The sequence below is a fragment of the Phodopus roborovskii genome, unplaced genomic scaffold (genome assembly GCF_943737965.1).
Source record: "Phodopus roborovskii unplaced genomic scaffold, PHOROB, whole genome shotgun sequence".
NCBI classification, from domain to species: domain Eukaryota; kingdom Metazoa; phylum Chordata; class Mammalia; order Rodentia; family Cricetidae; genus Phodopus; species Phodopus roborovskii.
In genome coordinates, this window is record NW_026126636.1 from 5,098,716 (window position 1) to 5,158,819 (window position 60,104).

General features: G+C 44.8%; 1 protein-coding gene and 1 non-coding gene across 3 annotated transcripts; both read left to right on the top strand.

The window, feature by feature from the left end:
- Nucleotides 1-9,438: 9,438 nt before the first annotated feature.
- On the top strand, nt 9,439-38,289 carry Zfp82 (ZFP82 zinc finger protein). Of its 2 annotated transcripts, XM_051207392.1 has the most exons (6): nt 9,439-9,452; nt 12,207-12,333; nt 27,094-27,169; nt 30,558-30,684; nt 33,951-34,040; nt 36,812-38,289. In XM_051207392.1, exons 3-6 carry the CDS (start codon nt 27,161-27,163, stop codon nt 38,170-38,172), a joined length of 1,587 nt encoding a protein of 528 aa, XP_051063349.1. In that variant the 5' UTR covers nt 9,439-9,452; nt 12,207-12,333; nt 27,094-27,160; the 3' UTR covers nt 38,173-38,289. The 2 variants fall into 2 exon arrangements, with proteins under 2 accessions (XP_051063349.1, XP_051063350.1); XM_051207393.1 differs by lacking the exons at nt 9,439-9,452; nt 12,207-12,333 and adding an exon at nt 23,673-23,754.
- LOC127239056 (small nucleolar RNA SNORA5) lies at nt 13,959-14,087 on the top strand. Its single transcript, XR_007835956.1, has one exon. It is a non-coding gene; the product is annotated as a small nucleolar RNA SNORA5 (small nucleolar RNA).
- Nucleotides 38,290-60,104: the final 21,815 nt, after the last annotated feature.

The window sequence follows — 60,104 nt, forward strand, 5'->3', positions numbered from 1 at the left end:
CTGTGTAAATTTGAATAAAACCCACTTGTCTAACTAAGCATTGGTTATGGGAAACACTTTTCTCTACAACTAGAATTGGGCGGATATGTGTTCAGTTCCCCAAAAAGGTGGTTGTTGCTGGTACAGTAAGAATGAGTTCTGGAGAAATGAAATGTGACAAAGCAGGGTGATTAAATGCTTCTCCACTTTTATATCTAAATATCTACTTTTCATTCAAAATAAAGATTCCAAATACATGTAACCAATTGGTTGTTCTATGTCGTGGCAACGTATATTCTGTGCTATTTTTCTTAAAGAGATAGATGTGGATGAGATGCATACTGTTACAGCAGTCCCCATTATATGTGTGGGATACATCCCAAGGCCCCTAGTGGATCTCTGAAGTCCTGTATAGTACTTAACTCTGTGTTAGGTTTTCCAATGTACATACGTACCTGTGCTGAAGTGGATAAGCTCGGTAAGAGTCTAACAGCAGCTTTTTACACAGCGTAGTAACCTCAGTATGACTTTCCCCCATTCTTATTGAGAACATTCATGTCTTCAAGTAAAGGAACTGCAGCTCTGGAGCTACTGAATAAAAACAAGTGTTGCTGTGTAGTTTCTGTCCATTATTAGCCCCAGACTAATAAAATGTGGAAAAGTCCTACGCTGACCACTTGTTTTGTTTTGTTTGTGCTACAGGTTTGATTCATTTGCATGGGGGTCTGGATTCCTCGGTGCTCTGGACCATGCCAAGATTCAGTCCTTAGGTGTGGGTGGGTTGGGAGTGGCATCATCTTACCATGACTAACTGGAGCAGGAAAACCCAAAAGCCTGTGAATATCATCAGCTTTCACGTTCTGACTATAATAAAGCTAGAATTTGACCTTAATATGCCCGCCTCCCCCCATCTCTCTTCCCTCAAGGCCTTGCTTTGTAGCCTGACCCAGCTGTCCTGGAACGAACTAGACAAGGATAGCTTTAAACTCACAGCAATAACCCCGCCTCACACTTGGTCCTTTGTTTCAGGTGTATGATCACGCAAGGAAAGGGCCAACCCATCTCCAGCTTTGTCTGCTCTAGCATTCCATGTGGCATGATATCCTAAACTGATCTCAGGCTTTATTCCATTCCCTGAATAGTAACTTACATGAGTGTCTTAGGATTGGGGGGAAAAAGTCCAAAGGAACCACACCTGATCTGGAAGAGTGAGAATCCCTTACTTGGTTTCTAAAGCAGTAAGGTGGAATACCTAACTTCTGAGTTCAGATCTTAGGAGAAAGGTTGCTCATGGCCGCTTTAGGGGAAAGTAGAAATTGGGACTACTGTGTAAAATGAGTAAATACGTGAGCTTTTCTTGCACAGTTCAAACTACCAATCTAGTTGTCACACTCATTGGGGGCGGAGCATGATGGTTGCTTTGGAGACAGTCTCACCACGTGGCCTTGGCTCCCCTGGAACTTGTTATGTAGGCCGGGGTGACCTTGAGCTCACAGAGATCCATCTTTTCTCTCCTGAATGCTCAAAGACATTTGGCCCACATTTTCTTTTAGGGAAAGGTATGGGGGACAGGGTCTTTTGTACTTTAGGCTGTTCTTCAACCTGCTAAATAGCCAGGAATACCTTGGACTTTGGATCCCCTGTCTCCTCCCAAGTTCTGAGATTCCAGGCATGCACTAGTATGCCCAGTTGATGTGCTGGGAATTGAACCCAGGACTTTGTGCATGCTACTGACCAAGCTGCATCCCATCTGTCAAACCGGTGGACTCGCATGGAGAAATCCGTGTGGGTATTAACTACTCACCTGCCTGGAGTGGCCACTTCTTGGGAGGATATCCTGCTTAGCCATGTAGCTGAAGATAAACACGGTGCTCACACATATGGGGGTGGGGAGGGGTGGGGGGTGGGGGTGGAGCTTGCAGCCTCGAGTCCTTTTTCAGCCAGTGTTAGTCATTCAGGAGGCAGAGCTTTCCTGATCCCTACCCACCAGGCTCAGTATGTAACCCTGGCTGAACTGAAACTTCCTATGTAGACCAGGCTGGCCTCAGACTCACAGAGATCTGCCTGTCTCTGCCTCATGGGTGCTGGGATAAAAGGCGAGCACCATGCCTGGCTATGATCAATTCTTGTTGTTTGTTTTTTTTGAGACAGGGTATCTCTGTGTAGCTTTGTAGACCAGGCTGGCCTTAAACTTGGAGAGATCCACATGGTTCTGTCTCCCAAGTGCTGGGATTAAATGCGTGCAGTACCAACTGGCATGATCCAGTTCTTAACACTTGCTTTTGGAGACTAAAATTCCAATGCATTTGTAGGGGGATACATTTAAATCATAGCAAAGTGCAACTGATTTTGGTATATTGCTTTTGTAACCTTCAAATTTGGCGTGGACTTTAAGAGATATTTTTAAGGGTTATTTGTTTTACATGTATGAGTGTTTTATCTGCATATATATTAATCACCATGTTCAGATGAGAACTTCAGATTCCTAGATTCCGGAACTGGAGTTACAGACAGTTTCAAGCTGCCATATGGGGGCTGGGAATAAAACCCAGGTCCTTGGCAAGAGTAACTAAGACTGGTCAAGTGAAGTGTGTGTGGGGGTGAAGGGTGGAACCCCGCCCCCTAAAAGAAGGGGGATAGGATATGACACTTAAAATCTTTTCAGAATCTGGGCTGATGAGATAGCTCACTGAGCAAGGCTTGGAGACCTGAGTCAGATCCCCACAGAATCATGAGAGAGGCCCAACTCCACAAAGTTTACTCAAACACATGCAGACATACATGCACACAACACACAGATGTTTTCTATTATTGCAAAAACGTTACAAATAAAAAAGCGAGAAATTAATCAGACCCAAAGACTACACGGTGAACTTCCATTCAGTTAGAGTCTATTCAGAAGCTGTGGAGCTTCACATTGGATTTTATACTTTTCACTATTGAATGTATTTTTATGCACTTACCCATAACCAAGACAGAAAGGCTCATGGCAGAGTTAGAGGTAGAAAGACTTGTAGCTTCATATCCTTCATAACTGCCGCCCATCACATGTGCTCAGGTGTATGTGGGGCTGTGCAGGCAATAAAATAAGATTTAAAAATACCTTTGAAATGTTCCAAATCTAAGGATTTTGTAGAATATCTAATTGGAGATATAAAGAGATTAAGATGCACCTAATCCAAACTGGAAGGGAATAAGTTAAGTTTTTACTGTTCACACACATGTTGAAAACCTAAAAAAATCCATTAACAATATAGTACAACAGGAGATTGTCCAGACATGGCTCCATGATTAAGAGCACGTAGTACTCTTGAGGGGACCTGGGTTTGGGTCCCAGCACCTACATGGTTGGTCACGAGTGACTACAACCGATTCTCCTGTTCTAGAGGATCAAATCAATCCCTCTTTTGGTCACTTCAAAAAGTCACACAAGTGATGCCCATACATAAGACTCTCTCTCTCTCTCTCTGTCTCTCACACACACACGTAAAGAAATAGGTTTTGAAACAGAACCAACCCAAGTATGATGATGCTCACTGTAATCCCAGCAGTAGGGAGACTGAGGCAGAAACGTAACTTTGAGGCTAGTCTGAGCTAAGGTGCCGCATCAAAACCATCGGAACCCTGACATTATGCTGAATGGCTTAGGTCAGCCACAAAAAGACAGATCTGTATTCCATTTCTGTGACATATCCATTGTAGCCATGTTCCTTGAAGCAGAAGGTTGAATGGTGATTGCCAGGACTAAACCAGTGGTTCTCAACCTGTGGGTCATGACCCATTTGTAAATATTAGATATTTACATTATGATTTGTAACAGTAGCAAAATGACTGTTGTGAAATAGCAACAAAATAATTTTGTGGTTGGGGGTCACCACAACATGAGGAACTGCATTAAAGGGTCACAGCATCAGGAAGGTTGAGAACCACTGGCACCAAAGGAAAGGGAACAGGGAGTTGTTTTTGGAAAAATTCTGGAAACAAGGTAGATGGCATACGCCTTTAATGCCAGCACTCAGGAGGCAGAGCCAAGATCCATGCCAGCTGGGGCTACATAGAGAGAAGAGACCTTGTCTCAAAAACAAAATAGCAACAAGTTTTGGAGATTGGTTACATAGTAATGCAAATCATTAATACTGCTAAGTTGTACATTTGGAAATGGTTAAGATGGTTCATTTCATGTTATATATTTAATCATACATATTCAAAGACGGGTAAAGAATGGGAACTCACTGGTCATAGGAATATGAACGGAAATCACAACATGTAGAAATATGTTTGCTGAAATACATATATACAGGTTAAGCAAAGATGGTCAATGACAGGATCCTAATTTAATTCTTTAACTTATAAAACTCTAGGGCGATGTCATTAGATTTTTAAAAGAACACACTAACCAGAACTCCCGGTTGACAGACTGTTAAATCTCAATCTTGGCAGTTGCTCAGAGGAGGAAGAATGAAGCAGAGGGAGAAGATAAATGACAGCACAGAGAACTAGAACATTCCATGAGCAGAAGGAGAGATTTATTGAGGCTCAAACTGGCAGCACCGTCTGGAGGCAGGGCACAAACTAGATGAATATTTCAGAAAAGCAAGCAGATTTTATACGGCAGTCAGTGGGCTGGAGGTCATACGGGCTGTCTGGTTGATCCGGAACCAGATGCCCTTGCCAGAGGTTGTTGACCTTTGAGGGAATAGTTTCTGGTGGACAGCAATGCCTACTAGGCCTGCTTTTCTAGTAAACAGAAGTCTGCCTTTAGGAGTGCTGACCCCACCAAAGTTCTGCTTAGTACAATGTCACCAACTCTGCCATTTAGCGGGTGCTGTTAAAAACTTGATGCGTCCATGAGATGTTCCCTTTCTTTTCAATTTTATTTTATTGCGGGAGGGCAGAGGGCACATATGAAGAGACAGGAAAATGAATGAGATTGAGATGCATGATGTGAAAGACACAAAGAATAAATGAAAAGGCAGGAGACAGGTTTTGTTTGTTTGTTTGTTTTTGTTTTTTTGGTATAGGCTGAAGGAGAAAAGGTGAACATTTACACAGACAGCTGATATGCCGTTGTCACAGCTCATGCACAGCTATATAAACAGAGGGGCTTACTCATCTCAGAGGAAAAGACTAAAGGCACTAACAGGAAGTGGTCCAGGTGCCAGAGGCCATCCGGCTGCCAACAGAACCAGCCACAGGTCACTGGCCAGAACACCAAAGAGACAACAGCTCCCAAACTCAAGCTAACAACCATGCGGATCGCGTTGCCACAAAGGGCCCTTGGGGAACCCAAACCCCATACTGACCTGGGACTATCTACTATCCCTGGGCCCCCACTCTGCCTCGATGAAGATGTTCTTGAGTCTGATCCAGAAGAGATCAAGTCATATTTTGTCATGGTGGCTTGGGAGAGCTGAAATGGAAGGTGGATCTTGCCTGATGGATGAATCTTTATGCCAAAGGTACTGGGCCAAAACTGGCTGACTGCTTTGCATCCTGCCATGCACTTGTCACCTAAGAAAATCTGAGCACTTCATGCCTGGGTACCAGGACACAGAGAAAAACTTTCGAGAATTTCAGACCATTGCCGGACCTGTCTGTGCCAGGTAAATGCAAAAAAGGGCATGCTTCCCTCAGGCCAATGGAGTCAGGTACAGTACCCAGTGAACTGTGGGAAATGAACTTCACTGAAGTCAAGCCAGGACCGTATGGTTACAAATTTCTGCTGGTCTTTGTTGATACTGTCACAGGCTGGGTAGAGGCTTTTCCGTCCCTAACGGAAATGACCCAAGTGGTAGCTAAGAAATTAATAATAGAAACTATCCCCAAATTTGACCTCCTCATATCTCTGGGGTCCAACATTTTACAGTCAAGTTTCTTAATTGCTTTCTAAGGATGTTGACATAAATTGGGAGCTTAGGAAAGATAGAGAGGATGAATAGAGCTTTCAAGGAGATTTTAACTAAATAAACCATTGAGACCAGTGGTAACCTTATGCCCTTCTTAGCAAAGCTCACCCCCAATGAAATAGTCTATGAGCACCCCCTCCCATGATCCTTCAGGTAAATGCTGGACTGTGATTGCACCACTCCAATCTGGGTCCATAAAACGGACCTGGAATTAACCTTAGATGAGATTTCCCCTCAGTTGGCCCTGTAACCAGAACCCAAGAAATGCACCCTGACCCGGAAACCATTGCCAAAGAAACACACTTTGTCCTGGAATCAGAGCCAGTGAAGGAAACATACCCTAGCCCTAAATTTAGAGCCAAAAGGCTAAAGAGGACCAGTTAAAGGAACACTTGGACCCTGAAACCAGAGCCAAATCCGATCCTGCACCTGAGCAGAAACTAACCAACCCCTGAGCACGAGATCTAGCCAATCTGAGCTCGGACTGAAATCTGACCAATGTCCACCCTGGAAATCTCCCTGAGAAAACTCCACCCCTAAACTCTCTGTCTGTTCAGCCTGTGGCTGTCAGGCTGTCCAGCTGTCCTCTGCCACCCTGGCAGAGGCAGCCACTTTCCTGGTTTCTCCCCTCCCAGTAAATCTCTTCAGTGGGGTTTGGGTGAGAACTTTTTCTTTCACGGGAATGGAGTGGAGGAGAGAAAGAACTTTTCACCGGAGCCAGAGTAGAGCAGAGCGAGTGGAGCAGGGCTGTAACACTTCCGCCAGGGAAACCTTCCCCTAGAGAAGAGTAGTTGTTATACTCCCGGGGACCTGAGCCAAACTGTAACAACTTCCCTGGGGGAGCCTTCCCCTGCTGGAGCAGAGCTGATACACAGGGGAAGCCTTTTATGTAGCAGGGCTGTAAGCAGCTGCGCTTGCTGTGACCTGTGGTATTCCTATGCTCCCCAGGGCCAGAATACCTTTCCATCCGAGCTATAACAGGCAGAATACCTTTCCTTGCCGACCCGACCTGTCGAAATGCTTACACCCATCACCCCAGAGGTGGCCATGCAAAAGCTTAGCTTTCTGAGGAATTGAGATCACTTTTGAATAGTCCATCAGTTTCCCTTCCATTGCGCTGAAGTTCATTCCCCCCCCCCCCCCCCCCCCAGAAATCTCAGCGGGGCGCCTACCTTGCTATGCAAATCACACTCCTCCCCTTTTTCCTGATGCTGTCCATTGCCTAGAGATAATACCGAAGGACCGAGTAGTAAAAACATCCTAGCTTTTTGGAGTGCGTTTAAAAGGTGACGATGGAAGCTTATTCGGGGTTCTATGAACCCTGGGGATGCCTTTCGATGAAGGGTGTAGTCCTTTGGGCCACGCCTCAGCCAAACACGCATAAAAGTCCCGCCCATCGGGAGCCGTCTTCTCCTCGGCGTTGTCTGACTACGTTTCCCAGAAGCCTCCTCGGCTTCTCGCGGGAAAGTCACGTGCTGGAGGGACCTCATAGCTTTGCTGGCAATTGCTGAGGTGCATTGAAGGATTGAGGGGTTCGGGAAGCCTGGAAGGCCGGAGGTGCGGAATCTGAGAGGAGGGCGGGGCGAGCCCCGAGCCCGGGCTTTGTGCGTCACAGGAGTTGAGGTCGGAATTGCAGAGTTAGTTTTGATCGCGCGGTGCAAAGGGTTTGCTTCTGTGATGAGCGTCTGTTTCTGCTAACACCGGAGTGGGCGCCACCCCTTGGTGAGTGAAAGCGGGCGAGCCGGGGACCACGTGCGGTATTGTGTGGATGTGGAGTGCTTGTGACTGGTTGAGTGTTCTGTCCCTGGAGTGGCTGCGATATGTGATGTTGGGACCATGTGCAGCGGAAAGCACGGTTGTGTTTATGTTACCTTGCGAGTTCCCGAGTGTGTGGTTCCCTTGGCTTCGCGTAGGTAGGTTGCCTAGACTTGGATGTCGCTGTTGAGGGTTTGTGGGTTGTGCGTGCGTGCGTGTGTGTGTGTGTGTGTGTGTGTGTGTGTGTGAAGTTTTGGATGTATATCTCTGCGTGCGTTATGTTTTTAGCTTTTCCTCATTTTAGAACTTCATGTGAGTGCAAGCATGCTCTCCTTTGCCTTTTATTATGTTTTATTTGCACACCACTGTGGAACTCATCCATGTTAAGTAGGATAGTGGCTTACCGAGTTGTTTTTTGAGGTTTGGTATTCCAGGATCTGAAGTATACTGCATGTATTATTCATCTTGTCATATGTCATATGTAGACATTTGAATATTTCTAATTTTCAATCCGATAAACATACTGCCATGACCGTTTTAATTTTTTAAATGTATTTTTTGAAGACAAGGTCTCACTGTGTAGCCCTGGCTGGCCTGGAACTTGCTATGTTCAAACTCACCTGCCTCTGCCTCCCCGAGTGCCACCACTACCTCAGACTTATTTTATTTACTTGTACAGTGGGATACAGGAGCTTCCCTTTCCACCAGTGCCGGCATTCCACTCTACTAACAGATGCAAAATATACCAGAGCGGATGCTCCTTATCCTTACCCCCCCCTCCCCAAAAGGGTTTAAAATGTGATTTAAGAAAAGATTTACTTTTAAGCCTCAGTGTTGTGCAAATTTATTTTAAGGTGTGTTACATTTGTTTATGCTGTAGAACATGTGTTTTAATGATGCAGAGATGTGTTGCATCCCTTTGTGTTGCATTTGCTTAACTTGGAAGCTGTGTGTGTGTGTGTGTGTGTGTGTGTGTGTGTTTTGCCTGTCTAATAGAGCTGAGTGGCCAATAATAAGGCAGGAGAAAGGATAGGCGGGGCTGGCAGAGAGAATAAATAGGAGGAGATGAGGAATGAGAAAAGGCCCAGGAGAGGAGGGTGCCAGGGGTGGGCCGGCCAGCCAGAGTAAAAGCGAAAGTAAGACATACAGAAAAAGAGAAAAGGAAAAAAACGCCCGGAGGCAAAAGGTAGTTGGGGATAATTAAGTTAAGGAAAGCTGGCTAGAAACAAGCCAAGCTAAGGCCAGACATTTTTAGGTGAGAATAGACTCCGAGTCATGATTTGGGAGATGGGTGTCGCCCCCTCCCCCCAAAAAAAGAGTAAGAATAAAGTGCTGCTCTGTTGCTCTGGAGGAAGAGCAGCCTGGTCTACAGAGCCAGTTCCAGGACAGCTAGAGCCTTGCCTTGCAAAACCAGAGAGAGAGGGGAGGAGAGTGAGTCTCTCTGTGGCCCTGGCTGGCCTCAAACCCGCGCGCGGCTGCTGCCTCAGCTTCTCGCTCTGCGATTTCCGGCATGTGCCATCATGATCTAGTTTATAAAAGAACTGTCTGTCTTCGTGTATTTGCGTATGTGGACATGAGCCATCTTGCCCAAATCCCTCCTGTTCTATTCTGGAGTGCCGCTTTCTGAAGTTGGGATGTTGAGACATGGTTCACTCTCTCCACTTAGACTGCTCAGTGTGCGGGTGTGAGTGCGTAGGAATGACTGTTGTGGGGACCGAGTCCGGTGGGCGCTCACTATTGTTTTTGCGCCTCCCAGTTCTACTCTGTTCCTGAAGAGCATCCCAGAGGAGTGACGATCAAGCCATGGCTCAGGTGAGTGTGACTCTCTCTCTCTCTCTCTCTCTTTGAGACAGGCGCCTGTCCTGGAACTCACTCTGTAGACCAGGCTGGCCTCAAACTCACAGAGATCCGCCTGCCTCTGCTGGATTAAAGGCGTGCGCCACCATTGCCTGGCCAAATTGAGTCATTTGTCTACTTTCTTCATCTTGATGCTCTTTTTGGTTGGTGTTAAACAAGAAACCCTTCAGTTGAGTTATAAGCAGAGCCTGCATAGTCTCACCCTTGCTGTACAGCAGTGGTTCTCAGCCTTCCTAAAGCTGTAACCCTTAATACAGTTCCTCATGTTGCGGTCACCCCCAACCATAACATTATTTGCATTGCTACTTCATAACTGTAATTTTGCTACTGTTGTGAATCATAATGTAAATATCTTTGTTTTCCAGTGCTTTTAGGTGACCTCTGTGATAAAGGGTCATTCAATACCACCCCTCCCCCAAAAAGGGAGGGTTTACAACCCACAGGTTGAGAACTGCTGCTCTAAAGGGCAGGGTCTCTAATAGACTAAATTAAAAAAAGCTTTGAGGGGCTGGAGAGATGGCTCAGTGGTTAAGAACACTGGCTGCTCTCCCAGATGTCCTGAGTTCAATTCCCAGCAACCACATGATGGCTCACAACCAACAACCATCTGTAATGAGATCTGGTGCCCTCTTCTGGCCTGCAGGCAAACATGCAGGCAGAACACTGTAAACATAATAAATAAACCTTAAAAAAAATGAAAGAAAAGAAAAAAAGCTTTGGGGATCCAGCTATTGCTAGACTTCACAACCAAAACATGGCGGTGCACGCCTTTAATTCCAGCACTCAGGAGACAGAGGCAGGAAGAGTTCAAGGCTAGCCTGGTCTACATAGTGAGCAGCCATCCAGGGCTACAGAGTAAGACGCTGTCCCAAACTAACAACAACAAAGAAGAAGAAAGAAAGAAAATAAGTTTGATAGCTATGCCCAGCCTCAGCGTTAGACCCTGGCCTGTCTCCTGGCTTGTGAACCTTTTCGGTTTGGAAGTATGGCTGTTGGATGGTCAAAGCTCTGATACTCTGATGAGCATCTGTGAAAACAGCCATCTGTAACATCACTGAGGGCTTTTTGTTTTGTTTTCTCGAGAGCTTTTGATTATTGTTATTTTAATCTTGTGTGTTTGGGTGTTTTGCCTGCAAGTGTGCCTGTGTACTACATATATGCAGAACCTTCAGAGCCCAGAAGAGCGTGTCAGATCCCCTGGGACTGTATTTACAGAGGGTGTGAGCCCCAGGGTTGGTGGGAGGGAATGGAACCTGCCTGGGTCTGTTAGAAGAGCAACCAACGCTCTCAACTGCCGAGCTGTCGCTCCAGCCCAGTACTATTGTATTGAGCAGCGTCTTGCTCCTTTATTTTCCTGAAGCTCAGTAAGAAGGGCAATTAGCAGTTTAGCAGTGGTGGGTATAAATAACAGTGTTTCCGATATTAAGTTAGGTTATCGTTTGTGGGTGTTTGGTGACAGTCTTTCCACGCTGGCTTTCAACTCATTACTTAGCTGAGGATAACCTTGGGCTTCCTCATACTCCTGTTGCCTCCTCCTCCCAAGAGTTCGGATTACAGGCGCGGGCCCCCATGCCCGGTTTATGTAGCTCTAGGGATGGTACCCAGGCTTTCGTGCACTAGACAAGTGAGCTGCATTCCCTGCTCAAGGAACTCTTTAAAAGGTTACTATTAGCCTAAATGTCTAAAGGTAAACGAAAAGTTGTCATTTATGCCCAGTGTGGTGACTCATGCCTGAATCCCAGCTCTTAGGATGATGGTAGATTTGAGGCCAGTTTGCACTAATGGTGAGTTCAAGGGTACCTGGGGGGTACATATGAGCCCCTATCTTGAAAAGCCAAGAACTAGCAGGGTTGTGGTGGTGCAAGCCTTCAATCCCGGCACTGGGGAAGGAAAGGCAGGCGCATCTCTGAGTTTGAGACCAGCCTGGGCTACAGAGTGGTTTCTATCTGGTCAACACATCAGCTTCTTTTGGACATCGAGACCCTCCCCATCCCTTTGTGTCCTCACTCCCACCTGAGCTGGTTCCTCTCTAGGCTGCTGCCACTTTCCCGAAACTTCTATTCTTTCTCCTGGATTTTTCTCTACTCTTCTCCTGCCGACTTTTAACGGTTCCTCACATCCCGTGGCTCTCTTTCGTTTGCTCCTTCATCTTGGTGGACCACTTCCTCCAGTAGTTCCCTAGGAACTTGCACTTGAGTCCTTGTATACCTAGGGATGTACACTCAGAGCAGAAAATAGTTTAGTTACAGAATCCTCGGTCAGCATTTATTTTTCTCCACTGGGTTAGTGAAGAATCGTTGTGTTCCTTGTGTTTGGAAGTGTTAAGAATCCCGTTAGCCTTATGTAACCCGCTGTATCTGGATGCTTCTAATGTCCTATCTTTCTCATCTGTTCTGAAATTATACCCTTGCTGTTTGCGAATAGAGGACTACGTGGTGAGAATACACGAGGCTCTGAGAGCTCATTTGCTTTAAAGCAGAAGTCCTCCCAGCTAGATTCTGTGTCCCCCAGCTTCGTGTGGGTAGTGGAGGGGTCCGTTAAGCCCAGATGGCTTTGGAGAAGGCAGTGACATGGAAGCACAATGGTTTGGGCCTCCCCAGGGTCCCACACATTCATTCTCACTGCTTTAAGCTTGTTATTTCTCCTGCCCAGAAACACTTTGATTATTCGTATTGTTATTGATTGAGCCGTGCGCGGTTATTGTTTCAGGTGTCAGTGCTGTTCCGTGACGTGTACATAGACTTCTCTCAGGAGGAGTGGGAGTGCCTGACTGAGGAGCAGAGAGATTTGTACAGAGACGTCATGCTGGAGAATTACAGCAACCTGCTCTCAATGGGTAAGGGCTTCCATACTAACTCTGATTTGCCTGTTGCTGGGTCTCTTTCCTCCCTTCAAGTGAGAGATGCTCACCTGCCTTTGTAAAAGCCATTTTGAACTGGGCACGGGAGGCAGAGGCAGGCGGATCTGTTATGAGTAGGTTTTCCCCCTCCGGTCCTGCCCCACCGCCACGCCAGCCCCAAATGATGCACAGAGACCCTGTATTTGATATTAAATGCTGTGGGCCAGTTACTAGTTTCTTATCGGCTAGCTCTGTCTTAATTATTAACCCATTTCTATTAATCTAAGTACTGCCACGTGGTCTCATCTTACCGGCATTCTTTCTCCATCGTCCATCTTGGATCTCCTCCTTACTACTTCCTCTCTCCTCCTAGTCCCGCCTATCTTGCTTTCCTATTGGCCAACAGTGCTTTATTCATTAACCAATACGAGAAACATATTTACAGAATGACGTCTCCCATCACGGATCTCTGAGTTCCAGGCCACCCAGTGCTGTAGTGACACATCTGGGTTCCCTTAGGCCTCTGAGGAAGGGGGGAGGGTCCAGCGAGAGCCTGAAGACAGGGCCTCTGGTTTCCCATCAGGCAGTGCGGGGAGGGAAGTGTGGCGACCAGTGGGTGAAGCCGGCACACTCTCTTCTCTGGATGAGAAATCCAAGGGCCTGGAAGGCTGTCTGCGTGTGTTCACAGACCTCGCTCGCCATAGAGTGCCTGCCGTGTCTGTGAGGCCGGGAGACGGGGCTGCAGGCCCTGTGGCCTGAGTGGCAGTTTGCTCTGCTTCCCAGCGCTTCCCAATAGCCTCTTTGCATATCTACTGCCCCAATACCGGACTGTGCATTTCCCTACATTGTCAGGAGCACTCACCCCTCCCCTCCCCTTCCCCCCCTCTGCCCATTGTACTTCCCTTCTTCACTGCCTCCAGGGGATTAGCCCCGGGCCTGTGCCACCGTCTCAGTTAGGTTTCTAGTGTTGTGAAGAGATGCCGTGACCATGGCAACTCTTAGAAAGGAAGACATTTAAGTGAGGCGTCGCTTCCAGTTCAGAGGTTTAGTCCCGTATCGTCACGGTGCGGAGCATGGTGGCCAGCAGGCAGTGCTGGAGCTCAGAGTCCTACATCTTGATTGTCAGGCGTCAGAAAGTGAACTGAAACACTGGGCGTGGCTTGAGACCTCAAAGCCCACCTCCACACTTCCTCCAAGAAGGCCACACCCACTCCAGCAAAGCCACGCCTCCTAATAGCACCACTCCCTATGAGATTATGGGGCTGATTACACTCAGACTACTGCAACGGCTGGCCTGCCATTCTGCCAGACTTGCTTTCCTCACTAGGTGTTTTGTTTTGTTTTTATTCAGGAGTTCCATGCCTGCCTTGATTCATCCGTTTGTTTGTTTGTTTGTTTTGTCCGGACAGGGTTTCTCTGTGTAGCCCCTACTGTCTTAGAACTCACTCTGTGGACCAGGCTGCCCTTGAACTCAAAAAGATCTGCCTGCCTCTGCCTCCCAAGTCCTGAGATTAAAGGCGAGCATCACTCCTCCTGGCTCATCCATACTTTTAACCACGATTTACTGTTTCTCTAATGTGTACAGTCCTCAGGTAGGAACTCCAGAAGCTAAAAAAGTAAATTGCAGCCGAGTCAAATTCATTGCTGTCCTACCATGGCAAGCACTGGCTCAGAGGCTGCCGTACAGACTATCGTTCTTGGACCCCGTTCCCCGAGTTTGGGGTCAGGGATGAATTTGGTCACAGACAGTAAGCGTCTAGACCTGAGACCGGGTGAGGCAAGGGGTGGCATTGGCTTCCACAACTGACCTTTGAGGCTTACTCTGCCTCACCCAAAATAATAATAGTTAGGCTTAGGTGGGATGTGTATGTGTGCACATGCATAGATACTTAAAAATATATGCACTTTTAGGTAAATAGAAAATAACATGATTTCAGGTGGGTGGTGGCGGCTCATGTCTTTAATCCCAGCACTCGGGAGGCAGAAGCAGGCAGATCTCTGAGTTCGAGGCCAGCCTGGTCTATAGAGTTCCAGGACAGAGAAACCCTGTCTGGAAAAATATAAATAAATAAATAAATAAATTTTCCTGTAGCGTTCCCAAATGTCCTTAGTGTTATTTATCCTTCCTCCCTTTCTCTCCTGATTGTCCGGCTGTTCTGTTTTCTAGAGCTTCCCCCTGGAGCTCTCTTTTCACCCTCCTGGTTCCTGAAGCTGCTTCTGGTCATATACTCACATCTGAGGATTTGGGGCTGGGAACCCCATAAGGGGAATATGTGGCTTTTGTCTTCCTGGGTCTGGGTTACTTTCCTCAGTGGAACATCTAGTCCCATCCAGTTGCCTGCACATTTCGTGACTTGGTTTTTCTTTAGAGCCAAACAGTATTTCATTGTTTATAGATTCCGTATTTTCTTTTTCATTTCTTTCTTTTTGGTGGAGTGAGGGGGGCATGGTTTCGAGACAGGATTCCTCTGTGTGGCTTTGGAGCCTGTCCTGGAACTAGCTCTTGTAAACTAAGCTGGTTCGAACTCACAGAGATCCATCTGCCTCTGCTTCCCGAGTGCTGGGATTAAAGGTGTGCGCCACCAACACCTGGCTTGTTCTTTATTTTATGTTATTTTGAGCCAGGGTCTCTCTGCATAGCCCTGGCTGTCTTGGAAGACCGGGCTGACATTGAACTCCTGGCTCTGACTCCCAAGTGCTGGGATTAAAGGCGTGCGCCACCACCTTGCTTTTTTTCCTTTCTGGGGCTGAGCAACCTTGAATTCACTCTTAAAGCAGGCAGGTCTTAACACTCACTCCTTCTAAGTAGATGGGCTAATGGACCTGTGCCGCCGGGTTTGCCAGTGGGTGCCATTTCTGTATCCACCCTGGCGCTTTCTTCTCGAGCTTGGATTATCTGTCTAGCACTGAGAGGCTATTTCCACAGATGAAAACTTGTTCAACTTGATGTTTCTGCAAAGAGATGAGTGCTGTCATCCTGTTCATGTTTATAGGGGGTTTTATTTGGTATCACACCTTCAATTGTGTTCTCACACCTATTCCTGACATGACTGAGAAGAATTACTATGTATGTTTATATGTATATGTATATAGTTTTTGAGGTAGGGTCTCTCTATGTAGCTCTGCCTGTCCTGTAACTATGTAGATGAGTAAGTAGCCTAGAGCTCACAAGTGTGTGTGTGGGGTGAGGTGGGGTCAGGGGACGATGATTGATAAGGACAGGGATTTCTGTGTGCCATGAGCATGCAGTGCCCATGGAGGCCAGAAGGGGGCGGCAGATCCCTGGAAGTGGAGTTATTCCTGACTTGGTTAAGCGTTTTCTTTCATAATAGTATTGAGTCCCTACTGCATATCACATACTTCACATAGGTTTTCCTGTGTAATCACTGCTTCAACTCATATTGTCTCATCTTGTTTTATTGACACAGGGTTTCGTTTTATGACCCAGGTGTGTGAAGCTGTGTGCCTAGGCTAGCTTGAACTCACAGCAATTCTTTTCTCAGCCACAGAGCTCCTTCGTTACAAGTGTGAGCCACCACACCTGGCTTTCTCATCCATTTTATTTACTGTTTTACATTTTGTTAAAAGACTTATTTGTATGACAGTTTTGCCTTCCAGAAGAGGGCATTGGATCCCCTGGAAGAGCAACAAATGCTCTTAACTGATGAGCCATCTCTCTGACTTCTTTTTGATTATTATTATTATTATTTTTTTTTTAATTTCCAAGACAGGGTTTCTCTGTGTAGCCCTGGCTGTCCTAGAACTAGCTCTGTAGACCAGGCTGTCCTTGAATTCAGACATATTGCTGGGGAATATTCGATCACACTGTCAACCCGGAGTTTGCATTTGCATTAATTAAAGTTAACCTTGGGTCAGGCAGATGAGTTAGCAACTTAGTTAGTAATCATAGAGCATCAGAGGGCATCTGGAAGAGATAGAGATACCGGATTAGGGACGGAGCTGGAATGACTGCTTTTTGTTGTTGTTTGCAAAGCAGAAGGATACTTCTTTTCCGAGACAGCAGCAAGGAGAGAAGGTTAGCTAGTTACTACTTATTCTCTCTGAGCTAGCGAGTTTTCACCCCAGTCTTGTTCCTAAATAGAATGATAGATTTAGTTAAAGCTGCCTTTAACAGCAGCGACAGAGCCTGTGCCTGCGGGCTGCTGCCAGAGGAACAGGACAGTAATTGTGGAGTCTCAATTGCTGGCTGAAATAGCTGTACATTAAGGTGCATCCACTGTGCCGAGGGTAAAACAGAAGATTTGTTTGCCTCTGCCTCCCCAGTGCTGCAATTAAAGGTGTCCACCACCACACTCAGCTTTGCACACACACACATGTATAATGTAAATATCTATATCTATATATGGTTTAACTTACATGTACGCATGTGTACCACATGCATGTCTGGTGGCCATGGAGGCCAGAAAAGGACTGTTATTATCCTAGAACTGGGGTTGCAGGCAGTTGTGACCACCATGTGGGTGCTGGGAACAGAACCTGGGTCCTTTGCAAGAACTGCAAGTTTCCTAACCACCGAACCTTGGTAATTCCAGCCTTGGATTTTTTTTTTTTTTTTTTTTTTTTTTTTAAATACAGATTCTCATAAAACCCAGACTGGCTTCAAACTCAGGATGACTTTGAGCTCCTGACCCTCCTGTCCTCATTTCCTCGGTGCTGAGGTTATCAGTGTTTGCCATCTCAACCAGCTGACCACCATCTAGTTTAAAAAAGTCAATTTAGTTCTCCCATACTTGTGTCATATGTGGTTGAACTTTCATGTCTCACAAACAATAAAAAGGCGAGTGATCACTTGTATATTTTCTTTTAGTCCTGGAATCAAGATGTGAGGCCCAGAAATTGTTTTTGAAGAAGGAACTCTATGAGATAGAGTCAGCCCACTGGGAGATAATGAGAAAACTCACAAGGCAGGACCTTCAGTGCTCCAGTCTCAGCGGTGCTTGGGAATGGAGTGGCCAGTATCCGAGACAGCCTGGATCTCAGGAGCGGCGACTCAGTGAGCTGCTCATCAATCCCGAAGACACGCCCACTCTCAGTCGGTACCCATCCTTCAGGCTGCAGCAAATCATTAAGAGTAAAGAGAAATATTGCGCAAGTAAAGAAAATAGGAGCCACTGTGAACACGACTCACAGTTTACGACCCATCAAATCATTCGTAGCTCTGAGAAACCGTACGAATGTAAGGACTGCGGCAAGGTGTTTAGACACCCCTCAGGGCTGACCCATCACCACAAAATTCACACTGGGAAGAAGCCCTTTGAATGTAAGGAATGCGGAAAGACATTTTTTTGTGGCTCGGACCTGACCCGACATCAGAGAATTCACACAGGTGAGAAGCCCTATGAATGTAAGGACTGCGGAAAAGCCTTTAGCAGCGGTTCAAATTTTACTCGCCACCAGAGAATTCACACTGGTGAGAAGCCTTATGAATGTAAAGAGTGTGGGAAGGCTTTTAGTAGCGGTTCAAATTTTACTCAGCATCAGAGAATTCACACTGGAGAGAAACCCTATGAATGTAAGGAGTGTGGCAATGCCTTTAGTCAGAGTTCACAGCTTATTAAACATCAAAGGATACACACTGGGGAGAAACCCTATGAATGTAAGGAGTGTGAAAAGGCCTTCCGGTCTGGTTCTGACCTCACTAGACACCAGAGGATTCATACCGGAGAGAAACCCTATGAATGTAAGATTTGTGGGAAAGCCTATTCTCAGAGCTCGCAGCTCATCAGTCATCATAGAATCCACACTGGGAAGAAAGCCTACAAATACGAGGACTGTGGAAAGACCTTTAACTATGACTCACAGATGATTCAGCATCAAAACTTATATTGGTGATAGACAAAAACATAAAAAACATGGATGTGAAGACTCGAAACTATCAGAGACTCTACCTTCAAAATCCCTCTAGACTGAAGAATGTAGAAATAGTTTACTTGTTGACCTCAGCTCTTTTATCTGAAGAAAATTCATATTGGAGAGATACCAATGAATATAGTATATTCTGGAAGCCTTTTAGTAACTTCCTATTTCTTTATTCAGCCTGCACATCACTGAAAACAATCCTTTGACCATAAACATCAGAATTCATGTAGCAATGTAATCATGGTTTTCATTGTTTCCTAAGATAATTGTCACATTAACATTTTAATCCATCTTTACATGGCTATTAACCTTTTCTGTTAATATCATAGTTTACAAATCCATCTTTACATGGCTATAAACCTTTTCTGTTAATATCATAGTTTACAAAATGCCTTGATTTTCAAAGTTAACAGAAGTGCCATTTTTAATTTGAGAGGTGGTTGGTTCTTTGACTTTTCTAAATCGTGCTCTTGTAAACAAGTTCACAAACGACTTTCACCTTACAAAAGCAACTCGAAGAGTTTGTCGCCCACGGTAGAATGATAGCCCCACAGGGGCAGCTTCCCGGGTTCTCTTCAGAGACCTCCAACCAAGCCAGACTGAGAGACATGGCATCAAGGAGACCTTCAGAGGGAGCCGGCTATGGAGTGGAGTTGGCTTTATTAAAAATAGGAAGCAGGTGCTCCGAGAGAGGAAGGGGAAAGCTCACTTGATAGGAGGAGTGTGGGCGTTTCCAGGGGAGAGTCATAGCTAGGTGCTTACAGTGAGTACTTAAGGGGTATTGGTGGCTCTGAAATTATCTCTGAAAAGATTGCTAAGAAAACAACTCCTTCCTAACATCACACCCAGAGTGTCATTTGTAAGACTTAAAGAATCATGGCTGGGCATGATTTTGCACACCTTTAATCCCAGCAAATCGGGGGTGGGGTGGGGGGGGTGCAGAGGCAGGTGGATCTCTCTGACTTTGAGGCTAACCTGGGCTACAGAATGAGTTCCAGGACAGCCAGGGCCACACACCCTGTCTCCAAAAAAAAAAAAAAAAAAAAAAAAAAAAAAAAGTTAAAAGACTTCTTAATAAATGAAGTCGTGTGATTGCTTATGAGGAGAATCACTTAGATATAGAGGAAAGAATGCCAGGATCATTTAAAGCCCAAAGTGAGCACAGCCTAACTGCTGTGGATAGCCTTGGTGGAGATGGCTTCTGGAAAAGTACCAGCTGTCACTAAGGCACAGCCGTTTTCCTTTGTTTTAAAGTTTATTAGTTTATTTTGTGTGCCTGGGTGTTTCGTCTGTACATATGAACATACGTGTACCAACCGTGTGCCCGGCGCCTGAGGCCTGAAGGAAGCATCGATGTCCCTGAAACAGTTTGCAAAGGTTGTGAGCCGTCATGTGAATGCTGGCAACAACCCAGGCCCTGTGTCAAAGTAGCCAGTGCTCTTCACCACTGAGCCTTCTCTCGCCCTGAGTGAGAGCAGACTGTTTTTGCTGACTTCTGACAAGACCTACTTTGGAAAGCACACGTTTTTATGGCCTGTTACAGCCCTCTCAGTGGAGTCTGAAGTCTGTCTTTGGGGGCATTGGAATCAGAGCAGTCTCGGGAATAGGCTGTCTTTCCTCTCCAAGCCTTTGCTCCTGTGTGTTGAGGTTCCCTGTCTATGCTGCTGTGGAGGTCAGGGTGGCTCACAGTTTGAGGGTACAGTTTGGCAGGACAGGAATGGCAAAAGTTTTGTGAGGCAACTGCACATTGAGTCTGCAGTCAGGAAGCAGAAAAATGAGTGCAAGTGTCTAGCTTGCTTAAAGACTTAAAAAAAAAAAAAGATTTATATGTATGTTTTGCCTGCATGTATGCATACACCAAATGTGATTAGGGATGATTGTGAGCCACCAAGGGAGTGCTGGGAATACCCTGGGGCCTCTGTAAGAATATCAAGTGCTTTTAACTGTTGAACCATCTCCGACCCACAGACACCCTCACCCCCACCCAAATGCCCTGTTTTAGTTCAGGATGTGTCTTCCTACTTGAGTTAAAGCTGTCTGGAGATATCTCAGAGATGTCTTGTGATTCTAAGCCTCAAGTTGACAAACCAAGGTTAGTGTCCCTTCATGGTGGCATGTGGGAGCCAGAGGCCAGCCTGGTCTACAGAATAAGTTCTAGGACAGCCAGGGCTACACAGCGAAACCCTGTCTTGACAAACAACAACAACAACAGACCAAAGACTTTAGCAATCAGGCAGGGCTCCGATCTTGACAGGGTTTTGTTGTGTGTCACTTTAAGTGCCTCCTAGAGACTTGGTTTCAGATTCTTTGTCATGACACACACTTGAATACATGCCCCTAGTGGGCATTCTTCCTAGTCATGTCTTCGTTATTGTTTTATGTGTATGAGCGTCTTCACGCATGTGTATGTACCACTGATTGGTGACCTGGGAGGTCAGAAAAGAGCATCGAATCCCCTAGAACTATAGTTATGGATGATTATGAGCTACCATATTGCGCTGAGAACTGAACTCAGATTTTCTGTGAGAACAACCAGTGTTCTTAACGAATGGGCCAGCTCCTCAACTCCATTGTCTGTCTGTCTGTCTATCTATCTGTCTACCTACTTACCTACCTACCTATCTATCTAAGAGACAGGGCTATTCTACATAACCCCAGCTATCCTGGAACCAACTGTGTAGACCAGACTGGCCGCAAACACACACAGTCAGGAGCCTCTGCCTCCTGACTGAGTGCAGGATTACAGGCGTGTACCATCATGCCTGGCCCCACATTTTATTTGTCCAGTTTTAGTTTTTTGTGCAGCAGTCATGAGGGAGCTGCTTCTCTTCTTCCACTATGTGCTTCCCATTGAGTCCTCTCCCTGGCTTAAATGCTCTGATTTTAACTGTAGAAGTAAGACGGTGCATTTTCCTTATGGAAGGTTGAAACATTAAAAAGACAAACATCTTTTGACTGCACACTGCACCCATTTCTTTTCCCATCAGTTTTTTTTCTTTAGGTGGCAAGTTTTCGAGTACGGATCAGAAGTCATTTTTAAAATTATATTTATTTCACAGATGTGTGTATGAGCTACAGCATATTACATGTGTGGAGGCCAAAGAATAACTTGTAGGATTTGGTTCTCTCCCAGTATATGAGTCCTGGGGATTGAACTCAGGTCCTCAGGCTTGATAGCAAGCACTTAATCTCATATGCCCCACGATGTCACCTGGCTGGTTTCAGACTCTTGGGTTCAGTTATGTTCCCATCTCTGCCTCCAGTGTAGTTGGGACTATAGGTGTGAGTCATGCTCATCTTGAGCTGTTTGGCAAGTGGGTTGGTTTATTTGCTGAGACAGGGTACCCCACTTTGTACCCCAGTTGGGCCTCAAACTCAGTACCCCTGCCCAGACTCAAGTGCTGAGGTTACAGGCAGATAGATGCTCGGCTAGGGCCCCTTTGGGTTTTGAGTTGTTTTCTGTTTATTTGTTTTTGTTTTTTAATACAGTGTTTCTCTGTGTAGTCCTGGCTCTGTAGCCCAGGCTAGCCTTGAATTCAGAGACCCACCTACCACTGCTTCCCAAGTGCTGGGATTATGACCCTTCATTGTTTTAAAGAGTTTTTTTTTTTTTTTTAGTGGCTACTATCAAATGGGAATGATTGTATCACATAGCCCACTATTTCATTAGAATAAAGTTAAGATTCATGGTGCTTAGGGTTGTGCCTGCTAGATAGTGAGTTACAGGCTGTGTGTTAGTCACTACTTTCTATTCATTGCTATCACTGTTTATTGAAAGGCTTAATTTTATGCACATCGTAGTCTTAGGGAATATAATTAAAGATGATGAATTAATCAAAAATTTAATCATTGCTTTTACGTTATGTATTTGAGACCATGTTTTATTGTATAGACCCAACTGGCTTGGAATTCACTATGTAACTCAGGCTGGTCTTGAATCGTGAGCGATCCTTCTGTGTTGCAAGTTTTGAATTTTACAGGCATATGACAACACAACTTCATTCTTTTTTTGACAATTTCAAAAATACAGAAACTTACTTGGCTATTAGCTATTCTTATGTACTACCTATTACAAATCAGAGGTTGACAACTTAAAAGTCTGCTGGCCAAATCTGGACTGTTTCATGCAGGTGAATGCTTAACAGTTAATAACCAAGTTTTATTTATTTATTTATTTTTAATTTTAAGCTTATTTTTAGTGTAGCACTGGCTGGTCTGGAACTCACAACATATAGACCAGACTGGCCTCAAACTCCATAGAGATCCTCCTGCCTTGAGGTCCTGGAACTAAGGGTGTGTGCTATCATACCTAGCCAGTTTGAAAACTAGTAATTGTAAGATAAAGCGAAGAAATATGCTTTATGACTAGTAAAAAACAAGAAATAAAAGGTAAGAAAAGGCCTGGGTGGTGGTGGCATATGCCTTTAAGTTTGAGTTTGAGGCTAGCTTGGTCTACAGAACAAGTTCCGGGGCAGTGAGGGCCATTACACAGAGAAACCCCCTCAAAAATGAAAAGCTACTGGGAAAACCGGTAGTGGGAAATTTGAATCAGCGGCATCAGAGTGCGCTAATGCTGCTTTAGTTTCTTGTTCTGCTTTAACAAAGAAAAAAAATCCCTGGTTGAGATATAAAGGTATTGGGCTGGAGAGATAGCGCGGTGATTAAGAGCACTGACTATTTGCTCATAGGATCCAGGTTCAGTTCCCAGCACCCACGTGGCAGCTCATAGCTGTCTGTAATTCCAGTTTCAGGAGACCTTACACTCTCACCCAGACATACATGCAGGTTAAACCCCGAAGCACATAAAGTAAAAAGCTGGGTGATGGTGATTTGTACCGTTAACCCCAGCACTCAGGAGACAGGGGCAGGTGGATCTCTGAGTTGGAGGCTGGTGTACAGAGAGCCAGGACATCCAGGGCTGTTACACAGAGAAACCCTGACTCAGGGAAAAAAAAAAAAATTCTTCTGGGCCACAGGATTCTTTTCCCAGCACCCTCAGGGTGGCTCGCAAGCATCCATGGTGACCTCCGTGGGCACCCGGTACTCAGGCAGTGCACGTACATAAGACCATACACATAGAATGAATCTTTTAAAAAAAATCGTTATCCAGGGCAGAAGCGAGCTACTGCATGGTAGGGAATTACCTTTAAAATCCTATTCAAAAACACGTCCATTTGCAGGCGTCTCCACAGCAAGCCTATCAATAATACAATTTTCCAGAAGAAAACCAGCCTTTTCCTCAAATACTTAGTAAACCCGAGGTCCCTGCTCCTCCCTTAGTCCTGCATCCCACAACAAAGCTTAGTGAGTGTCCAGCCCCTTTTCTGCTGGCCGAGCGGCGCCTGCGCACTGGCGCGTGCGGCTGTCCCTCCCAGCAGCCCCCGCGCGACCTTTTAGTCCCTCCGGGGTCTGAGGACAAAGTCTGGTGTTGGCGCCGTCTCAGCTGGTGTCACCTCCCTCAGCGGCGGGTGGCGGGGCAGCTGAGTGGCGCTAGGCGTCTGTGTCCTGGTCCCCTGGACGTAGGCAAGGCTCTGCGGGGTGCGGGGGTACAGGGAGGGACTGGGGTCCGCGTCTCGGTCGCTGCTACCCGGGGGGGCGGGGGACAACCGAGGCGAACTGTGCCTGCTGGGCGTGGCGGGGTGGCACCGCGGCTGATCGCGGCCAGGAGACCGCACGGCGTTTGTGTGAGCGAATGGGATGCAGGGCGGGTTGCCGAGGCCGTGGAGGGCGGGGTTCTGGCCCCAGGGTCAGCCGCGGTGCAGCCTCCTCCGTCCCAAAGGCGAATGGTCCCCATCCTTTCACCCGAGCGCCACACACAAGACTCCCAGCAAACAAAGCAAAGAGCTCCGGATCTTGGGGAAAGAATGGGAGATCTGGGGCTGGCTCCCTGGGGCTACCCGCCACAATCCAGAGATGCCCGGACACAGTCACACGCTGGGCAGGCTGTGTGCGGTCCCAGTAGGGAGCTCTTGTAAACTCGCCTTTCCAGCCCTGGCCGTTGGCCACCCTGGCTTTTCTTAGATACAGGATAGGACAATGGTACTCTGTCCCGTGTGTGAGAGTGACAGACGGTAGTGATAGGACTGGTTGTGTCCTGTGTTTTGATTTAACCAGGCTGGACAAGGCTCCCAGAAAAGTTTGGATGTTAAGATTCTCTCCTGTCCTGGCCCTGCTGAAGTCTTAAAGCGCTCCCAGGAAAGGGAGGGACAAACTGCTTTTGCACGTTAAGGGGATTGAGTGCTCTGATCTGTCAATTTTTATTTTTTAAAAATTTTTAGGTTTTAGTGGATAAGAACATTTGTTATTTTCAAATGTGTGTTTCTTGGAAACAGTGACTGACTCCTTACACCATATGCCTATATGGACATATCCATGTTCCTTTCTTTTTTATTTTACTTATTTTTTTTTGCACATATCCATTTTTCAATGCTTTAGTACTTAAAACCTCCCTCAAAGGAGATTAAGCTTTTTTTTAAATAACTATTTATTTATTTATGTTTTTTGAGACAGGGTTTCTGTGTATCCCTGGCTGTCCTGGAGTTTACTCTGTAGACCAGGCCTCCAACTAAGAGATCCTCCTGCCTCTGCCGACTAAGTGCTGGGATTAAAAGCATACGCCACCACCATCTGGTATTTTGTTTTTAATTCTACGTGGTAGGGCTATTAGGACAGTTCCTGATACTTCATAAATACCAAATGCTTGGTAAACATTAGCTGTTTGTTAGTGTGGAGATTAGGGGTGATTGCTCCATCAAGGGGAGTGGTGTGTATGCATATCTACTTAATTGTGATGCACATTTCTTTTTAAGATTTACTATCTTTTAGTTGTGTGTATGTACATGTGAGTACTGGTGCCCACAGAAACCAGAGGCATGATCAGATCCTCTGGGAACTGGAGATAAGAGTGGATATGAGCCACCAGTGGCTGGTGCTAGGAATTGAATTCAGGTTCTCTGCAAGAGCAAAACACCCTTTTTTGTTGTTACTTATTTATTTTTTTGAGACAGGGCTTCTCTGTGTAGCCCTGGCTGTCCTGGAGCTCAATTTGTAGATCAGACTGGCCTCGAACTCACAGAGATCTGCCTGCCCTCTGCCTTCAACTGCTGGGATTAAAGGCGTGTGCCACCACGACCTGGCACAAAATGCACTCTTAACCACTGAGCCATTTCTCCAGCCCTCATTCCCTTGTTTCTTCTTTTGTGTTGTTGTTTTAAAGAATGGTGGTCAGCCGGGTGGTGGTGGTGGTGCATGCCTCCCAGCACTTGGTAGGCAGAGCTCTGTGAGTTCGAGACCAGCCTGGTCTACAAGAGCTAGTTCCAGGTCAACCTCTGTGTACCCCTAGCTGTCCTCTGTAGACCAGACTGGCCCCAAACTCACAAAGATCCACTTGCCTCTGCCTCCCGAGTGTTGGGATTAAAGATATATACCATCACTGCCTGGCTGATATGTATGATTTTAAAATGGCAGGTTTCTTTTTATCCTACAGATGCTGTATATACTTATCTAGTCTCTTTCCTATTAAAGGATATTTGGTTTTTTTACAGCCCCCCCCCCCATGGATAGTGTCTCTCAGTGTATCTCCCTCATTTATTTATTTATATGTGTGGATGCATGCTTGTGTGTGTGCATATCATAGAATGTGTGTAGAGGACAGAGGACAACTTGTGGGAGTCACTCTCCTACCATGTGAGCTCTAGGGATCAAACCTTGGTCCTCATGAATCTTGGTAGCAAATATCTTTACCGACTGAGCCATCCTGTCAGCATACTTTGATGTACATATTTTATGACCACATATTTAATTGTTTTCTTTAGTCCTCAGAGTAGAAGTTCTGAGTCAGAGGGTTTGCATGGATTAAATGCTACCTGTACATACTTTCAAATTCTATCTTTTGTGTCCGGGCTAGAATGTCCATTTCCTCATATTCTTGCTAATGTGAGCATTGGTATTCTTAATGTGAGATTTTGTATCCTGGTAGCTTGATACCGCTTCCGTTTTCTAGTGAATCACGAGTTCCAAATCTCTGTCATTGGAGCGGGGGATTCTAGGTTTCATAAGCTAGGGCTAGGACTAAATGGGAGCCGGCTTTGTGGTGAAAATAAGGCTTCCTTCCATGTGTAGCTATGCTCCTTCCCAACTCTCAGTCTTCACAAGGCTTATTTATTTTATTGTGGAGTTTCTGAACTGTTGCATGAATAAATATACTAAATAGCAATCCTGAAGATACAGTAATATAAAAAACATCCATCAGAAATTAGGGGTGTGTTACGAGTAGTTTTCCCACCAGCCTGGTTCCACGGCCTTGTCAGCCCCAAATAACACACAGAGATGCTGTATTAGATATAAAGCTATTGGCCTGTTACTAGCATTTCTTATTGGCTAGCTCTGTCTTAAATATTAACCCATTTCTATCTAAGTGTTTCCACATGGTCTTATCTTACCGGAGAGAGGATTTGGAGTTCTGCTCTCTCAAGTCCCTACACGTTGAAACTCCTCCTACCTCTCCCTGAATCCTCCTTGTCTCCTAGTCCCGCCTATCTTGCTTTCCTATTGGCCAACAGGGCTTTATTCACTAACCAATACGAGAAACATATTTACAGACTGACATCTCCCGTCAGGGGTGGTAGTGCATGCCTGTAATCTCTGCGGGTGGGGGTAGGAGGAAGTGGCTTGGCTGTGGGTAGACTGAGCAACAATTTCCCGTGTCATGGCTGCAGGGCTTGGTACTTAAGAATTTCTTTACTTCTGTCTGATGAGTCCAGCTGTGTTTTCAGAACTTTGAAGGAGACTGGATAAGATGTTGTGGTCCTATATGGAGAGATCATTTGGGGACTTCTGAAGCCGGTCTCATCTCATGAACTTGTTTTCCTTCCTCAGCCCTGGCTTGAGTGGACTCTGCTGCTTCGGAGAAATAAATCAAGGAAGACTGATGAACTTCTAAACCATGGCCCCTGTAAGTTAGCTGTTCTTATCCTTTTACTGGAAACACTGTCATGTTAAGTTACTGTGAACACTTCTCTTTTTGAAAATTCTTTTTATGTGTATGATGTTTATATGTGCAACACACACACACATATACATACATACATACATACATACACCACATGAGTGCCAGAGTCCAAGGAGGCCAAAAGAAGCTGTCAGATCCTCAGGAATTGCAGTTAAAGCTATAAGCCACCATGTACGTTTTGGGAACCTAACCCAGGTTCTCTGTGAGAATAGTGAGTACTCCAATGGCCGAGCCTTCTCTCCAGACACATAGGAACATTTCTTTATTGTGACACTCACTGTCAGAGCCCCATCCAGGACCTTCCTCCAAGTTGTTTCAAATCCACTGAGGGAAGGACACAGGCATTGTCTTTCCTGTGCTCAGGGAACAAATCATTTAACATCTACAAGCTGATGAGCAAGGACAGGGCCATTTAGCTATGCACAGGAGACTCTTGATCTTTTCTAGACTTTCCTTTTCTAAGTATATAAAATTTGCTGTTGTTCCCAGGTGTAGGTAGTGCACGCCGTTAATCCCAGCGCTTGGGAGGCAGGGGCAGGTGGATCTCTGTGAGTTTGGGGCCAGCCTGGTCTACAGAGGACAGCTAGGGATACGCAGAGAAGCCCTGTCTTGAAAACCAACCAACCAACAAATAAATATGCTGTTGTTTGGCTTCAGCTAAGATGTGGTGAGATCGTGTGGATTTAGGGATGGGCAGCCATGCATCTGAAACTCGCATTCAGAGAGATTTAGGATCTTTACTAGGAAACCCTGATCGTTCAGGAGCAGTGGACATTTGCTAGGGTAATGCTAGGGTTACCACTTAAGACCTCTATTGCTCAGCTCAGCGTGGTTGCTCGACGCTGAACTCAGGTCCCCGTGCTTGTGTAGTGAGCACATTACCCACTGAGCTATTTCTCTAGTCCCCGATTGCTCTTGAAGGTAGTATCGGAGCTAGGGACAGTGACACCTTTAACACCTTTAACCCCAGCACTCAGGACGTTGAGGCGGTGGAGTGACTGCAAGTCCCAGGTGACCCAGGGTACGGAGTGAGATTCTGTCTCTAAAACAACAAAACAGCAGAACCAGTGAGGTGACCCAGTAGGTCAGAGGCCCTTGCTGCAGGGTGACACCAACCTGGGGACCTGAGATTTGACTCCAGTAACCCACAAAAGTGGAAGGCAAAAGTTGACTCCGCAAAGTTGCCTCTCATCACGTGTACACGTGCATAAACACATATTCAGGTTATTGTGTGTAGCATTCACACACGCACACACGCATGCACACAGGTTATTGTGTGTAGCATTCACACATGCACACACACATGCACACAGGTTATTGTGTGTAGCATTCATGCACACACACGCATGCACACAGGTTATTGTGTGTAGCATTCACACACGCATGCACACAGGTTATTGTGTGTAGCATTCACACACGCATGCACACAGGTTATTGTGTGTAGCATGCGGGGTCTTCCTCCTCACTTGTTATGAGCACTCCTGTTCCTCCCCTAGTCTCCTGCTCCTGACTCCCTGCCTGCAGGGTGTTCATCACATCTGTCCTAGGAGCTCTCCATTGCTGTTAAACACCATGGCCGTAAAGCAGTATGGGGAGGGAAAGGCTTATTCATTCATTCATTTATTTAATGTTACAACTTATTACCCATCATGGAGGAAGTCGGGGCAGGAACGTGGCAGGACCGTGGAGGCAGGAACGGAAGCATGTGCCATGGGGGATGCTGCTTCTGGCTTGTTCTTCCTGCCTTGCTCAGCTTCCTTCCTTCCTTCCTTCCTTCCTTCCTTCCTTCCTTCCTTCCTCCCTCCCTCCCTCCCTCCCTCCCTTCCTCCCTCCCTCCCTTCCTTCCTTTCTTTCTTTCCCTCTCTCTCTCTGTCTTTCTCTCTCCCTCGCCCCTCCCTCCCTTTCTGTCTCTCATTCCCTCTTTCTTTGTCTTTTTTTTTTTTACGTTTTGTTCTAAACATACATCTTATCATACACATTTCCAAATACAGTGTAGTGTAGTAGGCCTGTTCTGCCTGAAAGATAAAGCTTTCAATAAGCATGGTCACATTGATAAGTACAATCGAAGTTGAAATGGCCTCTAGTTTGTTTATTTATTTGTTTTTTATTTTACATGTCGATCCCAGTTCCCTCTCCCTCCCTCTTTGTTTCTATCGTTCTTTCCCTCTCTCTCTCTCCCTCACCCCACCCTTCCTCTCATTCCCTTTGTCTTTCTTCCTTTTTTTCTCTCTCTCTCTCTCTCTCTCTCTCTCTCTCCTTTCTTCTCTCCTTCCCTTTCTCCCTCTCTCTCTTTCTTTCTTGGGTTTTTCTGTGTAACAGCCCTGGCTGTCCTGCAACTCTCTCCATAGACCAGGCTGGTTTTTGAACTCACAGAGATCTGCCTTGCCCACCTCTGCCTCCTGAGCGATGGGATTAAGGGTGTGCGCCACCACCACCACCACCACCACCACCACCACCGCCACCACCGCCACCACCGCCACCACCGCCACCTGACCAGCTATCTTTCTTGTACATCAACCCAGAACCACCTGGCCAGGGGTGCACCACCCTCAGTAGGCACTCCCACACCAATCAGGAAAGTGTCCTGCAGACATTCCCACAGGTCAGAGTGATGGAGGCGATGTCTTCACTGAATTTCACTTCCCAGATGCTCAGACTTGTATTAAACTGACAAAAACCAACCCCAGCAGGCACACACTCGCTGTCCAGCTCAATCAGTTTTTTTGCTTTTCCAACATGTTTGGATTATTGAAGTATGTCAGAGTATGTAGCAGCCAAAAGTGATGGTTCATAACGAGAGAGGATGGAAGTTTGGGGAGAGGAGGGGGAGAAAAACAGCATCAGGGTCCTCCTAGAGCACGTAAGCACCTGGCTTCAGGATCCTGTTTTCCTATCTCATACCCTCCCAGCTCCAGCCTTTTTGCTATAATGGTCTACTTCTGAGCAGAGGTGGACCATGCTTTTAGCTTTTAATACCAACACTTGGGAGGCAGAGGCAGGTGGAGCTCTATGAGGCCAGTCTGGGCTACACAGTGAGTGCCCTCCATAGGGAGAATTTGTCTCAAAACAAGCAAATGCCCACTATTCTAAGTATGTCTTCCATATCTTCCCTTTGGGGTTTAAATGCTCTTTTGTTAGCTGGGCAGTGGTGGCACATGCCTCTAGTCCCAGCACAGTTGGATCTCTGTAAGTTTGAGGCCAGCCTGGTCTACAGAGTGAGTTCCAGGACAGCCAGGGAAACAGTGAAACTCTGTCTTGGAAAAAAAAAGAAGAAAACAACTACAAATAGATGTTTCATGTCTGCTGTGGTTGTGTCTGGTTTGTCCTCCAGGTGTCAGTGATGTTCAGTGATGTTTCCATAGCCTTCTCCCAGGAAGAGTGGGAGTGTCTGGACCTAGCACAGAGGGATTTGTACAAAGACGTGATGATGGAGAACTACCGAAATGTGGCCTCACTGGGTAAGCTTACCCCATTAGCGGTTTTGATTGTATTCTCTGACACCCATTCTCTCTGGAAATTTTCATGGTAACTTCCCAAGAAACCATTTGACTTTCTTTTACACTTGTTTGTTTGTTTATTGTGTATGTTGTGGGGGAGGGGCATGCACGCGCTGCAGCAGGCGTGTGGAGGTCAGAGGACAGCATGTGAAAATTGGTCCCCTCCCACTGTGTGTGCCCTGGGGATGAATAGGTTGGCAGCAAGCGCGCTTACCCCTGTACCGCCTCACCTGCCTTGCTTTCCATTAGGAGATGGTTTAAATGTTTAGTCAGGAGTGAGTACTTTCATTAAATATATTCACTGTCCCCTTGCTTAAGTGACCGTTGGGCCCTTTATAACGGCAGGACTTTTTAAAGTTTTTATTTATTTACTTGAGATCCGGTCATATTTTGTAGGCCAGGTTGGTTTGTAACTCACCACCTTCCTCCTGCCTCAGCCTCCTGAGGTGGGATTGCAGATATGAGCTACTTTAGGGGCTAGACATAAATGTAGCTTTATCAGTACCAAAGAAGACATTTCACTTTTTAAGTGTTCATTTATTTACTTTTGTGTATGCACATGGGGAGGGGGCGGCGTACGTGTGCAGTGACGCGTGGAGGTCAGAGGACAACTTGCAGGAGTGGGTTCTGTGTATGTGGGTTTTCCTGTCTTGACGACCTGTTCCTCAACCTGGTAGCTTCCAAATGACCACACAGAGACTTAATATTATTTATAAATGCTCGGCTGGTAGCTCAGGCTTGTTACTAGCTAACTCTTACACTTCAGTTAACCCCTATTTCCTATCTGTGCTTCGCCACGCAGCTCATGGCTTGTTTCCTCATTTTCTACAAGTCCTGCTTGCTCCGCGGCTGCCTGGTGTCTCTCTTCTCCCGCCTTCTTCCCATCATTCTAAGTGTGGCTTTCCCACCTAACTTCCTGCCCAGACGAGAGTAATACATATCCCCAGTACAGAAGGGTTGTCCACTGCCTTTCTTCCCTCCCACTCAGTGGGTCCTGGGCACTGCACTAAGGTCATCAGGCTGGATGGCAAATGCCTTTCCCCGCTGAGCCATCCCACCGGCCATCGCTTTATTTGTTTTATTGTTGGTATACCTATGAGGAAAACAGCTGTGCCTTGTTTCTTCGTTTTTCTCCAGCAAAAGAACTCATGTAGTTTATATAGTGGTGTGTGAAGGCACCAGAACTTATTCATCGCTCATGGTAACCCAGTTTATTACCTTTGTTAATGAACCATAAGTCTTATCAACTTTTATGGCTGAAATCTAAAACCCTAAGAATATCATAAGAAATGGTAGTGAGGCTGGACAAGTGTACATCAGGGGTGAGCACCCAGGTTCAGATGCTCAGAACCTGTGTGACACAGTGCTGCTCTTATCGTCTGTAGCCCTGGGTCTTGGGTCAGTGCAAAGAGAGGTCTCTGAAGCTCATTGGCCAGTCAGCCTAGCCAAATCAGTGACATTGAGGTTTAATGAAGGACCTTATTTCAAAAACTAAGTTGGAAGGCCAAAACAATAGAGCCGGTGGAAACATAAACCCAACAACCTGAGTTCAGTCCTGATCTTATCTGTGATCCCTCCTTTGGTGAGATGGGGGGTGGGGACAGAAGGGTCACCCAGAAGCTTGTCGCCAGCCTAGAGTATACAGCATAGCAGAGACAAGAGACCTGCCTCCTCCAGGTGGAAGGAGAGGGTTGACTCCTGGGAGTGGTGAACTGACCACACACACGCACATGCACATACACACGCACGCACATGCATATACACACGCGCGCGCACACACACGCACATGCACATACACACGCACGCGCGCGCACACACACGTGCATGCACATACACACGCGCGCGCGCACACACACGCACATGCACATACACACGCACGCGCGCGCACACACACACACACAAACACACACGCACATGCACATACACACGCGCGTGCGCGCACACACACAAACACACATGCATGCACATGTGCATACACACGCAAAAACACACATGCACACACACACATAGAATAATAATAAATAAGTTGGAGAGCACTTGAACGAAGACAGCTGATGTCAAGCTTTGGTCTCCACATATATATGCACAAACATGCACACACACCTGCACATGTGCACACCCACATCAACCGGTGCATACACCACACCACACACACATAACACAATAAATATATACAAACACCCACACAAGGGGAATGAAGAAATAGTGGTAAATGGCTCTTGGGAAACTAATTGTTTTCCTCTCAGTAAAGTAGCTACTGAAATATGCATAGTTCAGCTAGGTAGTGCTTAGATAATTCCATAAGCTAGACACTTATTATTGTTGTTGTTTGGTTTTGGTTTGGTTTTTGAGGCAGGGTTTCTCTGTGTAGCCCTGGTTATCCTGGAACTCACCCTATAGACCAGACTGGTCTTTAACTCAGAGATCCACTTGCCATTGCCTCATGAGTGCTGGGATTAAAGGTGTGTACCACCATGCCTAGCTATTATTATTATCATCATCATTATTAATTATATTAATACTTACTGTATTAACATATAACTATAATACATTAAGTACATACCCATTTATCCATTTATTAATATAACAACTACATTATAGTTATAATTATATAGTTATATATTAATTTATAATTATATAATTAATAATTCCTCTGGAGCTGAAGGTACAGGCAGATGTGAGCTGTGGGTGCTGCGACCTGAACTCAGATTCTCTGCAAGAGCAGTGTGGGCTCTTAACCGCTCAGCCATCTCTCTAGCCCCTGTAGTAGACATTTTTACTACTGCTATTTTACAGATAAAGAGAATGAAGCTTGGGAGTAGCTTGCCTGCTGCCACACAAGAGTTCTTGACCCTTCCTCTCTAGCCTGCATGTACTGGAAAACCTTAATGTGAATGTTCCTAAACCATCTTACTTTTTTTTTTTTTTTTTTTTTTGTTTTTCGAGACAGGGTTTATCTGTAGCTTTGGAACCTGTCCTGGAACTAGGCTCTTGTAGACCAGGCTGGACTCTAACTCACAGAGATCCGTCTGCCTCTGCCTCCCCAGTGCTGGAAATATAGGCTGCACCACCATCGCCCAGCTTATCTTACCTTTTTAAAGGACTTTATTAGTTGTCATGGTAACCTATATTTTGTAACAAATTTCGCTACAGTGAACCAAAGAAATTTTGAATTTACTTTTAATTTTGTCTTTACCTCATGTTTTTTTTTTTTTTTTCCTAAGTAGGATGCTTCATTTCTAAACCAGATGTGATTTCCTTACTGGAGCAAGGGAAAGAACCCTGGAAGGTTGTGAGAAAAAGAAGACGAAATCCAGGTAAGTGAGGGTCTCTCAGGCTTGAACTCACACAACCAGTTGGAAAGGAGGTGTACGTACCAGATCGGTGGACTTTGAGCCGGGCACCGTGGTAGGTGCTCTCCGTACAGTGGGGAACAGACATGGCCCATAGAATTCTCCTTGTAATTAGAGAACCCCAGTTGCTGTCAATGACTAGAAAATAGGATGGCAGGTCGTAATAGAGTGCTTTGAGCGTGAGCAGAGTGAAGAGTGATGTATGCTGGGACCTGGGAAAGCTTTGCTGTGTTTGCTCATTTCCTTTGTGGAGGAAGCTGCTCGAGGCAAGTATTCTACTTTAGAGCTCATCATCAGCCCAGGAAAGTGCTCAACCTTTCTCACAAGTTTAGTTTGTTAAAGGAGTTGTTTGCTTTTTAAAATGTGTGTGAGTGCTTCATCTGCACGTATGTGCGTGCACCATGCGCATGCCTGATGCCCAGAGAGTCCGGAGAGCACATCAGATTCTGTTTTAGCTACTGTTCCATGGCTGTGCAGACAACAGTGACCAAGGCATCCACGATCATCATGGCTGGGAGCAGACCAGCATTAGATTTGTTGGGGTAATGGAGGAAAAAAATGCCATGTTTTTTATGTTATTTTTCTCAGAGAAATAAGACCATAAGGATAATATTCTATGCAAACATAGCACTCCTTTTTTTTTTAAAATCTTTTTTGGTTCTTCAAGATAGAGTTTCCGTGGCTGTCCTGGAACTAGCTCTGTACACCAGGCTGGCCTCAAACTCACAGATATCTGCCTGCCTCTGCCTCCTGAGTGCTGGGATTAAAGGCGTGTGCCAATACTGCCTGGCTTTTTGTGTGCTTTTTAAAAGCTTTTTTACTTGGACTATAGCAGGTCTGATTGAACTTTCCATGTGTCCTATGAAAATTGATCTGTTTTACCCAGGCTTGGTGGTGCAGGCTTGTAATCCTTTTTTCCAGGTCTAGGGAGGAGGATCAGGAGTTCAAGGCCAGCCAGCAGCTACATGAGACCCTGTCTCAAAAAGCAATACCAAACAGCTGAACAAAAATTGTTCTGTTAATCATCGTATTTCCTTGGTGGTCAGTTGTATTTTCCTGGAAAAACACCCATTTTAGCTAGAAATCTTCTTTCTAATAATGCTCTATACTAATCATTTTCATTACCCCTCCCATCCAAGACAGGGTCCCTCTGTGTAACCTTTGCTGTCCTGGAACTCACTCTGTAGACCAGGCTGGTCTTAAACCCAGAGATCCACCTGCCTCTGCCTCCAGAGTTAAAGGTGTGCGCCACCACTGCTGGGCTTCTCAGTTCCTTTTTATTTATGTATTTTTGTTCCTTTGGAGACAATCTCTGTGTAGCCCTATTGCCTCAGTTTCCCAAGTCCTAGTATTATAAATTATATATGTGTTTGTTTGTGTGTGTCCCCAATATGTTGCCATTTGTTATGTCTGTGCTTGTCCTCCATTTTTGTTTGTTTTGCTTTATTTGTTTGCTTTTATTGCTGTGTATGAAACCCAGGCCTCACACCTTAGGCAAGCACCTTACCACAAAGCCGCAAAGGTACATCTCGGTCCTGTTATAGGTTGTATTTTGAGACAAGGCCTTGCTGAAGCGCCCAGCCTGGACTTCCATTTGCTGTCCTCTTGTCTCAACCTCAGGAATGCCGGGTTCTCAGGCCTGTGGACCCTCACCCACCACTGTAATTTTCTTTTTTCCCTTTTTGTCCTCTAAAAATCTTTCTTCCTATTGACCTAAAAGTTATCTAATTTCTATTTTTAAAATTTTAAATAGATTTTCTTTTTTTTTTTTTCTATTTTCATTATTTCTACCTTAGTAGAAAATACCTGTGTGATTTCAGCTTTTTACACAGAGCACAACTGTAGTAATTGTAAGGTTCATCCCCTTTCACAAGGGTCATGCACCACAGGATTTCCTCTGACTTCTCTTGGCTTGCTGTCTGCTCTGTCTGCAGGTATTTTGCTACTGCTGTGAGTTGTAATGTAAATATCTGATATTCAGGATGTCTGATGTGACACCCTTACCTAACCAAAGGGGTCGAAACCCTCATGTCGAGAACCACTGATCTATAGCAAGCTAGTTAGCAAGACGGGCCATATTGGTGAGCTCTGGCTTTGACTGAAAGACCCAGTCTCCACGAATAAGATAGATGGTAGATTGAGGATGATTCCTGACATCAACCTCAGGTCTCCACGTGCCCACCCATGTGTGTCCACACACATGCAAAACATGTATGTACATACAAGTGCATATCACACATATAAACACACATGCATGATAAATGGAAGCAAAAATTATAGTTTTACCCAGGTGGTTTTGGTTGTATTTAAACAGTATTGGGGTTTTTTGTTTTGTTTTGTTTTGTTTTGTTTTTTTGAGACAGGTTCTTACTGTGTAGCCCTGGCTGTCCTAGAACTCACTATGTGGACTAGGCTGGCCTCTGACTCACAGAGTTCCACCTCCCTCTTCTTCCCAAGTGCTGGGATTAAAGATGTTCACCACTGCACCCCGCTGTAAACAGGATTTGTAATAAGCTGCCCAGGGATCCTGACCCACACCTCAGTTCATGAACCAGTGCTGAATGTTCGCTTAACTACCACTGCCTTTTCTTATACGAGCTCTTTTATACGAGCTCTCATATTCATAGGACACTGGTTTGAGTTTGACCGAACATGACCTTCTTTGTCTTTTATTCCTACTGTAGAAAGTTTACTTCTTGAGGAAAAGAAAAGAGCATGTGTGTGCTTTCTTGCAGATTTGGGAACTAAATATCAGTCACCCTCAGAAAGCAGCATCTATGAGGTGAATTTACACCAATGGAAGATAATGGAAAGAATCGGGGACAGTGGCCTGAAGGGCCTTGTTTTAAAAAGTGAATGGGGGTCCAAAAGAAAACATGAGAGCACAGAGGGACCCCAGGAGGGACATCTCAGACAAGTGAAAACCACACCCGAGAAAGTGTCCTCCTACCAGAAGCACACATCTGCTACTCCACGTCAGAGAATCCACTTTGTGGAGAAGCCCTATGAGTGTGGCGAGTGTGGGAAGGCGTTTAGAGTCCGCCAGCAGCTTACTTTCCATCACAGAATTCATACTGGTGAGAAACCCTATGAATGTAAGGAGTGTGGGGTGGCTTTCAGGCAGACTGCACACCTTACCAGGCATCAGAGACTTCATTCTGGTAAAAAACTGTACGAATGTAAGGAGTGTGGGGAAGCGTTCATATATGGCCCAGACCTTAGAGCACATCAAAAGATCCACTCCGGTGAGAAGCCCTACGCGTGTAAAGAGTGCGGGAAGGCCTTCAGGGTGCGGGGACAGCTCAGTCTCCACCAGAGGATCCACACGGGGGAGAAGCCCTATGTGTGTGAGGAGTGCGGGAAGGCCTTCAGGCAGTACGCGCACCTTACCCGGCATCAGAAGCTTAATATCGCTGACAGACTCTATGAGTGTAAGAAGTGCGGGAAAGGCTTTTTGTGTGGCTCTGGCCTTAGAGCTCATTACAAACTCCATACAGTCGAGAAGCCCTATGCGTGCGAGGACTGTGGGAAGGCCTTTAGGGTTCGACAGCAACTGACACTACATCAGAGGATTCACACTGGCGAGAAGCCCTATGCATGCAACGAATGTGGGAAGACCTTTAGTCGGGGTTACCATCTTATCCTCCATTACAGAGTCCATACGGGTGAAAAGCCCTATGTGTGTAAGGAATGCTGGAAGGCCTTCAGCCGATACTCACAACTCATCTCCCATCAGAGTGTTCATATCGGTGTGAAACCCTACGACTGTAAAGAATGTGGGAAGGCCTTCAGACTCCTCTCCCAGCTCACCCAGCATCAGAGCATTCACGCTGGCGAGAAGCCCTACACGTGCAACGAATGTGGGAAGTCTTTTAGGCTGCGGCAGAAACTTACCCTGCACCAGAGCATTCATACTGGCGAGAAGCCCTTTGAGTGTAAGGAATGTCGGAAGACCTTTCGACTTAACTCTTCTCTTATCCAACATCTGAGAATCCACTCTGGTGAGAAACCCTATGAGTGTAAAGAGTGTAAGAAGGCCTTCAGGCAACACTCCCACCTCACCTACCACCTGAAGATTCATAGCGCCAAAGTATAGCCAAGTCGGAGCGGTCTTATGGAACGCTCTGTGAATGGTACGGCTTGTTTCTTTCGCTCAGACACGTAACTGACCTGGCTTCAGAGGTTTTATCCCATTAAAGGAATGTGTTAATTTAATGTGTTCCGTTGTATTCCAGTCTGTTCCCAGCCGTAATGCTTCAACATACTTATTCTACAGTTAGTCCTACACATAAAACAAACACGGAGGGGGGGGGGGGATAACGCCTCAATTCCATTACTTAGTTAAAATACTCAGTTGCTCTGGGCTATAGGATTTTCATTTGTGAAGTAGTGATCTCACACTGGCAAAAATGGCCTCAAAGTCTTCAAAACTCCAAGTTCTGCAATCCTCATCCCTTCCTTGGAATACGGGCAGATGCCAGTTTGTCCAGGAGAACAGAGTAGAAGTGTGTCTATCGCTGTTGGGGTTCAGGCTTTGCTGCAACCCAGAATATTCTCTCAAGCCCTGAGCTGTCATATTTGAAAGTCTGGCTGAAGAGACCTATGTGAAGAGCCCTGAGACAATACAGACAGGCAGAGACCTTTGCTGAACCATATGGTACCAGACATTGGATAGGAATAGTTGTGGATCTTCCAGACCAGCCACCAACTGAATGCCACCAAGTGGCCTCAGTTGACACCGTGCAGAAGAATCAACCGGCCACATAATCATAAACTAGTACATTGGTCATTATGTAAAGCGACTACATTTGTTGTAGTGACTATTACTCTTTTGATAATTCATACAGAAGTACAGGTGTGATGAACATATAAATGCCTTCCAACATTTATTCCTCCTTGAACGTAGATATCTGATTCTCATTATGGTTTGGTTTTATGCAGTCTTACTGTGTAACTTAGAGTAGCTCAGACCTTGAACTCCAAGTCCTCCTACCTCACAGTCTCCTGAACTCAGGAATTACAGGTGTGTATAATCTCCCTCCCTCCCTCCCTCTCTCTCTCTCTCTCTCTCTCTCTCTCTCTCTCTCTCTCTCTCTCTGTGTGTGTGTTTTGTGATGGTGTGGTACTGAGAATTGAACCCAGGGCCTCTCACTGAATATTTCCCTTGAATATGAATATCTACTCAGTAGAATATTCAGAGTGTGAAATTCAATTTGCTAGTAGTAAAAAGGTATATTCTGTAGTCCTAGTCTATATTTAATAAAGACAAAATAAAAAGAAACTTAATGCTCTATAATATAATTCCTTATTTTTTAATTATTTTTTAAATTTATTTTCTTATTTTACATATTGATCCCAGTTCCCTGTTCCTCCCTCTCTCCCATGTTCCCCTACCCACTCCACAGGGAGGGTGAGGCCTTCCAGGAGGGGGTCATCAAAATCTGTCAAGTCATTTGGGGTAGGGTCTAGGCCCTCCCTCCTGTCTCTAGGTTAAGGGAGTATCCCTCCATGGGGAATGTGTTCTCAACGTCCTTTCATGCACCAGGGGTACATCCTGGTTCCACTGTCAGAGGTCTCTTAGACTGCCCAGGCCTTCTAACTGAGACCTATGTTGAGGGGTTTTGGGTTGGTCCTATGCTGCTTTCCCAACTATCAGACTGGGGGTCCATGAAGTTCCCCTTGCTCAGGTCAGCTGTCTCTGTGGGATTCTGTAGCCTGGTCTTGACCCCTTTTCTTATCACTCCTCCCTGTGTAACTGGATTCCAGGAGTTCGGCTCAGTGTTTAGCTATGGGTGCTCTGTTTCCAACAACTACTACATGAAGGTTCTAGGATGGCATACAAGTTAGTCATCAATCTTATTATCAGGGAAGGGCATTTAAGGTAGCCTCTCAACTGTTGCTCAGATTGTTAGTTGGGATCATCCTTGTAGGTCTCTGGACATTTCTCTAGAGTCAGTTTTCTCTTCAAACCTATAATGGCTCCCTCTATTATGGTATCTCTTTTTTGTTTTGCTCTTATTTGTCCTGGTCCCACATATTCTCCTCTCCTCCCCTTCTCTTTTTCCTAACTCCCTCTCCACTTACTATCCCCACAACCACTCCCAGTATGCTCAGGATATCTTGTTCCTTTCCCCTTCTGTGAGGGACCTTGTATAAATCTCTTAGATTCCTCCTTGTAAACTAGTTTCTCTGGTGGTGTGAATTGTAGGCTGGTGATCCTTTGCTCTATGTCTAAAATCCATATATGAGTGAGTACATACATACCATGTTCCTCTTTTTGTGACTGAGTTACCTCACTCAGGATGGTTTCTTCAAGTTCCATCCATTTGCCTGCGAATTTCAAGATTCCATTGTTTTTTTTTTTCTGTAGAGAGTATTCCATTGTGTAAATGTACCACATCTTCTTTATCCATTCTTCAGGTGAGGGACATCTGGGTTGCTTCCAGGTTCTTGCTATTACAAATAATGTTGCTATGAACATAGTTGAATAGATGTCTTTGTTGTGTGGATGTGTCCCGACCTGTGGGGCAGTCAATGTCAAACCGGGGATCTCCTAGAAGAAAATGGGGGACAAGGGACACAAAGAATGGATAGCAAGACAATATTCTTTTGTTTTTAAAAGACAGGGTCTCTCTGTATTGTTTAGGATCCTGTCCTGGCACTCACTCACTCTGTAGACCAGGCTGGCCTCGAACTGACAGAGATCCACCTGCCTCTGCCTCCCGAGTGCTGGGATTAAAGGTATGCATCACCAACGCCTAGCAGCAAAACAATATTCTGATTAAGCTGACAAATTTTATTTTCTCAGAGGAGGCTTATATAGGACTGTGGGCAGGATGTGAGCAGGGTTTCCACGTAGCCAGAGAGTGAGCACTGGCTCGTAGGCAGAGTGAGAAGGTCGGTAGAAGGAACACCCTAAGTTGTTTAGCTAACCTGTGATTGGCTGTAAATTGCTGCAGGAGAGATAGCCCTGAGCTATTCTTTAGCAGGTTGTGAAACCACAAGCCTGTATCTTGGAATGTTCTGCTGAACATTCTGTTTATTTCCTAAGAGGCAGTCATTTTCTATCTCAGAGACCTGAGGTTGTGAGGATGGTGATGGTCTCCAACATGAATGTAGACCATTTGGGTATATACCTAAGAGTGGAATTGCCGGGTCCTGTGGTAGACTGATTCCCATTTTCCTGAGGAACCGCCATACTGATCTCCAAAATGGCTGGACAAGTTTGCACACTCACCAGCAATGGAGGAGTGTTCCCCTTTCTCCATATCCATCCTCTCCAGCATAAGCTGCCATTGGTGTTTCTAATTTTAGCCATTCTGGCAGGAGTAAGATGGTATCTCAGAGTTGTTTTGATTTGCATTTCCCTGATGGCTAAGGATGTTTAACACTTAAGTGTCTTTCAGCTATTGTGGATTCCTCTATTGAGAATTCTCTATTCAGTTCTGTACCCCACTTTTTAATAGGATTATTTGGTATTTTGATGACTAGTTTCTTGAGTTCTTTGTATATTTTGGAGATCAGCCCTCTGTCAGATGTGGGGTTGGTGAAGATCTTTTCCCGGTATGTGGGCTGCCGTTTGGTCTTGTTGACTATGCCCTTTGCCTGACAGAAACTTCTCAGTTTCAGGAGGTCCCATTTATTAATTGTCAATCTCAGTGTCTGTGCTACTGGTGTTATGTTCAGGAAGCTGTCTCCTATACCAGTTTGTTCAAGGGTACCTCCCACTTTCTCTTCTAAGAGGTTCAGTGTGACTGGATTTATGTTGAGGTCTTTGATCCATTTGGACTTGAGTTTTGTGCATGGTGATAGACATGGGTCTATCTATCTGCAGTCTTCTACACATCATCATCCAGTTGTGCCAGCACCATTTGATGAAGATGATTTCTTTTTTCCATTGTATATTTTTAGCTGCTTTGTCAAAAATCAGGTGTTCATAGGTGTGTGGGTTAATATCAGGATTTTCAATTATATTCCATTGGTCTACCTGTCTATTTTTGTGCCAATACCAAGCTGTTTTCAGGACTATAGCTGTATAGTAGAGCTTGAAGTCAGGGATGGTGATACCTCCTGAAGTTCCTTTATTGTACAGGGTTGTTTTGGCTATCCTGTTTTTCCATATAAAGTTGAGTATTATTCTTTCAAGGTCTGTGAAGAATTGTTCTGGGATTTTGGTGGGGATTGCATTGAATCTGTAGATTGCTTTTGGCAAGATTGCCATTTTTTACTATGTTGGTCCTGTCTATCCATGAGCACTGAAGATCTTTCCATTTTCTGGTATCTTTTTTAATTTCTTTCTCGAGAGACTCAAAGATCTTGCTATACAGGTCTTTCACTTGTTTGGTTAGTGTTACGTTTCTTTTACGGATGTATTTGGGGCATAAATGTTCAGATGACTATGAAATGATCTTCTTCATCTCTTTTGATTGAGTTTTGGTTTAAAGTCTAACTTGTTAGATATTAGGATAACTACACTTGTTTGCTTCTTGGGTCCATTTGATTGGAAGATCTTTTCCCAACCCTTTATCCTGAGGTAATGTCTGTCTTTGAAGCTTAGATGTATTTCTTGTATGCAGCAGAAGGATGGATTCTGTCTTTGTATCCATTCTGTTAGCATGTGTCTTTTTATAGGCGAGTTAAGACCATTAATATTGAGGGAAAGTAAGGACCATTGACTGTTAATTCTTGTTTGTTTTAGATTTGTTGTTGTTGGTGGTATCGTGAGTATATTTGCCCTGCTTTTTCTTTTGTGTTCTGGTAAAGTGGGATTATTATTGCCTGTGTCTTTGTGAGTGTAGTTAACTTTTTTGGGTTGGAGTTTTCCTTCCAGAACCTTCTGTAGTGCTGGATTTGTGGATATGTATTGTGAAAATCTGGCTTTGTCATTGAACATCTTCTTTTCTCTATAGTGATGAGAGTTTTGCTGCATATAGTAGCCTGGGCTGGCATCCGTGGACTCATGGTATTTGTAGAACATCTATTCAGGACCTTTTGGCCTTGAGAGTTTCCATGGAGAAGTCAGGTGTAATTTTGATAGGTCTGCCTTTATATATTACTTGGCATTTTTCCCTTCGCTGTTCTTATTTCTTTATTCTCCGTGTTAGGTGTTTTGATTATTATGTGGTGAGGGGACTTTTCTTTTGGTCCAGTCTATTTGGTGTTGGGTATGCTTTTTGTACTTTCAAAGGCACGTCCTTCTTCAGATTGGGAAAGTTTTCTTCAATGATTTTGTTGAATATGTTTTCTGCACCTTTGAGCTTCTTCACCTTCTTCTATGCCTATTATTCTTAGGTTTGGCCTTTTCATGGTATCCCACATTTCCTGGATGATTTATATTAAGGATTTGTTGGATTTAAGATTTTCTTTGGTGGATGGATCTATTTCCTCTAGTTTATCTTCAGTGCCTGAGATTCTCTCTTCAATCTCCTGTATTCTGTTGGTTATGCTTGCATCTGTAGTTCCTGGTCATTTACCCAGTTTTTCTATTTCCATATTTCCCTCAGTTTATGTTTTCTTTATTGTCTCTATCTCCATTTTCAGATCTTGAACCGTTTGAGTTGTTTCCTTCATCTGTTTGACTGTTCCCCCCACCCCCCTTGGCTTTCCTTACTTTCTTTAAGAGATTTGATCGTTTCTTGCATTTTTCTTTGGTCTTTTCCCTCTATCTCTTCCATTTGTTTGTTTCTTTTTTCTTCCATTTCTTTAAGGGATTTTCTTATATCATCTTTGAAGGCCTCTATCATTTTTATGAAGTTATTTTTTTTTTTAAGTCGTTCTTTTCTGCTTCATCTGCTTTGGAGTGTTCAGGTCTAGTTGGTGTAGAGTCCCTAGATTCTGGTGGTGTCATACTGGTCTTTCAATTGTTTGGTGTTTTCTTGTATTGCCGTCTCCCCATTGCTTCTTCCAGTGGGTGCAGGTGGAGTCTCTCTCTCCTTCTCTCTCTCCCCTCTGCTCTCCTGGTGGGTGTAGGGGGTCGGGAGTTCCATGTCAGTAACTGTGGATGATTCAGGTTCTCTTGGAAGTCTTTCAATCAGAGGCCACAGCAGGGCCAGTGATGTGGGGAAGGCAGGCTCAGGATGGTCTCAAGCACTCAGGCAGAGGGCAGGTGATAGGGCTCAAAGATCAGGTAAGTTCAGGTTCAAGGTGGTAGTCCCTAGTGGATAGGCAGGGTCCAGTATGCTCAGAGCTGACCCAGGAAGTTCCAAGGAGATGGAGGGGGTGTTAGACCCACACTCTGGCCAAATGCTCACCCTGAGCAGTGGGCCCATCAGGGCCAAGGATGAGAGGAATATAACAACCAAATGCCAATGAAAAGTTCTGTATTTGAAAATTCTAATTGTCAGTCGTCAAAGATATGATGGAATTTGAAGTTATATATTTTTTTTATTGGCAATGGGGAGTTAATACAGAAGCTATTGCTTTCTGCCCTAGTTTCTTTTTCCTCATCCTCATGTCCTCCTCCCTTTGGGGGGTGGGAACACACAGGGTACCACATATTCCAGACATGCCTCAAACTTAACCATTGTAGCTGAGTATGTCTTTGAACTCCTCCTGGTCTGACCCAATCACCTCTACCTGCCAAGTGTTGGGGTTACAGGTGTGCCACCGTCACAGGGGCTTATTTACCCAAAATGTCAAAAAGTGTGTCATAATGTGCTGTTATCAAAGGGATGCTGTTACCAAGGGATGCTGTTATCCAAGGGATGCTGTTACCAAGGGATGCTGTTATCCAAGGGATGCTGTGTTTCCTTGGATCACACTGATTATCAAAAGAACAAGAGAATAGGTTCCATTTTATCTTCATCAGCAGAATTCCCTTTTTGTCACCTGTTACAGATGTGGCTCTGCTCTTCAGGTCAGGCTGTGACCAAAACTCAAGGACAGAACCTCAGCATGGTGGCAGGTGTTTGTTACTGTATTAAAAAAAAAAAAAAAAAAAAAAAAAAAAAAAGCAATTGTTTGAGACCAGACCAGCCTGGTTTACAGTGAGTGCCAGAGAAATCCTGTCTCCAAAAACAAAAAACAAAATTCTTGCTTCTTTGGGACTAAAAATTACTGTTTCTAGGGGTTGAGGTACAGCTCAGCAATAAAGGGTTGGCAAGTGTCTATAAGGCCATGGATCCCAACTAAATTCTTCAAAAGAACCCCAAACAACCCAAAAGGTGATTTTTCAATCAGAAAAGTCAATTGCCCTTTCTATGTGCTCATCTATTTAATCTTGTATCTTTTTCCATTGTGTGTGTATGGTGTGCATGTGTGTGTGTGCATGTTTTGTATGTGTGAGAGGATCTCTATACATGTGGAGGCCTGGGGTTGATGCCAGAAATCATCCTCAATGGCTCTTGCGGTCAAACTATTGTGACAATTCTACCTTGCCCTAGGAATCCTTTGTCTGCCTCACAAAGCTAGGGTTACAGGTGGTCTACCATGCCTGCCCAGCCTTTCTGCAGGTTCTAGGGACCTTTACTGCAGGTCTCAAGCCTGTGGGTCAAGTACTTAACCATTGAGCCATCTCCATAACCCTAAACCATTTACTAATCAATGTTATATATATTCACTGTCTGAAAAAAAATGCCTTATTAAATATCAGTATGTTTCTTGCTCTGTGTAAGTTTTCTAGAATGTTTAACAGAAAGCAAGATTTCTTTTGTTTTTTTTTAAGGCAGGGTTTCTCGGTGTAACAGACTAGGCTGGCCTTAAACTCAGAGCTCTGCCTGCCCCTGCCTCCCGTGTGTTGGGATTAAAGGCATGGGCCACCCCTGCCCTACCAAGCAAATGATTTTTATCAGTTTGTAATCTTTTTCAGTCTCACTGGATGCTGCTATTGAGATGGAAAACATCATTCTACTGCCAGTTTACAATATTTTCAACCAATATATTTGCTTCTTCTATCCCCATTCCTGGGTGGTGGTGTGTTGAGACAGGGTCTTATGTAACTCACACTGGCCTCGAACTCCTGATTCTCCTGCCCCACTTCTTGGACCTAATATGTGTTCTAAATTTTCTTGATTAATAATGTCTTTACATGTCTACTCCATGACTAAATAATGTCTTGCCTATATTTCTGGTTTGTTGTTTGGTCTCATTCTGGTTTTGAGGTGGGTTTTGCGGTAACCTAGGTTGGCTTCAAATTATTGGTAATACTCTTGCCTCAGCTCTCAGGTGCTGGGATACAGATATGAACCACCACTGCCAGCTCCATGTTTCCTTATAAAAGAAATTCATAAGGCCAGGCATGGTGGCACACGCCTTTAATCCCAGCACTCAGGAGGCAGAGGCAGGCGGATCTCTGGGAGTTCAAGGTCAGCCTGATCTACAAAGCAAGTTTCAGGACAGCCAGGTCTACACAGAGAAACCCTGTCTTGGAAATTTGATTTAAAAAAAGAAAAGAAATTCATGCCAGAGTTTTAATCTTTTAAAAGGATTTGTTTTTATTGTATGTGTATAAAGGTTTTCCTACATATATGTGAAACACTACATCCCTTGGTGCCTGTAGAGATCATACTTCCTATTTCCTCCTTGTCTCCTAGTCCCTCCTATCTTCCTTTCCTATTGGCCAACAGTGCTTCATTCATTAACCAGTATGAGAAACATACACAGAATGACATCTCCCATCAGCGGTCCATATCAATTGCCATGCACAAAACTCAAATCCAAGTGTATCAAGGACCTCAACATAAATCCAGCTACATTGAACCTGCTAAAAGAGAAAGTGGGAAGTAGCTTGGAATGCACTGGCACAGGACACCACTTCCTAAATGTAACACCAGTAGCACAGACACTGAAAGCAACAATCAATAAATGGGATCTCCTGAAACTGAAAAGCTTCTGTAAGGCAAAGGCCACTGTCAATAAGACAAAATGTCAGTCTACAGAATGGGAAAAGAGCTTCACCAGCCTCACATCCTACAGAGGGCTGATCTCCAATTTTATAAAGAACTCAAGAAACTAGACATCAAAATACAAAATAACCCAATTGAAAAAATGGGGTACAGAGCTAAACAGAGACTTCTCACCAGAAGAATCTCAAATGGCCAAAAGACATTTAAATAAGTGCTCACCATTCTTAATCATTAGGAAAATGCAAATCAAAACAATTGTGAGCTACCATCTTACACCTGTCAGATTGGCTAAGCTCAAAATACTGAGGACAGCTTATGTTGGAGAAGATGTGGAGTCGGGAACATGGGAGTGCTAACTTGCACAGCCATTTTGGAAATAAGTATGGTGATTTCTAAGAAAATCGAGAATCAGTTTACCTTGATACCCAAAGGATGCTCAATCATACCACAAGGACATTTGCTAAACAATATTCATAATAGCATTATTCGTAATAGCCAGAGCCTGGAAACAACCTAGATGCCCCTCAACTGAAGAATGGAAAATGAAAATGTGGTATATTTATACAATTGAGTGCCACTCAGCAGTAAAAAATGATGTCTTGAAAATTTCAGGCAAATGGATGGAACTAGAAAAAACAATTCTGAGTGAGGCAACCCAGACTCAAAAAGCCAAACATGGTGTGTATTCACTCATAAGTGGATACTAGATATAAAGCAAAGGATAACCAGACTAAAATCCACAGCTCCAGAGAAGCTAGGTAACAAGAAGGATCCTAAGAGGGACACATGAGTCACCTTGGGAAGAGAAATTAGATGATATCTACAGGGCAAATTGGGGGTAGGGGATGATAATGGGAAGGGGAGCAGGGATGAGAATAACAGGGAAAAAGATGGCCTAGGCAAGGATGGATGCAGTGGAAGAGAATGAAGAAGATATCTTAATAGGGAGAACCACTGTGGGGTTAGGAAGAAACCTGGTGCTAGGGTAACTCCCATGAATCCACAAGGAGGATCCTAACTAAGACTCCTAGCAATAGTAGAGAGGGTGCCTAAATTGGCCTACCCCTGTGACTATCATCACAGAGCCCTCATCCAGCAATTGATGGAACCAGATGCAGAGATTCACAACCAAGAACCAGGCTGAGCTCTGAAAATCCAGGCGAAAACAGGGAGGAGGGAAAAAATGAGCAAGGGAGGTCAAGATCATGATGGAGAAATCTACAGAGATAGTGAAACCCAAGCTCATGGAAACTCATGAGCTCTAGACCTACAACTGTGGAGACTCCAGGGGACCCAAGTAGTCCCTCCATATGACATCAATTGTAGAAAGACTCTGTAAAACCAAATATAGTTTCCTATGGTGGACTACATGGGAAATTAGGCATGTGTAAACAGGAGGATTAGGAGTTCAAGGTCATCTTCAGCTTCAGGGTGAATTTGTGGCAAGTCTAGGCTGCATGAGAACATTTCTGGGGGAAAGAAAATGAAAAATAAAACATTCTAAAGGAAAAACCAAACAGTCTAATATCACAATACATCTCATAAAAATAGTAATGTTTATTGTTTTCTGTTAGCTTCTTGTTTTCTTTGTGTCTTCTCCAAAAATGCTCTTAGTCCTCTCTTGAGACACAAGAATAGTTTCTAAGTGGGTATTTTAAAAAATTATAGATAGGAATGGATGTTTGAGAGAGTTCCTTACAGGCCCATATCAAACCGATGGTATACGGAGGGTGAGCCTTGAATTTCTGATCCTCTGGTTTCCACTGCCTAACCCCAGGGACTGCGGTCATGCTAAACTACACGCTTGGACACAGATTTAGAGGAATGGGTCTGACATGAATGCCTTCTCCCTGAGAACTGGTTTGCAAAGTATTGCCAAGTGCCCTGCAAGCTGCCAAGGGAGAAAAGCCGTCAATAGTCCTCCCCAGGAGTGAAACCACTGATCATAGCAATGTCCGCTTTTCTGTACCAGTCTCCTCTAACAGGGGTTCTCATCCCATGGCTTCTGGCCTTTTGGGGGTTCAAATGGCAATTTCACAGGTAGGGGTCAACCAAGACCATCAGAAAATGAAGGTATTTACATTATAATTCATGACAGTAGCAAATTTATACCTATGAAGTAACAACAAAGAGTTTTATGGTTGGGGTTCTCAAAAACATAAGGAATGGCAATAAAGCATCGCAGCATTAGGAAGGTTGAGGACCACTATTCCAGATAAAACCCGGGGGAAATTCTAACAGGGAATGTTAAAAGGGAGGTGAGACAGGATTTGTACAGGGAATTGAAAAGGTTAGTGACCAGAGTCATGGTACATGACTTTAGTCACAGTACTCAAGACAATTTCTGTTGTCTTTGAGGCTCTCCTGGTTGATAAATCCTATTCCAGGGCAGCCAGCGATATATAGTGAGACCCAGTATACATACACGCCTGGAAGCAGGAAAGACCTGAGAAGCAGGAAAGGACACTGTTGAATATTTGTTTAACTATGTAAAGATGTGTTTCAGATGTTTGATTAAGAATCCAGTTCCAGGCATGTCCGAGATATACAGTGAGACCGTCTCACTCAAACAAGGGGGAGAGAGGAATGGAAGAGTTAGATATTTGAAGGAGAGAGGTGAAAGGTCAACCCTTCGTGGAAGTCCCTCGAGCTCAGTAATCAGACACCTCAATAGCTCCTTAAGTTGCTGAACCGGACCAGATCCACTATGCTCGCTCATTGCCCAAGCACATATAAGAAGCAAGGGCTACTCAGAGGCATTCAAACCAGCCAAGCTTTGGAAGAAGTTGGCGTCATCGGAGACACCAAATGGGACCATTGCAGAATATTTTTTTAAATGTGTAAAAATACGTTGCAGATTTATTTTGCCTGCCTAAGGCACTTGATCAGTCTAATAAAAAGCTGAACAGCCAATAGCAAGGGAGGAGGCATAGGCAGGACTTCTGGGTAGGGAGAATATGTAGTAGTAGAAAATTAGGCTCTGAAGAACGAAGGGGGAAAAATATTTCAGGGGTCAGCCAGCCAGAAGTGGAAGAAACAAGAAAGGAGGACACACAGAATGAAAGAGAGTTAAAAAGCCCCGAGGCAAAACACAGATGAACAGGTTAAATGAAAAGAGCTTTTGGAACAAGCCTAAGCTAAAGGCAAGCATTCATAATGAATAAGTCTAAATGTCTTTATTTGTGAGCTGATTGGTGGCACAAAGAAAATTGCAGCCATGGGACAGTCTTCAACTTGTCAGGAGCTGCCTGTGGGCTGTGCAGGTTTTCAGCTGTCACAAGCTGTACCCTTGCTGGAGTGGGCTGTCTTGGAGTTTTGAGTGATTTCTGCTCTTGTAAGAAAGCCCTTCACCCGGATTTTGGTGGATATCCCCAAGAGAAACCATTGTCAAGTCAAGCTAGCTTTTGTGATACCTGTCTGTTAGTCATCTCCCCCTACCTGGGGTGAGGAAATATTGGTTTACATCTCAGGAATAGTGTCACATAGCACAATCATGGCAAAGACATCCCTAAGGATGCAGTTGTGACTCTTAAATTGTAGCAGAACCAGACAGCCATCTAATTGGACATAAGGCCTGGACAATAGGAGGGAATTGTTGCCTGGGTACTATAAACCTAACCCTTGACCCGAAGCTGCTGAGTTCATAGACCCAGGAGAATGCATTCTGCCATCAGTAGAATGTTCAACTGCAATTTAAATCTTTATACTCACCAAAAGTGTAGCTTTTACCTCTCAACATTTTGAAACAAATAGAGTGCACTACAGAAAAAGCCAACCATTCAAAATGCAGATATAAAGTAATCATATAGTATCCAACCACAACTGACCCATCTATAACACAACTCCTGCTCCCAAGGTCCCAGGAACATTGCAGAAAGAGACCATTAGTGAATGGCACAGGTGGACAAAATGTACATAAAAATGGATCATGGACTTCCCAGTGCAATAAATATATAACACACATAAAAACATAGAATTGAATTTAATGGCATATTTCTATGATTAATAAAATTCAACAGAATACAATATACTATAAACAATAAAAACCATCCAGGACAAGATTTAGCGATTATGCAAGCTATAAAACTCCTGTTCTGAGTGGCACAGCATTTAACTCTGGAGGATGCCCACCCATGAGTACTTGGTAGAACTTTATCCAATGTGATCAGCAAGAAAAATCACCTTCTTTCAGCCCCTTAACTGAAGGTGCTAAAATCCCAGACTGTACCCCATGGTCTCCCAGTGAAAGTGGAACATTAATGGCCAAGATTAATGACTGTGGTAGAACTATGAAAGGACCCAATAACCACAGGGAGCAGGTTGGGAGGTGGTGGATTGAGACACATGAACTCAAACCAGGACTTCACCTGGGAATGAACCCACAACCACGCCTGTAAGACAGAGGGATGTTCTGGGCCCACCTTTTTACAATGCTGCCTAAATTAGATATAGTAATGTCTCTTACAGACCAAATGTTTCCTAGAAATAATCTGTGGGTGAGTAGGGCTGGACAAAGTCAGGGACAGATAGTACATTATCTAGGGAGAAGTTGATCCTCTAGAGGCCATAGACCAAGAAGTGGTCAGGAATGCAGCTGTGCTGTGAGCATCGTGTCCATGGAGGGCTGTGGCTGTGGCTGCAGCCTGCACCTTTGGCGGCTTGAGCTGCAGCTGAATCGACAAGGGGGAGAGGTATTAGAGCCTTGGTTGGGACTGGATTTTATCTCTGGAGCTGACTCTGTTGTGTCCTGAAAGGCTGCTGATTGAACTGGGTCTGTAGTTTTTTTGTGATCTAAATGGGCCAGTGGTTCCGGTAGCTGGGTCTTGGCCAACCAGCCCCATACCCTGAATTTTCCCCAGCGCCTGATTAAGATGAGAGAAAGTCTGAGGTAATATTAGAGGGGCTGGTTTTGGGAAGATAGCTAAAATCTGATAGGCCTGATCACTCAGGACCTCCAGGGGCAGAGGCATTGATGGAGACACGAGCACTTGTTCTGATGCACTGACTTCTCCTCCTCGATTTCCTGGCATGTCTTGATGTTCTTGAGGGTGGATGCTCACAAACCACGCCTGGTGGGAGAAAAGCACAGAGGTCAGGGAAAGCGGCAGCACACACAGCTCTATGACCAGATACGATGCTTCCAGGCTGTGGGTGAGTTGGGAATGGAGCCCCCAATGGATGTGCCTGGAGACAGGGACTCTACATTGGCACAGACAAGGCCAGATAAGTTACCATGGGAAGGGTGTGGCCCAGACACAGCTTTAGAGTTTCTCTGGCAGTTCTTCAGCACTCTGGGACTTCATCCGTTTCTGCTTGGCGCGTTGGTTCTTAAACCAGACCTGGAACGACAAAGAAGCTGTCAGAAGAATCTGGTGTGTCTAGTTGAACCGAACATACAGTGTGGAAACCTTGTCTCTAGCAACTCCCCGCATAAACAACAGATGTCTGGGGCTACACAGGAAGGTAGGAAGGTAGAACGCTTTATGATCTGGCACAGAATGGCTAGGGAATCCTTAGCTAGGATGTTGGGGTTGTACAAGGGTTCCTTTTGTCTGGGTCCCTGAGACCCTGCCAGGATGGTAATGCAGCTCCATAGTGGTCCCCAGATGGAAGAATAACTAGGCCTAGCCATGGATGCACACAGGTCCACATCCATGATTGTCCCAAGCTGCCCCAAGCATTGAGCGATCACCAAGGATATGGGATTCTGACAAGTGTACAGGTAGGTACCATAGCCATTTTTGCTTAGTGAGAAAGGGACAAGAGCAATATAGACCTTGATCTCTTTATCAGTCACGCCAATCAGCAGTGCTAGCTCCCTGCGTTGATCAAGGCCTGGGTTCATGCACAGAGCAAAACGTTCTTGGAGGAGTTTCTTTTGTTCCCTGGTGTACACAGTGCGTTCCTTCCTTTGCTTCCTTGGAGCTGTGCGGCGAACTTGCTTGTCACCGTGCTGATGGGAAGGAAACATAGAGCCTAAGGGACCCTCACAAGCAGAAACCCCTGAGGAGCTTGGGAGCATCTGGTGATTTGGGTGCGCTGATCTGGTCCCCAATGTTGGGGCATCTTGATACACTGGGAGTCTCAGTTCTGATGACGATGGTTCTGGGATCATTTGTGGAAATGGGCTACTTTCAGGTTCTGAGAGCCATTGGAAAGTTGTTTGCATCAGCTCTTCTACAGAAAACAGGGGGCTTTGTGGCATTTGAAGACTCGGTTGGGGGCTTGATTGCACTGAATACACTGGGTGACTTTGAGGCATAAGCAGACTTGCCTTGCTTCCAGGATCTTCCGGCATCTGGAAACCTGTTTGCACCTGTGCGTTTGAAGGCGGTTGTAAATCTGGGTGTAATTTGGGGATAATAGGGGGGCTTAAGTTTCTTGAACTGACTGGATAATTTTGGAGAACTCCAGGCACTGGTGGCTGTGGAAGCATTCCGGAATGAGATCCCACTGAAGTGCAGTCCTCTCCTGGGCAACCTAGGAGGAGGGAAATGGATGGCACAGTTCCATAACCCCAGGGTTTACTCATCAAGTCTTCCTAGCAAACTTCCTGTGCATCAGGGACAGTACCTAGTATTTTCTTTCTGCCTGTCATGCTGTTTCCTCAGGCTTTAAGTTTTCTCAACAGGGAAATAAACACACACATAGCGCCTGTGCTAATACAAGACTGTCAGTCCAGGAAGGCTGGTAATGAAGGGGAGCCTACCCAGATTATAGAATTCCCAGGTCTTCTGTTCCTTTCCCGGTGCCCTCTGTCTCCAACCAAGTAAAGGGACACGGGGCAGGCAATCACAGGTGTCTCTACCTAAACGTCACTTTTGGCCAGTTCACTCTGGATATCAGCAGTCTCTCCCACAATGACTAGATTCTTCCAGGTGAGGGAAGCTCTCTTCCACGATCCTGACCTTAAAAAGCCTTTTCCACCCATTACCCTCTCTTATAGCAGACCCTCCCACATTGTGGGCCCATGCCTATGGATCCACTTGAGGACTTTTGAAATTGGGCAGAAAACTAAATGCCAGATTCTTAGAGAGCTTTCAAACGAACAGGGCCTTGGCCAAAGCGTGGGACTGGTGACCCCTTTGGACTGAAGTCCAGGAATAAACTCCCTCCCCCCCCCCCCCCCCGTGCTGTTCAGGAGCTTTGACTGTACTTAGCTTGCTTCCCAGGGGCCTTCTGCGTTCTGTCCAATTGCTGTCATTCCATCTCTCTCTTGATTGCTCCCTTGCTGTCCTACTTTCTCTTGTTATTTCCCTCGGTTTTGCTTGATTGCTGGCCAGCTCGTTGCTTTCCTACTTCCTTTGTTTTTATTTGTTTGACTGACACATGTTTTCCCTAAACAGCGCTTGCTATCCTATTATCTAACTCACTCTATAGATGAGGCTGAACTCAAACTCAGAGATCGCACAGTCTCTGCTGCCTTTGTGTGTACCCCATTGTGAGAGTGAAGGGGTAATGAGACCCTCCCTTCTTGTTTGTCACACAGTCAGCAGTGGGCCATCTAGAGCCTCACCCTTGTCCCACAGTGATATGGCTTACCAAGTACAGAGTTCTTCCCCTCTCCCCTCCTGCCAAGTGCTAAAGGCTAGGTGATGGCGGCTTAGACTATGTTCACAGATTGGCCCTAGGCTGAATTGGTTTTCAGTAGACAGGGCTGGGCTGTGTCAGGAACTAAATGGGATTTAATCAGAACCCAAGAAACCTCAGCTTGCTTCCCAGTACCCTGCCACTCACAGCTAAATAAGTAGAGAACATCCATCCTTTACTTGTTCAGGAAGTCTGTCTCAGGGAAGGCCTCTGATATCTGGGCTAAGTTCCTGGAAGCTTTCTGGGTGATTAAATCTAAGGGTGATTTAATTTACCTTCTAAATCAAATGCAAATTTAATCAAGCAGGAGCAGGTGAGGCTTATTTTGAAAGATACTGGTTTAAACACCCAACACTGGGTGATAAAAAAAAAAAAAGAAATAATAGGAGATAGGTTGAAAAATGTTATTACATGTCTTTTGTTGTGTGTATATTTGGTCACAAGCCTTTCAGGGCCCACGTGTGGAAAGAAACAGAAAACATGTGGGAAATGACTTTGCCCTTCTACCATGTGAACCCTAGAAATAGAACTCAGGTCCTAAGATTGGTGCCAAGGGCTTTGTGGGTGCCATCTCTGAAGCTTCAGAGTCCTTGACGGATTTCCTCTCCAGAAAGTGTGGAGGTTGACACAGGTCTTCTCATTTGAACTACAGTCTTAAAACCTGTATAGCCTGTAGGTACTTCAAAGTAAATGGTCCTTACAGTTAATAGCCAGATCCTGGAAAAATTCAGCACTTAGGCCCATTTAATGCTTACACACACCAGATTGGTACAACAAGCCTGTATTGCCAAAAGTGGAGAAAGGATTTGAAGGCCAGGCCCGACTACACAGCAGCTCCAAAGACTGCCTGGTTTACAGGAGACCCTGCCTGGAAAGAAAAGAAAAGAAAAAAAAAAAAAAAAAAAAAAAAACAAGAAACTACAGACAAAATCTGTACGCGATTATCTAGATAGTCAATTGAGAAGAATAATTATGAAGTCTTAATGTTATCAAAAGCTACTTCAGAGTCAGACCTGTAGGGCCAGGAAGTGGTGGCCCACGCCTTTAATCCCAGCACTTGGGAGGCAGAGGCAGGCGGATCTCTGTGAGTTCAAGACCAGCCTGGTCTACAAAACGAGTTCCAGGACAGGCTCCAAAGCCACAGAGAAACCCTGTCTCGAAAAACAAAACAAAACAAAACAAAACAAAACAAAAAAAAAAAAAAAAAAAAGAGTCAGACCTGTAATCCCAGGTACTTGGGAAGCTTCACCAGTGACCAAAACTTTTTATTAAAAGAAGGGAGTAGAGAAGAGAAATTTATATGAATCGTGCATCACTTTCCATTTTTACTATGAACCACTCTCTGATTCAATCTGAAGTCTTGAGGAGTGAGAAAATAGGAAAGAAAATAGCAAAGGATTAACTTATGTGAGCATAACTGACCTATAGAAGGGCAAGGGCAAATGTCTGGTCTATGTGGAGATGGAGATTTAGACCTTAACCTTGCTCTCATAAATGCAACACAGCCTCAGAGAAACACCCAGGACCTGAAGGTTATTTTAACCATTTTAAATTAGGTGTTATCTCATGGGAGGTTTAGAGTCACAGGTCAATGCAAGTGACCAAGTTACAAATAAACAATTTGTAGAAAAACATTCTACAAATGCCTTTACCTGGGCAGCCATTTTTCTTTTCTTTTTTCTTTCTTTCTTTCTTTCTTTCTTTCTTTCTTTCTTTCTTTCTTTCTTTTTTTTTGTGATACACTGAAAAGTTATTACTGGCTTTTGAGAAAGATACTGTATACAATATATTTTAATCACCTTGGCATAGGGTCTAATTTTAATCCTAAGCCTCAAAAGGCTGGGGCAATGGGATCTGTTTGATTTTCTGGTTACACACATATATGTACATAACACTTCCTAGGACAGCTGGAACCAGACTGAAAAATGTTCCTAAATATTTAGTGTGCATTTATGGATATGTATACCCATATATATATAATTTCATATTCTTTCCACTCTCCATCTCTTCCCCATGTTGTGGTTATGCATCCTAGAGTTTTTCTTTTTCATAAAAATAAATAGGTAAGTATGAATTAATGCCACATATGTGCACACACACAAAATAATATGGAATGCATTGAAATCAACTATTTTTTTTTAATTTAGCTTATTTATTTCTTATGTGTACAGTGTAATGTCTGCATTCATGCAGGCCAGAAGAGGGCGCCAGATCTTATTATAGATGGTTGTGAGCCACCATGTGGTTGCTGGGAATTGAACTCAGGACCTCTGGAAGAGCAGCCAGTTCTCTTAACAGCTGAGCCATCTCTCCAGCCCTGAAGTCAATTATTGAGTACTTGAATATGGGGTCTACACTATACTGTGATAGTTTTTTCCAGTTTTATCAACTTGTAAGGCCAGGAGGTAGTGACCACGCCTCTAATCTCAGCACTCTGGAGACAGAGGTAAGCTGATCTCTGAGTTTTAAGCCAGTCTTGTATATAGAAAGCATGTTCCAGGATATTCATGGCTACACAAAGAAACTCTGTCTCTAAGGAAGGGAAGACGGAGGGGAAACATTATTTGGGCTGTGAAGAGCACCAGCTGCTCTTGCAAAGGACCTGAGTTCAATCCCAGCACCCAAAATCCTCCTCTCAACTGGTGACTGTAGTTCCACTGGGCAGACACCCTCACCCAGACATACACACTGGCAAAACATCAATGAACATAAAAATAAATCTTTTAAAAATAGGTAAAAATAAACCTGGAGGGAACCCAATAAAACTCATGGTTCACAAAATTGGATTCCAGGTGTATCTATTCTTTGTTATTACTGGTTCTCTATCTGGGGTGAGTAGATATTTGTTGCATCTCTACAGGAAACATTTTGTCACAGAACCTGAACTGACAGTGGAGAAACACCATCTGCAAGTGTTCATAATGAATGAAGTGAGGCATTAGAAATGACTCCAGGGGCTGGAGAGATGGCTCAGTGGTTACGAGCACTGGCTGCTCATCCAGAGGTCCTGAGTTCAACTCCCAGCCATACCATGGTGGCTCACAACCATCTGTAATGAGATCTGGTGCCCTCTTCTGGTTCTAAGCATATATGCAGGTAAAACACTATATATGCAGATAATACATAAATAACTCTTAAGATGTGCGAGGAAGGCAGAGTTTGGAAGGGGATTAAGAAACCAAGAGGAGGAGTAGTCACGGGGGAAGAATCTATCCTGACTATATATGAAAATGCCATATTGAGGAGCTGTCCAGGTGGCTCAGTGGTTAAAAGTACTGACTGCTCTTCCAGAGGGACCTGGGTTCAATTCTCCACATGGCAGCTCATGTCTGTCTATAACTCCAGGGTATCTGACACCTTCCCACCAATGCACATAAAATAAACTTAAGTAAATAAAAGAAGAAACTACCATAATGAAAATATTACTTTGTATTCTTGTATCAAAGCAATCTGTTACTATATAGCCCTTACTGGTTTGGAGCTGTATATGTATACAGGCTGTCCTTGAACTCAGAGGAGATGTCATTTCTGTAAATATGTTTCTCTTAATCATTGATGAGTAAAGCACTATTGGGCAGTAGGGAAGCAAAATAGGTCAATTAATCCCAACAGTTAAGACAGATTCCTGTTTAGTTTGAGGCTCTCCTGGTCCACATATCTACTTCCAGGCCAGCCAGCCAGACCTATACAGACATACCCTGTCTCAAAAAAAGAAAAAAGGGAAAGTAATAGAATAGTAGAATATTTGGAAGGGGGAAAGTAATAGAACAGTAGAATATTTGAAAGAGAGGTGTGAACTATCCAAGACTGTAGACAAGTTCATCGGGATCAGTAAAGATATGTCTCAGTGGCTCCCCACGTCACTGAAACTAAACAGATTCACGAGACTCACTCATCCCTGAAGCACATATAAGAAGCAGGGACTGCTCAAAGACACTCGGTCAGCCAAGCTCGGGAAGATGCTCAAATCACCTGAGACATTGATGCTGAATATTTGCTTAACTATGAAAAAATGTGTTGCATTTGCTTAATTATGTAAAAACTATGTTGCAGCTGAGTGTTGGTGGCTCACACCTTTAGTCCCAGCACTCAGGAGGCAGAGGCAGGCGGATCTCTGTGAGTTCGAGGCCAGCTTGGTCTACAGAGTGAGTGCCAGAACAGGCTCCAAAGCCACACAGGGAAACCCTGTCTCGAAAACCAAACCAAACCAAACCAACAAAAAACAAAAATAAAATGAAGTAGGTATAGGTGGAGATTCTGGTCAAGAAGAAAAAAAGATGCCAGGGTTCATTCAGACAGACAGACAAGAACAGAGGAGGCAGGAGAGTAGGGCATACAGAATTTAAAGAAAAATGTAAAAATCCAGAGGCAAAGCATAGATTAATAGAAACCGGCAAAATTAAAAGAGCTGTTGGGATAAGCTTAAGCGAAAGCCCAGCGTTCGTAATTAACAATAAGTCTCCATGTCTTTATTTTGGGAGGTGGTTGGCTGCCCAGAGAAAAGTGCAGCTTCAGGACACTCTCCAACTGTCAAGAACTTCCTGAGGCTATGCAGTGCAACCCAAGTTGCCAACTTTCAGGAGCTGTATCCTTGCTGGGCTGGCTTTGACAACATAAGTGTCTTTTAGTTTTGAGTGATTTCTGCTTTCGTAAGAAACCGCTTCACCCTATTGTGAGTATTCACCACAGAGATCATCGGCAAATCAAGCTTGACTTCGGTCATGCCTGCCCTTTTGTCCTTAACAGGGGTGAGGAGACATATTTTCACATCTCCCAAAGAATGTTGTCACATAACAAAACCATGGCGAGACATCTCTAAGGGTGCATTACAAATGCATCATGGGAGAACCAAAGAGACATCTAATTGCCCCACATGTGGAATGGGGTGGGGGAAGGGGAGGGTGGTCAGCGTGCATGTGAGGGGGTAGAGAGGGTAAGAGAGAGGGAGGGAGAGGCAACTGGGATCGACATGTAAAATAAAAAATAATTAAAAAAAACCCACACCAATTTGAAATGCAGAGGAAAAGCATTCATAGAGTATCCAATCCTAACTGATCCATGTACAGCAGAGCTCTCACCCCAAGTTTCAGCGAACATTGCAGACTGAGAACATAATGACAGCCACAGGTGGTCACAATGGGGCTGAAGAGATAACATGGAATGCTGCGCACAATTTATATGTAACACAGATATACAGGAAAGTATTGAGTTTAATGACCAATGTCTATGACGAATAAAAATCAACAAAACCAAATATACAGTACACAATAAAGATCAGCCAGTACAAGATTTAGCAATTAAACAAGCTATAAAACCCAGCACTAAGCACCGGAGGAAGCCCACACAAGTGGCGCCGGTGGAGCTCTGGGCAACGTGATGAGCGGGAAACTCACCCGTGTCCACTCGTGTTCTCCTGCTGGTCCTAGAAACCCAGGAGCTTACTCCCATGGCTCCAGATGGGAGTGGGGCATTCATGGCTAAACATTAACAGAGACTGGAGCTGGATCGAGGAAAGCAGCCGATAACCGCATGCAGTAGGTGAGAGACAGGAACCCAAACCAGTGCACCACCAGGGATGTTCAGGACTAAGCAGGCA

What these genes read in the sequence shown, in the direction of transcription:
- Zfp82 (XM_051207392.1), top strand. An exon ending in CCGAAATGTGGCCTCACTGG is followed by an intron (nt 30,685 to 33,950) that starts GTAAGCTTACCC and finishes TTTCCTAAGTAG; the next exon opens with GATGCTTCATTTCTAAACCA. An exon ending in AAAAAGAAGACGAAATCCAG is followed by an intron (nt 34,041 to 36,811) that starts GTAAGTGAGGGT and finishes GCTTTCTTGCAG; the next exon opens with ATTTGGGAACTAAATATCAG.